We start from the raw sequence: 72,089 nt of genomic DNA on the forward strand, positions 1-72,089 counted from the left end.
TACCCAAATGGGGATCACCAACACACACAAGCCAACACTAGGCAGCAGGCACCCTCTACTGTCGAACTTTATGGAGTATCCAGATTCCACAGGCCGAACGCTAGCAAGGAAGCAAGCACAAAACGGTGGATTTGAGGAACAACAACAAGAAGCCAAAACAAGAGGATCTCAGTTGAAAAATAAAAGAAGAGCACATACTATGTGCAGTGATTATTTTCCCACTTTATTTTTGGAGAAAGTATAAAATCAAATGAAAAAGGACTAACCTTTGGCTTGAATTTGCAAGGATGAAGAGGAGAAGGAGCTGTCACGACGATGACGAAACTGTCGCGTGGACGACGACAGTGAAGTCGCGGTAGCATTGTCGAGCATGACAATGAAGCTGCAGTGGAGAAGAGCAGTCTCTCCAAGTTTCAGAGACAGGTAGCTTACATTAGGAATTTTTCTTCAATGTTAACACCATGATAAATTGGTCATTTTACTTTCATTTTAGAGTTGTCATTAGTTTTCTTCGCAAGTTTGGAAAAAAAAATTGGACGTGGGTCCCATGCCACTGTTTTTCCTTTTCTTCCAATTTCCATTCACATCCAATCAACAGAAAATGAAATTTTCTATCCATTTTCCTTCATTGCATTTTCTTTCCTTTTTCTTTCTATTGAACCAAACAGTGTGTAAAACTGTTCACCCTTGTCATTCTCCTTTAAATAGTTAACCGTAACAAACCCATAGAATGTTAATAGAGTTTGTTTTAAAACACAAAAGAAAAGTATTTTTAACACAAAATAAGCAGTTCATAAAAATAATCCAGTTTCGATGTTTTATTTTCACATTTTGATTACAATCAAAACTAAATACTTGAAGTTGCTTTTTGCCTTATAATAATCATAAGCTCAAATATGAGCTTTATGTTGATTTTTTTTTTCTTTTTCCCCCAATACCCAGAATGTTATATTTTTACCAATTTTTTTTGTAACTATTGATATTGATACTCTTATTTTAATAATTTTTTAAATTTATGTAAATATATAATACAAAAAAAATAATATATAGAGTAATATTACTAAAAATAGGAGTGTCAATATTATTATACTAAAAATAATCATTTGACCTTTTCTATTTTGGTAATTATATCAAATAAAAGTAAATTTTTTCGTAAAATCCAAATAAATAGATCATCTTAAAAGATATTTTCAACAAAGCCATAAAAGTATGAATTACCAATTATACAACAACAAATATTAAAAAAGATTTAATATTACAGCTGAATGTGTGAAAATCTGTGACTTCAAATATGATGAAATCAACTAAACTTTTTTCTTTTTTGTTGTAAGACTTTACACATTTTCCTTCCCTTTAATACTAATATTTAATGTGTATTTTTTTTATATATGAAAAAAATATTAGTATTGGACAATGAAATAGATGTATATAAAGTATTTATACTGCTAAAACTATGATTTGATTTCATTTTTTTTAAATTTTAATCTGCAAAATTCAAATTGCAATTAGCATTTTAATATTTTTTTAACATACAACTTACAAAACATAAGTTGCATTACGTTTTGTAATATTAATTTTTTTATTTTAAAATCTGCAAAAAACAAGTTGTACTTTTAAAACCGCAGGTTACAGTTTTTAAAGTGTAGGTTGCATTTTGATTAAATAAAATATTTTAATCCAAGAGCATTGTCTATAAATACCATTATCATTTATCTCTCTTTCGTACTTGTGATTTTTTAAGTGACAATTAGTAGTGTCAAAAAAATTTGGGTGAGATGATGTTGAGATTATGAAAGGTATTGCAAATTTGTGAGTGTATTATAACGATGAGATAAATCATACCAAACACACACGAGAGAGTGAATTTTATTTGTGAATATCCGTTTTATTTTGTTATTCCATGCACATGAGTTTTGTAGAGTTGCAAAATAGTCTTTGTGAGAACATACAAAGTCACATTTTAAATAGGGTAACCAACATTTTATACAAGAATCCTGTGCAAGTATTTAGTGGGCTAATACAGTTTCAAATAATGTTCATCACTGACGACGCATGTATGCAGTAGATATTCTATGTTTATCAACAAACCCAATTTTACGTGCCGATGATAGAGTTGTACATTGAGTTTAAACAACATTTCAGGCTGGACGCGGTTGGCGAGGAGGTGAATATGAATGAACCCGAGGATATAGATTGAGAATAAGATAACAACGACAATAAAGAGAAATTTGAAGCCAATTACGAAGTTGATGACAAACACGCTGACGAAGACGAGGCAGGCAACTTGGCGGTGCAAAATGAAGCAGATGCAATTGTCAATAGGGCTCACTACAAGAAACACACTGAGTATTGTCGGATTTACCGATAGATGTTTCGTCGAATTAAATCCGAGGTATAAACCTCGCCGGTAACTTGTGGTGGATTTAGTATCGAAATATGATGGTTCATGGGCAAAAAATCTGATGAACATTATCGACGGAAAAAATTCTATGATAACCTTTGTGCCATTTTACCGTCAGAAAAATCCGACGGAAATTTTTTTATAAATAATTTTAATGATCACTACAATTGGAATTTTTCGTCGGTAAATTCGCTGGTAGCGTCAATATTTTTTTTTCAATCAATTATGGACCCGATAGTTAATAATTGATAGTCAACTCTCAATTAACAACGAAAAAATTAGTATTTTATCTAAAAATAATAATTTATATAATGTAAAATATCGATCATACAGATTGTAAACATAAAATGAAAGTTTGATAACAAAATACACAAGATCGAACTATATTGACATTAATCTTATTCAGATTCATCATCTTCTTCCTCTGATTCATCATCTTTCTCCTCCGAGATAATTTCCTGATCGTCGAACTCGTCTTCTTCTTCTTCTTCTTCTTCTTCTTCTTCTTCTTCTTCTTCTTCTTCTTCTTCTTCTTCTTCTTCTTCTTCTTCTTCTTCTTCTTCTTCTTCTTCTTCTCCATCAACCCCGTCTTCTTCTTGAAGATCATCATCGTCCAGTGGTAGTGTGTCATCATTTACCTTAAGGTCAATGATGTTATCATTCATAACAGCCGACCTAAGGGTGATCGGATCACCAATATCAACCACCATTTTCGAAGGAGTTGGGTCATGAATTTGGAAAGGTTCTTGACCCTTTGTGCCATCAGACTCGATACGACCTCTTAGCTTAGTCTTAACCACAACCACCCAACTAGACTTGCATGAGCCCAGATAAGACAAATAGTATATCTATCATGCATTTTTAGATAGAATAAAAGGATGGTAGTGCCTATATTTTCTGGTCACATTTACTTCATTAATATTGTAATCCTTGTGCTTTTGTGTTTCTTGTTGTGAACTTGGATCATACATTGACATTTAAACATGTAGATCTTGTACTAATGTGACCAAAATACTCTAATTGAATTATATTGTGCAACACACCATACCAATCAGAATGACCACCGCCTGAATCTCCACAAACCCAAACCCATTGTTATCTGTATTTTTTTTTCAACCGACCATTGTAAGAATGAAACCGATATCCATTAACATTGTATATTAGGTAGCTTGTGCCCTTATTCATTGGACCCCAACTAAGTGCTACTAGTACTGAATCTGTTGTGTTAACTAGATGCACTCTGACGTATTCTCTGAACCAAGGGAGAAAATTGTTCAGTGATGTATCAGAATTTGTTTCTTGGAATAACCTAACAATAGGATAAATAATAAAGTTTCAGAGCAATGAAGTTTTGATTAGATGACAAAGATAGTATCTTACTAAATGCAATAGTTACGAAGACTTAAAAACTCACATCAGGTAGGATGAAACCTGGTCACAGTTAAGTAACACATGCAGATGTGCAGCATCGATTTTCTTTTTCTCTAACCAATATTCACTACCCACGCCTATTGCAACTCCTTCTGGAACAAATATTGGATACGTTAGTCCACCTGACGATGATTCTCCACTCTCATCATTCCTTCCAACTCTTGTTCTATGTGACTCAACATGAGGCTCAAAATAGAAGGAGCAAAATGCGGATATTTCTTTAGCTTGGAATGTTTCACATATACTACCCTCAATCCGAGCTCCATTCTTCACGATGCGCTTGAATGATCCAAACATCTTCTCAAACGGGCACATCCACCTAAATTAGACTGGCCCACATACTCTTTCTTCGTACGACAGGTAGATTGCTAAGTGTTCTATGACATCAAAAAATTTGAGAGGAAATATCCTTTCTAACTTACAAAGTATGATCGAAATGTTCTTCTCTATGACTGTGAGATAATTTACGTTAATTTTTGTAGCACATAAATCCCTAAAAAATTCACTTATTTCTATAAGGGATTTTCAGATGTTGGTAGGAAGTTCTCAGAGTACGACAGGAAGCAATGACCCCATAAAGACATGACAATCATGACTCTTCAACCCAGCAAGTCTACCTTGTGAAATGTTTGCACACTAACCCAAGTTAGAGGCATAACCATCAAAAAACCTCAATCCTCTAATCTACCTACAAATATTTTGTCTCTGGTTATTTGTTAGAGCAAATGCTGTATTTGGTTTAGCCCACCTACTATTATCAAGTCTTGTTAAGTTCAGATCTGACCATCTGCAAATGTCCACCAAGTCTAACCTTAACTTATCATTATCCTTTGTCCTGTCATCATCCATAACTGTGTACATATTATCAAACATGTTCTTTTCAATGTGCATTATCTCAAGATAATGTCGAACCAAATTGTCTTTCTAATAAGGCAAGTCTCAAAATATACTCTGCTTGGTCCAATTATGCTCCTTACCAAATTCTGAAGGTCTCACACCTGCCCTATTATCGACGATCCTTGGGATTCTTCTGAGACGATGCCAAACTTGCAAACCGCTCAATCTCACGAGTGTCTCTTCTTGTTTAGTTCTATTCTTCCTAAACGAGTCTTTGTTGCACTGAAAAGAATGATCAATATCAAGGAACCTTCAATGACAATCAAACCACAAATTCTTATCCTCATTCATCAGCCAAACTGCCTTTGTATCTTCCATATAAATGGGACATGACATTCTGTCCTGAGTAGACTAACCTTATAACATCCCATATGCAGGAAAATCATTAATGGTCCACATCAACACAGCATGCAGTTGAAAGTTTATCTTGGTTGAAATATCATATGTTTCTACACCGTTAACCTTAAGTGCAGGTACTCTACCTGATCTAACCCGATCAGGTAGGATTGTTAATAGGACTAGCAATATGTACCCTACTCGCAGGTACCCAACTTGATCTAATCCAATTAGGTAGGGTTGCCTACCTGACCCACTGCAGATAGGGTAAGGTACTATGTGGGTTTGCTTGCAGGTAGAGTCGAATGTGGGTTTACCCTATCTGCGGATACCCAACCTGATCTAACCCAATCTGTAAAGTCCCACATCGGTTGGGGAGGGAAACGAAGCATGCCTTATAAGGGTGTGGATACTTCTCCCTAGCATGATGTGTTTTGACGAGTGAGTGTGGGGGGCTTCGGCTATCATCCCTATCGTCAAATGCAAAACTGTGAGGCCTTGTGTGCCAAAGCGGACAATATCGTGCTAGCGGGTGGCCTGGACTGTTACAGATGGTATCAGAGCCAGAACCCGGATCGATGTGCCAGCGAGGGCGCTGGGCTCCCTTAGGGGGGTGGATTGTAAAGTCCCACATCGGTTGGGGAGGAGAACGAAGCATGCCTTATAAGGGTGTGGATACCTCTCCCTAGCATGACGCGTTTTGACGAGTGAGTATGGGGGGCTTCGGCTATTATCCCTATCGTCAAAGGCAAAACCGTGAGGCCTTGTGTGCCAAAGCGGACAATATCGTGCTAGCGGGTGGCCTGGGCTGTTACACAATCGGGTAGGGTTGTTTATCCGACCCACTGCGGGTAGGGTAGGGTACTATGCGGGTTTGCTTTCAAGTAGGGTCGGGTGCGAGTTTAGGATATACACTATCCACACTCTTAATATATTATATATTATATAATATATATTTAAAAATTATGTGTAATGAACAAAGTGGGTATTGAATACACAATATCTTTCTTGTAAAAACTCCAAACTATCACTAAGCTAATCATTTAAATTATAAATTTAGTATATTTGTTTTTTAAAGAGTAATAAATAGTTAGAAGAAGAGTGACAATGCATTTATCTTAGTTTATGTTATTTTAATTTTATTAAGAACTTGATGATCATGCTATTTGTAGTTTTATGTTGGATTTTTTTAATATTTTATTGTTTTTAATTTTAATTTAAACTTAATTTTTTATTTTTTATTTTATTAATATGTATAAAATATAAAACGATTAAATTTTATATTTGCTTGAAAAAATTTTGATTTTCTTGTGGGTAGGGTCGGGTAGGGTAGGGTTGTGAACTTTAAGGTGTGGATAGGGTTAGGGTTGAGAGATTCTCAACTCATAGGTAGGTGATGATTGGATTTTTGATGGTATAGAATTTCACAAATGAATTCTCGTTGCAAGTATAGTTTCTAAACCAATCACTAATCCTTTCATACAAAAAGTTATTTGTCACAAGTAACAAACCCCTAAATTTATAAACCGAAGTATTGGAACCTCGGGTCGTTCTCCCTAGGAATTACAATAGAGTGTCTTGTTATTGGTTATGAATTATTTTGGGGTTTTGATAAGAGGCATGAAAGATAAATGGCAAGAAAGTAAACTAATGGCTAAAAAGGTCTTGGCAAGGGTTGGTGGGTAAGGATCTCTATCCTAATCACTAACCACAATATGAGAATTGGCAAGGATTAATCTCATTAAATCATCCTCTAACTAGTAGTAAAGGAAAGTCAAATGAGCTATATCAATCCTACTCCATAAGTCCTAACTCTCCACTAATTCAATTAGTGAGAACTAGAGTTAATGGATCCCAATCATCAATTACTTGGACATTAATAACTCAAGAGTTCCTAAGTTACCTTTCCAAGCCAAGAACATAAAACTCTACTCTAAAATCCAACCAAGCATTTCATCAAACACTTGGAAGGCACAAAAGGAAAACATAGTAGATCAATCACAAGAATTAATTCTAACTACAATCAAATGTAAAGAATTAACAACAATTGAAGGAAACAAGATCTACATGAATTACCTCTTATTGAATTGAAAGAAAATGGAATGAACAATAGTAGGTCTACAACAAAACATAAAAACAGCATAAAGGAAATTGCAATGTAACAACAAAGAATTGAAAGGTAGAAGTAGAAGAAAGCAAAGATTAAAATCTAGATCTAAGATTATTGAACTAAACCTAATCCTAATTCTAGAGAGAAGTGAGAGCTTCTCTCTCTAAAACTACTCTAAACTAAACTAATGTGTGAAAGTATCTAAAGTATGAAAAGTATGAAAAAGTATGTTGATTCCCTTTCAATCCTTGGCTTAAATAGCATCAGAAATGAGTTGGATTGGGCCCACAAGGCTTCTAAAATCGCTGGCCACGTTTGCATTAAGTGGGTCATGTGCCACCATCGGCGCGTCCGCGTACCGTGCGCGTGCGCGCCCCTATGCGCGATGCAACTATGACAAATCTTATATCGTTTCGAAGCCCCGGATGTTAGCTTTCCAACCCAACTGGAACCGCATCAATTGGACCTCTGTAGCTCAAGTTATGGTCGTTTAAGTGCAAAGAGGTCGGCTTGACAGCTTTCCGGTTCTTTCATTTCTTCATGAGTTCTCCAACTTTTCATGCTTTCTTTCTTCATTCCCTTGATCCAATCTTTGCCTCCTAAACCTTAAATCACTTAACAAATATATCAAGGCATCTAATAGAATCAAGGTGAATTAAATTTATCTATTTTGAGTCCTAAAAAGCATGTTTTCACATTCAAGCACAATTAAAGGAGAATATACAAAACCATGCTATTTTTTGAATAAATATGGGTAAAAGGTGATAAAATCCCCAAAAATCAATACAAGATAAATCCTACAAATGGGGTTTGTCAGTAGGGTAGGGTTAAATTTTAAAAAAAAATTTAACCCGCAGGTAGGGTTAGAATAGAGTCCAAACCCTTCCCTATCCATTACCAGCCCTAGTTGTCAACCAGCACTCCTTTGGTGTTTCATCTTTTGTGTGAACTCTGGATCTCTCAGCCATACATGCTCCAAATTTTCTTGAGTATGCCAATTTGGATATATTAAGTTTATTAATTAAAGTTACCATTACCATTTCTTTATATAGCCTTGACCAACTAACATTGGTTCGCATTTCATAGGTAAAGGCAATGTTACAGTGGAAGATAGTGAGTTTAGTATCAGAAAAGAATTTAGTTTTAGAGGGTCGATGATCTTTGTAATCAAAAGCTACACTATCTCTAGAAGAGTTGATTACACTGTGTATGAGTCAGAGCCACAGACATTCTATGCAAAATGCAAGGAGTATGGTTGAAGATACGATTGACTTATCCGAGCTAGCTTGATCCAGAAGAAAGGTTGTTAGAAGATCAAGAGATACAATGGGAAACACACGTGCACCATTGGGACGATTTCACAAGATCATGCCAAGTTGGACTCAGACACGATTACAGATGCTATCAGGCCATTGGTTGAAGCAGACCCATCGATAAAGGTGAAATCTATATTGTAGAAGTTCAATCCAAGTTCAACTACATTGCAAGTTAGCGCAAGGCTTAGTTGGCAAAGCAAAAGTCTGTTGCAAAAATTTTTGGTGATTGAAAATTTTTTTACCAGACTCTGCCAGTGTGGTTAAAAGCAATGTGCACCAATATGTCAAGGTCTCGTGTTTAAATAAAAACTCTACTTGTTTATCGTGAGAGTGAGGAGGTGAATGATGTCAGAATCCTTCATCGGGTATTTTGGAGCTTATATCCGTGTATTACAGTATTTAGACACTATAAGCCATCAGTGCAGCTTGATGGCACACACCTTTATGAAAAATATAAAAGTGTACTTTTAGTTGCGGTTGTATAAGACAGCAACCAAAATATTGTGCCGATTGCTTTTGCCATCATGGAGGGTGAGACAGCAGATGCATGGGAGCTTTTCCTTAATAATTTGAAAAGATATGTTGTTACTCGAGATGACGTGGGTATTATTTCTGACCGCCATAACTCCATCAATACAGCAGTAGCTTATAGTAATAACACATGGGCACAGCCAAGAGCGTGACACATGTTTTTCATGAGACACATTGGATCCAACTTTTTAAGGAGATTCAAGGCTCCATATTTGCATAAACTCATAGTTAACACCCATTTCATATAGTTGTTGCCTAAAATGTTCCGTAGATATTTGACTATAATTTCTTAGCCGGTGTCAATGGCTCCACCTAAATCAGTTTACATTGGTTATAATCATAAATACAAACAACAACAACAACAACAACAACAATAACAACAACAACAATAACAACAACAATAATAATAAATAATAACAGTAATAAATAGTAATGACGATAACCATTACCGTCGCCTAGTTGAAATGCCACCCACTGGAAGCTCATTAGGAGGAACGGGTGCCATCCATGGCATATGCTCCCATGTCAAAACAAAAGTAGAATAAGCAGATTGTCCATCTCTTTACAGTTGTATCGCGATACCAACACAAAAACTTGTATAAATGTGCCAAACTAGCTATCCCCAACTATAAAGACAAATTTGATGAAAATCTCAAAGTAACCACTTAGAGTTGGCAGAAGTGGTTGACTTATCTGGAAATACAATCGTTCCAAGCAAAAGGAATATATGAGTCTGAACATACCACTCAATCAACTCTTAGGTGTCTAATGGTTTGGTGTCTCTGTATTGCTGAATCCATGCCAAGTTTACCTTCCCCAACATGTGAGCATTAGGACTGGGCTGCCTACCAAAAACTGCTAAGCAGTTATCCACCAAGAAATCGTGACTGCTGTCCGTTCTGCTGATCACGGGGTCCCCATTAATTGGTAGGCCAAGTATATGTGTCATGTTTTTTAGGTTGATAGTTATTTTGCCGACTGAAAGGTGAAACGTGTGGGTTTCTGGCCTTCATTGTTCCACCAAAATACTCAACAGTGCAGAATGTCCCTTCAATTTGAATATTCGCAAAACATGATGAAACCTGGTTGATGTATGGTAGTTGCAGTTATTTCGTTATGGTTTTTTGGGTAATAAATTTTTGGTCGCCTACAAAAAAAAAATAATAACACTTTAATAATAATAATAATAATAATAATAATAATAATAATAATAATAATAATAATAATAATAATAATAAGAAGAAGAAGAAGAAGAATAATAATAATGATAATAATAATAATAATAAGAATAATAATAACAATAATAATAATAGTAATGACACTGCACACAATAATAATAATAATAATATAACACTCGTGTACTACTACACGTAATAGTAAAAATAATAATAATAATAATTGAAGGTTCTTGATGGTTTAAGGAATGGGAGTTGAATCTATGACTTTTTTTAAAAAATTTGATTAAAAAAGCCTCAAACCAAATCTTTTAACTTTGCTTCTATTTGGTCTGTGTATGAGATTATGCAGGAGACAATTTCGTTTTGTGTCATAAATCATGAAAAACAGAATCAGAGCAGAGAGGAAGAAGATGACACAGCCATGTATTCTGATTTAGTTGCCTAGTGCAATGCAACCTACGTCCAATCTCCAGCACAACGTTGGTGGAATTTTCACTATCTTTCCAAGTATTACATACATTAATTCTCTAGGATTCAACATAATCCTATCTACTGGGATACACAAGCTTCAACATAAACTTGACTTGGCTATGTAACTACCTAGACTCAACACACTAAGTGCTTACCTAACATAGTAAGGGATATCTCTCAGGTACATGACACAAAACAGAAATACAACCAAAAGAAATCTAAAATCACTCTTGATTTTTCTCTCAAGTGTTTCTCTCATCTTTTTCTCTCAATAACTTTTTCTCAATGCCTCTCCTTCTTGCCTTTTACCTCTGAATGAATACAAAGAAAGATATAACATTGAAACAGAAATGCAAATAGGAAACCATGAAGGAGATGATGATTCACAACCTTTATACTATAAGTTGAACCGGATTTAGCTCTCTCTGATGAAGCTCTCCATCTTGGCAAAATATTTCTTTAATCTAGAAACACTATCCAAAACATTAAACTCTCACAGGGAAGCTCTCACTCAAACTCAAATTCTGGTTCTCTCTCCTTGTCTTCAAAATGAAAATCAATTTCCTTTTTGTATCTTCCTTGAGTCACGACTAAGGTTTCTTCCTCAAAGGTCAACTCCTTGGTCATTGAACCAATTGTACCTCCTTTATACCTTTTCTTCATTCAGACCACAAAATTAGGGATTTAAAATATGATTTTTGGCTTAATCGAGGAGGTAGGTGCATCAGAAATTTGCTCGCTCAGTGAGGATCCCAAATTCAATCCCTTAGATTTGTGCTTTGGCTCCAAGAAATATTTTCAACCATTGATTCAGAGCAGAGAGACTTTGCCACCATATTCTTCATTTTGTCTGAAATTATGGTACAGGAGAAGGAGAAAATGTAAAGCAATTGACTTGTATGTTAAAGGAAACTAAATACCTTTAACTTCTTTGAACTCTGCGTAGCTTGCTTTTGATTCACTTGATTTGACATTAGCTTCCTTGATTAGCTTTCCCTTTCTTCTACTTTGGTGTTTAAATTGAAAAGTGAACTTCTCTTCCATGTCTGACTAACACCCAAAATGAACACACGCTGGGACTTAGCTTAGGGTTGCTTTACTTTTACTTGAAGACTAATGGGTTGGGTTTGTGATTCATTTTCCATTCAGCTGCTTCGGATCATTTGGTTTCATAGGTTTGGGCTGCAACAAACAATTTGGGCCTGCACATTAAATTAACATCATCAATCCCACTTGGGTTATTAACCCAAATTCAATATGTTTGTCATCATCAATTTTGTTATTTAAATTTCTAAACTCACAAATCTCCCCCTTGATGACAAACATAATATTTAAGGTAATAATCAAAGGATTTAACATATACAAGTTTCAAAAACTTTTCTTTGATGATACCATGTATTTTTTATGTGTTCCCCCTTTCTTTTACAAGGATTGCTCCCCCTTAATGTGAGCTCATCTACCATTTCATGTTTATATACACACAGAGAACACACATGTACATCACAAACAAATATTGTATAGAATTATCTTGTATGGCTATATTGTCAGCATCTCAAGCAATAAATTAGCAGCACAACCAAAATGATTCATCATGCATTTTCTTTTCACAAACTCAATTAAACAGCACGAAAACATAAACCATTAAAATTAACCACCAAATCATTAACACCAACTAAGATAACACAAGTGTATGATAAGCACAAGATCAGAATTCAATCAAACATATTAATTCTCAATGTCAAACCAATATCTCATTCAGCAACAAGATATTAAAGTACCAAAGTATGCAATTAATCATCAAACCATTTAAAACAGCAAGTTCACAGTTTCAACAATTAAATTCATCACACTCAATTTCAAACTACTTCAAAACTACTAAATTCAAACTACTTCGAAACTACTAAACTACTCCCCCCTTTTGTCATCAAAGGAGGGAACATTTTCAAGAATGAGGCCTACATAAAAGATGTTAGTACTTAAAATTCACTTAAACCGAACTAAAATAAGTGCAAATAAAACAGTCTTTAAGTCATACAGTCATCCAAAAAATAAAAGTGTCTAAAACTAAAATTATTTCATGAAACAAAGAGCAATAAAACATAAATCTTCATCAACTGACAGTCCTAGTGGTTCTTCTTGATCCGTGGCCATGGTGTCATCCTCATGTATGTTGTCCACATATTTTAGGAGAATAAGAACTATATCTCTTGATTTCTTCAAGGAAATTTCATTCCTTACCACAAGCTTTCTTTCTTGTTGGCTTGTGAAAATGAGATGGTTGGACAGATTCACAAACTCTTGCAAGATATCTTTGACAAATCCATAAAGGAGTGATTTGTGAGCAGTGGAGGCAGAAGTTCTAGAAGTTGAATGAGGAGGAATGTCATCTAGGTCATCTTCATCATCATCAAGGACCACCTTTTTAGTTCTTGTAGATCCTTTCTTTTGTTGCTTCACTGCACCACCCCCTTTCAGTTAAGAGTTTCTATTTTCAAAGGTCTCATTGGTTAGGTCAACACCAAATGATTTAAAAATACAAGTTAAAAACATGCCATAAGAAAAAGACACATTCTTGTCACTCCTTATGCAATCATGCATATGCCTCATCATTAAATAAGCAAATAAAATCACAGTTTTAGTAATGATAGCATCAGCACCAATGTGTTACAAAATGATACTTTTTGATAAGAACCGCTTTGGGGTAGGATAATGTAATTCACAATGTGATGGAGTTGAGCATGAAGAGGCCTAGAGCTTTATGATTCGGAGTGAGACCATCAATCAGAGAAATATTTTCACAAACATAAGCCAAAATATCTTGATATGAAATACCCAATCCTTCATCCCATTTACCCGAGGTATAAGCACATACACCAACATCCGTATATCTAAGGGCATCACTAATGTTTCACTATTCAGGTTCAACTCACGCCCTTTGACATAGGAATGAATATTTTCCTCATGATAAGTGATATTAGCATAAAACTCACGAATAAGATCAGGATACACAAGCTTTTTAATTTTGAAAAGATAGTTCCAGTCAAGAAACTCTAATTTTTTCACAAAAACAAATCCGTTCTTTTTCAAAGCGAGTAAATTAGCTAAAAAGGTAGGGAACAAAGGATGATGAGTGATAACTCCTCTGTAAAATTCACAATTCATGGCCGAAGAAAATCAAAGAGGGTTGTAATGAGAGTGAGAGTTCATGAAGTGAGATTTATGGGTAAAAAGATCAACATTTTGGGGTTCCTTTACTGAACGAAGAGGGATTCGTGGGTTACCTCGCTGAGGGCATTGAGGAACAGACCTTGGTTTTGGCCTTGAAGGTTCAAGAGGAGCATCTTTAGTGGCTGGACATTTTCCCTTCGAAGCACTAGGGCGAGATGGTGCGCTGGATGGAGCCGCTGCCTGAGACGAGGATGGATACCTTGGAGTCGTCTTCGTACGCGCCATGGGTTCGGTGCAAGGAGGAGAAAGTGAAGGTGTGGGTGAAAGAGTGAATGTGAGATTTTGAGAGTGAGATCGTGCTCGAGAACCCTCAGGAATTCTGGGAAGTTTTTGAGTGAGGATGCCTCTTCTTGTAGCGGTTTTCTTCCTCATTATTATGACAAAATGGTTTTGCAGTTTTCAAAACAAATGATGGTAGTGGAAAAACCAAAGAGTCATGCAAGTGAATATAAAAGGGTTTGCTTTAGTAACTGCTACAAGTTAATAGTTTCTTGAAAACATACATGTTTAGAACCTATGACAAGTTTGAAAAGACATGACCTAATTTTGAAAAATTTTTTCCTTTAAAATTATAAATTAACTTTCAGAAAAGACAAAAAGAATTAAAAAATAGTTTTAAATATATGACAAAACAATGAGGCCCATATTCATATTAACTCATATTGGGCCCAAAAGAGGTTGTGTTTAAGAAAACACAAAGGACCACATGAAATCTGAAAAGAATGGTTGGCCCACATGAAATAGAACTTAGAACCAAATACCAGATACCACGTTCCAGGATGATGGTTTTTCATTTGCCCAGAATTGTCTCATCCCTACTTGAGAGACAAAAAACTCAAACAACATATTAGCAATGTTAAAATAAAGAATCATAATTAAAAATGCCTAGACTAGTTCTTAATTTGCAAAATCTATCTTCACACAGAGATTTAGTAAAAATATCATCCAATTGAACTTCAAATTTCACAAATTGTATTTCAATTGTACCCTTTTGCACATATTCTCTAATAGAGTAAAACCTCACTTCAATATGCTTAGTTCTTGAGTGTAGAACAGGATTTTTAGAAATGTTAATTGCACTTAAGTTATTACAAAATAAAGGGATACTATTGATTAACAATTTGTAATTTGCAAGTTGAGTTTTAAGCCATAAACATTGTGAACAACAAGAAGAAGCGGCTATGTATTTAGCCTCAGCAATGGATAATGCAACAGTAACTTGCTTCTTGTTTGACCACACATTCAAGAATTGTCCAAGAGAGCAACAAATCCCTAAAGTTCTTCTTCTATCAACACAGTCTCCGACAAAATTTGCATCGCAATAACCAACTACACAAAACTCATCATATTTAGGATACCAAAGACCAAAATCAGCAGTACCATTGATGTATCTAATGATCCTTTTTACAACAGAAAGATGTGATTCCTTTGGATGAGATTGAAATCTAGAACACACACCTACGCTATGAACAATATCCGGTCTAGAGGATGTTAGATAGATGAGTGATCCTATCATACCTCTATACCTTGTTTCAGCCACATCTTTTTCCATTTCATCCTTTTCAAGTTTGGAGTTTGGATGCATAGGTGTACTTATTGGTTTGGAGTTTTATAAACCAAATTTCTTAACCAACTCCTTGGCATTTTACCTTGGTACACAAAAATTCTACTAGGAGTTTGTTTGATTTGGAGTCCAAGAAAGAAGGTGAGTTCTTCCATCATACTCATATCAAACTCACTAGTCATTAATTTTCCAAATTCATCACACAAGGCTTCATTTGCCAATTCAAATACAATGTCATCCACATAAACTTGAACAAGTATGAAATGATCATTAAATTCTTTAATGAAAAGACTTGTTTCCCCAGTACCCCTTTAAAAATCATTTTTCAACAAGAAAGAACTAAGTCTTTCGTACCAAGCTCTAGGAGCTTGGCTCAAACCATAAAGTGCTTTAGTGAGTTTAAAAACATGGTTTGAAAAATTTTTATTTTCAAAACCGGAGGGTTGTGCTACGTATACTTCTCTATCAATAAATCCATTCAAAAAGGCACACTTAACATCTATTTGAAAAAGCTTAAACTCTTTTTGGGCTGCATATGCAAGCAATAATCTTATTGCTTCCATTCTTACAACCCGAGCAAATGACTTACCAAAATCAATGCCCTCCTCTTGGTCATACCCTTGAGCTACTAATCTAGCTTTTGTTTCTAACAACACTACCATCTTCACCGATTTTATTTCTAAATATCCATTTAGTACCTGTTACCTTCTTACCATTCGGTTTGGCACAAGAGACTATACTCAATTTTTCTCAAATTGTTCTAACTCTTCCTCCACGGCTTTGACCCAAGAAGGATCACCAAGACCTTAAATTATGCTTTGGGGTTCAATTTGAGAGAGAAATGCCACATTGTTTTCCTCTAGAGCCCTTCTAGAGAATAATATTGTGGTAACACCATGAGAGGGATCTCCTATGATGAACTCTTGTGGATAGTTCTTTAAGAATCTCCATTTACATAGTCTTGGGGATTTAGGAACAGATTCAGTAGGTGGTTCATTAGTGCTCGTATTTTCAGGAATTTCTACTGGTGCAGGAGATAAAATAGAATTGTCTCCTACAGAATCATCTGCATCGGCTGGGACAGGAGCATTGAACACAGATTCAGATTTATCTTGATTCAGGGCTTCACTCATGTTGTTTTCCACTTGGTTGCCTGCATCATTGTCTTCCAAAATACTTGGAACAATGTTAGAATCACAAAATGTAACATGTATAGACTCTTTAATAATTCTAGCATCTTGATGGTAAACTCTATATGATTTGCTAGTTGTGGAGTAACCAACAAAGATACATTCATAGGCTTTTGGATCAAACTTTTCTAAATTTTTTTTGGTGTTTAAAATAAAATATTTACATCCAAAGATATGAAAGTAATTCAAGTTTTGTGGTTTTCCTTTCCAAAGCTCATAAGGGGTTTTCTTTAAGAATTTTCTTATGATTGTTCTATTCAAAATATAGCATGTCGTATTTACGGCTTTAGCCCAAAAGAATGTGGGAACTTTACTTTCACATAACATGGCTCTAGTCATTTCTTGAATGCTTCTATTTCTTCTTTCCACAACACCATTTTTGTTGAGGTGTTCTTGAACAAGAAAAGTTATGTCAAATTCTAAGTTCATCACAAAAGGATTCAAAAAATTGATTTTCAAATTCTTTACCATGATCACTTTTAATAGAAGCAATCTTTAAATCCTTTTCATTTTGAATTCTTTTGCTAAAAATCTCAAAGGCCGAAAATGCATCTTTTTTGTGTCCAATAAATAAAACCCAACCAAATCTTCTATAATCATCCACAATCACCAAACCATATGTTTATCACTCAAACTTTGAGTTCTAGTTGGACCAAAGAGATCAATATATAGCAACTCAAGTGGTCTTTTAGTAGAAATATCTTCCTTTTGTTTAAAAGAGCTCTTTATTTTTTCATTTGACAAACATCATGTGATTCTTTGTCAAACTTGATCTTAGGAAAATCTTTCACTAAATCTCTTTTTACAAGCTTGTTAATTTAAAACATGCTAGCATGGCCCAATCTTTTGTGCCATAGCCATTTTTCAGATTCTTTAGAATGAAAATAAGCTACATTTTGATTCTTTAGTTCATCAAGAATGAGGTCAAACATATTTTCACAACGGTTTGCAATAAATAACACTTCATCAGTCTTTTCATTCACAACAAGGCACTCTAATCTTTTAAAAATTACCAAGTAACCCAAATAACATAATTGGCTACTACTCAAAAGATTGTGCTTCAAACCATCAACCAAGAAAATATCATTAATGAAGGTAGACAGATCTTTACCTACTTTTCCTATTGCAATGATTTTACCTTTACTGTCATTACCAAAAGTCACAAATCCTTCATCATCTTGTTGAGTTTGACAAAGAATGTTGGCTTTTTCATCATGTGCTTAAAGCATCCTCTATCCAAATACCACATGTATTTCTTCTTCTTGGATGCTAGGCAAATCTTCACACACTCTTAAGTAACCTTAGGTATCCAAACTAATTTGGATCCTTTGAAGTTAATCCATCTTGGTTGCCCAAGTGCATTGAAATCACAAACAACCTTGTATGTTTTGTTTCCTACTCTTCTTTTATCAATAAAGCATTAAGAAGAAGAATGATCAGGTTTATTGCAATTAAACCAGTGATTTCTGTGTGCATATTACTAAAAACGATTGAAGTTATTATGCTTATGGTGATTAAAAGATTTGAATTTTTTGGTTTTTGAAAAGGTTGCATTTCTTTTGACAAATCCCCTTTTAGCATTAGCACCACTTTTTGAAACATAACTTAAACCAGAATTTTTTTACTCAAATGGATTTCTTGAATATGAGGTTCTTTTGTTAAAGTGTGACTTTTTAAAAACAACCTCATTGTTTGTAAAGTAACCCAGACCATAATTTTTTGAAATAGGTTCGGTTCTTGATGATGATGTATTTTTATCAAAATATATCTTTTCAAAGGCAGCATCATTGTTAGATGAATATCCAAGACCAGATTTATCAAATGAGGGTTTTGTTCTTGAAGATGATGTCATGAATTTAGCAAATGATTTTTCAAAAATTGCATCATTTTTTGTTACATAACCTAAACCTGGTTTTTCAAACATTGGTCTTTGATTAGCAAGTAATTTGTCGAAGTTTCTTGAACTATATGCAAATTTTGCTAAATCATTATTCAAACTTTTAATCATTTCATTCAATCTTTGATGTTCAGCAATAAGTTCTTGAGAAAGATCAACAATGTGCTTTCCTTTGAACTTCTCAATTTCATATTTTAAAAATTTATTTTCTGCAACAAGATCAATAGCACATTCGGTTTCCTTCATTTTTTCTTTCAAAAAATCATTTTCAGCTTTCAAAACTTTATTTTCAGATTTGCATTTATTGTATTTATTGAGCAATTTTTCAGAATGGTGAGTGAGATCATCAACAATATCATGTAAGTCTTCAAGAGATAAGTCATAGTAATTTACCTCTTCTAGTTGATCATCACCAGCCATGAAATAGATTTGAGCTTCATCTTCGGAGTCTTTTTCCTCATCCGAATCATTCTCGAGATCCTCCCAAGAAGCCATGAACACTTTCTTCTTTTCTTTCTTTGCCTTGTCCTCTTTCTTGAGCTTTGGACAGTTGAACTTGAAGTGTCCTGCCTCCTAGCAATTGTGACATATTACTTTGCTTAAATCCTTCTTGTACTCTTTTGAACTTAAGCCTTTGTTCCTCATCAGCCTCCTTAGTCTCCTAGCAAAAAAAAAGTTCATTATCTGAAAAATTGTCAGTTGAATCACTTTCCAAAGACTCAACTTTTGATTTGAGGGCAACTCCTTTTTTCTTAGTGTCTTGGCGGGTATGTGTTGCTTCATATGATAGAAGTTTCTCTCAACTTGTCATAGATTAATGGACTCAGGTTGTTGCTCTCGGCTAGGATAGTAGCTTTAGTTTTTTACTCTTTTGTAAGGCTTCTAAGGACCTTTTTTACCAGAGTTTGTTCAGTGTGGGTCAGGCCCATAGCATCCAGGCTGTTAATGATGATTGAGAATCTCTCAAACATCTCATCAATGCTTTCTCCATCCTTCATGGTAAACATTTCATACTCTTTTCGTAATATATCAATCCTTGTTTCTTTGACTTGTTTGGTGCCTTTGTGTGTGACTTGGAGTTTCTCCCAGATTTCTTTTACCACTTTTCATCTAGACACCTTTCGATACTCCTCGAAACTGATAGCACAATGCATCAAGTTTATGACTTTTGAATTCAACTCCACTTTCTTTTTGTCATCATCATTCCATTGGTTTCTTCCTTTGGAGTCACCACTCCATCAGCACTTGTCTTTGTAGGTATTCTAGGACCATTCACAACTATCTTCCATATGTTGTAATCGATTGATTGAATGAAGATTCGCATCCTTTCTTTTCAGTAACCATAGTTCTTCCCATTGAAGAAGTGATGCCTGTTGTTTGGCTGACCCTCTGTTAGAGTGCAGGCCATAGTGGTTGCACCCATATTCAATATTCGTCATTTGACCTTTCTTCCAAGCTATGAAGCTTGATTCTTGAGACCTAGCTCTTGATACCAATTGAAGGTTCTTGATGGCCTAGAGAAGGGGGTTAAATCTATGGCCTTCTTTAAAACTGAATTAATAAAGCCTGGAACCAAATCTTTTAACTTTGCTTCTGTTTAGTCAGCGTATGAGATCATGTAGGAGCAATTTCATTTTATCTCATAAATCAAGAAAAACAGAATTAGAGTAGAAAGGAAGAAGATGACATAGCCATGTATCCTGGTTTAGTTGCCTAGTGCAATGCAACCTACATCTAGTGTGGTAAAATTTTCACTATCTTTCCAAGTATTACATACACTAATTCCCTATGACTCAACATAATCCTATCTGGGACACGCAAGCTTCAACCTAAACTTGACTTGGCTATATAACTACCTAGACTCAATACACTAAGTACTTACCCAACTTATCAAGGGATACCTCTCAAGTACATGACATAAAATAGAAATACAACAAAAAAAAAAATCTGAAATCACTCCTAGTTTTTATCTCAAGTGTTTCTCTCAGTCTTTTCTCTCAATGACTTTTTCTCAATGCCTCTCTTTCTTGCCTTTTACCTCTGAATGAATATAAAGAAAGATATAACATTGAAACAGAAATGCAAACAGTAAACCATGAAGGAGATGATGATTTACAACCTTTACGCTATAAGTTGAACCTGACTTAGCTCTCTCTGATGAAGCTCTTCATCTTGGTGGAATGTTTCTTTGAACTAGAAACACTATCCAAAACGTTTAACTCTCACAAGGAAGCTCTCACTCAAATTCAAATTCTGGTTCTCTCTCCTTGTCTCCAAAATGAAAATTAATTTCCTTTTAGTATCTTCCTTGAGCCACGGCTAGGTTTCTTCCTCAAAGGCCAACTCCTTGATCCTTGAACCAGTCGTAGCCCCTTTTACCTTTTCTTCATTCAGACTACAAAATTAGGAATTTAAAATCTGATTTTTGGCTTAACCGAGGAGGTAGGTGCAGTAGAAATTTGCTCGCTCAGTGAGGATCTCAAATCCAATTCCTTAGATTTGTGTTTTGGCTCCAAGAAACATTTTCAACCATTGATTCACAACAGAGAGAATTTGCCACCACATTCTTTATTTTGCCCGAAATGGTGGTACAGGAGAAAGGAGAAAATGTGAAGTAATTGACTTACATATTAAAGGAAATTAATTACCTTTAACTTCTCTAAACTCTGCTTAGCTTGCTTTTTATTCACTTGATTTAAAATTAGCTTCCTTGATTAGCTTTTTCTTTCTTCTACTTTGGTGTTTGAATTGAAAAGTGAACTTCTCTTCTATGTCTGACCAACACCCGAAATGAACACACGCTTGGACTTAGCTTAGGGTTACTTTACTTCTGCTTGAAGACTAATGGGCTGGATTTGTAATTCATTTTCCATTCAGCTGCTTTGGATTATTTGGTTTCATAGGTTTGGGCTGCAAAAAATAATTTGGGCCTACACACTAAATTAACATCATCAAACAGACTTGGGTTATTAACCCAAATTCAATATGTTTGTCATAATCAATTTCGTTATTTAAATTTTTAAACTTAACAACAACAACAACAACAACAACAGTAATAATAATAACAGTAATAATAACATTAGTAATAACCAAGATTTTGAAAATCAAATTGGTTATCAAATCGCTCTAATCACTAATTTATTAGTTTATTGGTCTAATCGGTTTCAACTGTGGTATAACCTAAAAAATTATTTTATAATAAAATAATAAATAAATTATTAATAAACACTCTAAAACATAATTATAGCTTAATATGAACTTTAAAATATTTTTTAAATTTAAAATATTACATTAACCAAAATCTAATATAATTTTTTATCTTATCAATTATTAACAATTTATCACTCATTAGTCATTATATCACTATTGAACTCATTAACATCGTTACAAGAAATAAAAAAAATTATTGAATTAACCAAATCAATAAAAAATATTCGATCATTTACAAATAAAAGTTTATGTTTCAGCATAATTTTAACAAAGATTAACAATATTTTTAGCACACAGTATACTGATCACAATTTTAACAAGATTTTGGCATAATTTTAACCAAAGATTAACAAATTTTTCCAAAGATTAATAAGGATTATCAAGGTTTTAGGCTTTCAGCAAAATTTTTTTAGCATAGAACAAAAAAAATAACAAAATAGAATAAAACATAGTAGTAATGAGCAGAATTAATCATTCAACAATCTAATCTAAGTAGCACTAGCAGTAGTAGAATCCTAAACCAAAGAACAAAGACCCAATGTTCAAGAACTTTCAGCTACGTCGCTCAATGTTTAACTTTGTTCCATGTTTATTGTGCTACCAGAACCAACAATGCGCCGATGTTGTAACAGTGCGAAACAACAATTGAAACAAGAACAATTAAAAACAAGAACTCTAACAACATACTAATCATTAAAATAACAATCGAAACTTTAAAATAGAGCAAACCAATAATCAAATAACAAGAACAATTAAAACTTTAAAATACAGCAATTGACAACAGCAAGGTTCAAATCAAGAATATGAATATCAGAATCAAATCAATAAATTAATAGAACCACAGTATATTAGAATCAATATTCAAGATCATCCAGAATCCTAAACCACAATAATGACTAATGACAACAATAATTGAAGAAGCAACATGACAAAAAATAGATTAACTAACCAATTAAAACAAGTAAACAAAAATTACAGTTAAAAAAACAAAAAATACCTTCTAGAGAGAGCAGACAGAGCACAGAGGAGGATAAGGAGCACGAAGGAAGAGCTGACGCAGCTGAAAGGATGGACGGCGGGGGAACAGAGCCAGTGCGGCGGGACAGTAGTTGCGCGATGGAGGAATGAGGCGAGACCAATTGTAGCGGCGACGGTAGCTTCGAAGTTCGAACAGTGGTGGAGACAATCGGCTTCGAGCAAGGAGGTGGCTTCGATGGCGACGGTGAGAGGGCAGTGGCTAGACAGAGCAAATGTGGGAGTGAGGGAAGAGCTCGAGTTCGAGAGGAAGGAGAAGGAATGACTGCGTGAGTGAGAGAGTGCTTCGCAGAATTGCACCTTAGCTTAGGGTTTTTCATTCTCTGAATGAAACGATACCATTTGGTGCAACATTTTGAAAACTGGCTCAGTCCCGGTTTGGTTCGACCAGACGATTTTTAGCCAGTTTGATGGTTCATTTATGGTTTTGAAATCCAGCGATTATGCCTTCTGATTGATCCATCTTTTCTACCGGTTTATGGTTTGGCTAGTTCGAACCGATTTTCAGAACTTTGATAATAACAATAACAACACCGATAATAATAATTATAATAATAACATTAACAAAAATAGTATAATATACTAATAAAAAAATAAAAAACTTACCTATTCAGGATTATCCAGATGTTCAATAACATGTTCTACAGCTAATGTAAAATTATGAACTATTTTAATTAATTTAAAATAAAAAATTGATATGCAATTGATGAAAATGTTCTTCACCCTCTCACTTACACACTCACGAAGCTTCACCCTCTCTCTTATTCAACTTCAAAATGTAGCTTCAGCAATATAAAGACCAAGTCAAGGAGAAAGACATTCAACGGAGAGACACGTGTCGCACATGCACTTTTTATAGAGTGGTGCACCTGGAAAACGTAGGTTACACCTTATTCTTTGCACCTGCAAAACGCTGATTACATTTTGTTTTTTTCTAGTTAAACGGGGACACGTTTTGTAACACCCTTACTAGCGGAAATAGTGCTAACTCAGCCAATCCCAACAATGTTTTCTGGCGATCACAGCGCCACTTTTCGGCAGCAGAGGCGTGGTGGCGCGGCTAGTTTCTCCTTCGGCAGCAGCGGCTTTCCCTCAACTTCGCGGGTAGTGACGGCGACGATCCTGGCTTCGACAGCAGCAGAAGCGGCAAGGACGAGCTCCTCCTCCACTTTGCGTGTCAACGAGGGCGGCGACGCAGATCCCTCTAACGGCGGCGTGCATTACAGTGGCAACTTCCTCTCCTCCATCTCGGCACCAACAATGACGGAGGAACCCATCCCCGCCGGCACCGTCTCTTCCCTCTCTTCTCTTCTTCCTCTCCCGCGGGCTCACTCTCCCTTTCTCTTTTCCTTTCTTTCATCCGTTTGGGGTTGAGGGGACGGAGGTTGGTTGAGTGTGTGTGAGATGAGTGGAAGATGAGAGTGAAGCGGATGGCAGCGGTAAGAGGGTGAGTGGAGTGTAAGTGTGAGTAGAAATTAGGTTTGTGTAGAGTAAGAATTTTAATAAAAATAAAAGGATATAGTATTAATTTAAAACCAAATTTAACCAAATATAATTAGTTTTGAAAATACTAATTATTCTTGAACTTAGAAATTATTTTTGAGTACTCTAATTTAAAATTAGAGATAATCAAATTCATTTTTCTTTATTCATAAAATAAAGTTCAAAATCTAAATATTCAAATTAAAGCATATAAAATTTTTATTATTTTTTAATTACTAAAGCTTTAAATCATAAATAAAAAATTACCTAGCTAATATAAAAATCTCTGAAAATATCATCTTTTGTAAATATAATAAATCATAAATAATTTATTGTTAAATTTTCAAAAATTCGGGGTCTTATACGTTTCAAACATGCAATTACCCTAATGCCAAACACAGATTGTATTTTGTAGGTGCTTTTTTCTTCTTCTTTTTGTACTGCCAAATGCAGGTTGCATTTTGCAGGCTTATATATTTGTAGATCCATATTTTTGCATGACACACTATAATACAATATTGTTGGGTAACATCATCTTGTTCTTCATTCTTAAATTAATTTCTGTTAATGTGTTAGAGATGACAAAAATACTCGTAAAAACGATATCTGCAAAAATTATTCACGAGAATAGAATTAAATGAGGATCCATGAAATTTCTATAGGGATATGGAGAGCTACGCCACGAATAAATGGAGAAAATGATAGAGGCAGAGGTACATGCTGTTTAGGAAGCTCCGAAATTTTCACGAGAGGAGAATTTACCAAAACATGACATGATTAGGTATAGTTTGTTTTGAGGTACTGGGACGGAGATTGAGAGATTGGGACTCAATATTATATTTGTTGGCCTATAGATTGGTACTAAAATTTTAGTTTCTTTTTCCAAAATTTTAGTATTTCAGTACCTCCAAAAAGTAGGGACACAGGGTACTGAAATTTTTTAAGACGGAGACTGAAACTTTAATAATATTTTATACCTAAAATACTCCCATTTTAACTAATTAATTCTAATTTTACCCTTTGTGCAAATTAAATTAGAGTTTCATTTTTATTTGAGTTTTTGTCACCCACTTTACACCAAACATAATATTGAAACTTATTTCAATCTCTATCTTTTAGTCTCTGTCTTTCAATCTTAGTCTCTCAGTCTTTGTCTTTCTTCCAAGCATTACCTTAGGAACATGAAGCACGAAAACTTGAGTACTTAACTAGAAAATTACTTCTATTTTCCCCTTAGCTTTGTCATAATCTAATGCCATTTATTTGTAAAACAAGTTTAACAGAAAAAAATTATTATAATCCAAATCTTTTTAATATGATTTTAGATCGATTTGGTTTATTTGTTATGATTTTAGTCCTATTTGGTTAATCTTTATTTTAATTCCATTTGTGTTTGAAATTTTGGATTATATTATGTTTTATTAAATTTTGTTGAACTTTTAAAAGATTGAGTTATGGACTCATGGGTTGTGTTAATTTTTAAAGACAATATTCATAAATATTTGTGAGTATTCGTCGCACCTGCTCGGACAATTAAACGAAAGAGTAATTCTTCACATCCAAGCAATTTTACGTCTAAGTTCATCTAAATAATTTGAGTTATGTATTTCTTTTTCCTGTTTTCTCCCTCATGTGCTTCTTCTTCTTCTTCTTTTAAATTCACACTTCTTCTTCACTCCGGATGCTACGTCTTCTTCTTCTTCTCCTCCTTTAGTTATTTTTCAATTTCGTTACCGTCGTCACCAACAACACCTCTTCCTCTTCCTCCTCCTCCTCCTATTGGAATTTCGTCTCCTCCTTCTTTTTCATTCTTCTCCTCCATCATCATCATCATCATAATCATCATCGTTATCGTCATTGTCTTCTTCTAATACGTATCATCGTTATTGTTATTATCGAATTCGAATTTATATAATGAACAATTTTCGATTCATTTGGTATTATACAATGGTTTTGATTTGATAATATTTTCGGTTCATTCGAGACGTCAGGTGTTTTTGAATTCGAATTTATATAATGGACCATTTTCGGTTCATTTGGTATTATACAATGATTTTGTTTTGATAATATTTTCGGTTTATTTGATCATCACAGAGAATCAGAATCAATAAAGATGTTAGCAAAATGTTGGTGCTATTGGTGATGACGATAATGATGATGGAAGAGGAAAAAGAAAAGAAAAGATATCAAAAAAATTCAAATAAAAAAAAACAGGAAGAAGAGAAGAATGAAGAGGAGGAGATGGATGTAGTGGTATGGTGGTAGTGACGATGACAATAATGAAAAAAAGATAAAGAAAAAGGAGGAGAAAGACGAGAAGAAAGAAGAAGAAAAAGAAAAAGTTCCGCAGCATAAACTAAATGACTTGGACGTAGAATTGTTTGGATGTGCAGTGGAGTTCTAAAAGAAAAATCTGTAACGGAATGGGATAGGAATAAGGGGTATTTTCATAATCCCTCACCCCCACAGATATCCATCTCTAAATATGTAAAATAAAACAATAAATTAGTACATTATCCATCTATAAATATAATAAATCACTTTCTCACAAGATAAAAACATATACATGAATGAAAATAAAGATCATTAACTTAAAATATTTCAAACTAATTTAACCTTTTGTTTTGAATGTGAGATTAGGATTTTCGTAGTGGTTGAATATAAATTTGTAGGATCAGAATAAAATTATTAAATACTCAATGCATAATCAACTAATCAAGTATTATATAATTAATGAATAAAAGTATAAGAGAAAAAGTGAATTTAAACATACTTTTAAACTAAATCAATCGATTTATATGAGTAATATTACACATTTAAATTTTTTTATGAACCAAGTCTAACTAAATTAAATAATAAAATTTAAAATAATGTTATTCATAACTAATTTTTGTTGATATTAAATTAATTTAGTAGGACTTGATTCATAAAAAGAGTTAAATGTATAGTATTATTCATATATAAATCGATTGATATGTTTAAATTCACTTTTATATATATACTTAGACGTGTGTAGCATTATTCTTTATATATATACTAAGGACAAAATTTTAGATACAAAGTGAGCTGTATTAATAGACTGAGGGAGTAAGTAATTAGTATTAGTATAGTACAATAATATAATAGACAACCGAACCACATGCATCACATGTTGTTTGAGGTAAAGTCCTCTGTTTGAGTAGCATAAACTGTTCTCAGCCACCGTGACAAATTGATTAAGAATGGCGTATACACAAAGTAGCAAGTTAGTGTCCAAGTAACTAGTCCCTGCATTTAGAATCCATAGTATTCTTTTTTGTTAGAACTCTTTAATCTTTATGACAAAAAAAATAAATATTGTTGGCATGCATAATGAGAAATTATTAATAGCTTGACAAGCGGAAACTTGAGGTAACATGAACAACCTGGCCAAAGATTTCAATATTGGCTTGAGGGTAGTACCAAAGGTTGAAGAGCCTGATGAAACAAGCAAAAGTTATGCATCCATTAGTTATTAATAGACAATATTTCACTTGGTCATGGACGGAGAAATTCTTAGTTGTTGATGTTATGTTACATCATGTAAATCTAACAAAGTATCAAAATTATCTATAAAAGATTATGTTGGGAACAAATTACCTATGAAAGAACAAAAATTTAAATACTCGCATTTGGTTATATTTTTATCTTCTAAGTCATTTGGATTATATCTAACGAATTTATGTTCTTTCATGAGTAATTTTGTCAATGCATAATCTTTAGCCGATAATTTAAATATTTCACTTATTTTTTAAATATATCACCCACCATTGACTCAAACTCTTGTCTAAAATGACATGTCTTATTAGATGTGACAACAAGAGACATGTCTCTACAAGAACAACTAAAAATTTCTCTAGATTCATCATATAGAGGAAACGGAAAGAGTCAAAAAGCTTTACTTCATTATTGGTATTTCGGCAAGTGGACATGCAAGACCAACAATGCATGCTAAGGTGAAGCCTTGCCATGTTCTATCAAGAAAAAACCATATGAACTCTGCAGCAGCAAATAATATGTAGGCTTCAATGTTGTCAGCTACTCCAGCTTTGTAAACTTCAGCACTCAGTTCTATAAACAGCACCAGAAATCTACAAGTTTTGCTAAGTGTTGATAATTCCTTATTTCAAGTAACGCTCATTTCGATTTCTAAAATTGGTTTAATTCTAACCTTTTAAGTTTTAAAATGATTGATTAATTTAGTAAATCTTTGTTATTTCCTAACCAAACTTTTGTCCTACATTTACATCTATTAGTGTAATTTTGATGTGAATAGTTAAACAATAAAACTCTACATGCAAGCAAAATACTTAATCAAGTCTAACCAAGTTGTTATAACAACTTTTTAAATCACGCGCCTCCTTTTCATTCTCCTTCTCCTTCTCCTTTTCTGTTTCCTTCTCCTTCTCCTCCTCCAGTGTTGCGTCTTCTTCTTTTTCGTTATCGTCATCACCAATAACACCAACATTTTGCAAACATCTTTATTAGTTCTGATTTTCTCTGATGTCATCATTAAATAATTTCGGTTCATTTCTTAATTTATTTCAGTTAATTTGTGTGTTAATTGAAGTTTACTTGATGCTGCTGATAAATATTGACCAAATTTTTTATTCTTTAAATAATTTCGGTTCATTTTTTAGTTTAATTGAGGTTCATTTGAATCCAAAAATGAATTCAATGTGTTTTTGTTAATGATTGAGTCTTTTTTACTATTTGTTCAAATCTGAACTAATAACTAATCTGAAAAAAATACTAATTGAGGTTTACTTGATGCTACTGATAAGTATTGACCAAATTTTTTATTCTTTAAGTAATTTCGGTTCATTTTTTAATTTAGTTGAGGTTCATTTGGATCCAAAAATGAATTTGATGTGTTTTTATTGATGATTGAGTTTTTTTACTGCTTGTTTAAATCTGAACTAATTGAATGGAATAGAGTGGAATCTAATGCAATTGAATAAAGTGATAACGAATAATTTTATTCTTCTTTGCTAAAAAATTTGGCCAATACTTATCAGTAGTATCAAGTAAACCTCAATTAACACAAATACATCAAATTCATTTATGGATCCAAATGAATCTCAATTAAACTAAGAAATGAATCGAAATTACTTAAGGAATAAAAAATTGGTCAATACTTATCAACAGCATCAAGTGAACGGATTCAAATGAACCTTAATTAAACTAAAAAATAAATCGAAATTACTTAAGGAATAAAAAATTTGATCAATACTTATTAGCAGCATCAAATGAATTTCAATTAATTCACAAATGAATTGAAATAAACTAAAAAATAAACCAAAATTATTTAATGATAACACCAGAGAAGATCAAAACCAATAAAGATATTAGCAATTGTTAGTTATGACGATAACGAAAGAGAAGAAAAATCTACGTGGGCGAAGAAAAAGAGGAGGAAGAGGAGAGGAAGAAGACGAAAAATGATATGTTTTGCGTTATTAAAACGCATGTGTGTACATGCTGGTGTGATAAAAGTAGTTTTTTTTTTTTGTTAAGTTTGGGCCAACTTGGTTAGACTTGGTTGCCAAAAACACTTGAATATGTAGCTGGACTTATAGTTAAATGTTGTTACTTTGGAACAGCTATTTGATATGGATACTTTTTTTACTATGGCCAATATAAAATTTGGTATACACTAATTAAATGACATAAATTAATTTCAAATAAGATATTGTGATTAACAGATCAGGTGACAGTAGACGGTAGTAGAGTGGAATCACATCAGCATTGCTAAGGTTGCTTCAATTGCTATCTGGTGAGAGACTGCAATTGAAAATCATGTTGACCACATCATGTGTGATTTATCATTTGTGCAATGTAATTAATTATTATTTGAAAAATTATTTGTATTTATTGTAAGTACGAGGGATAGGGTATATACAAAGAAGGGTGGTATGTACTTACATGAATGAGGTAATTGTCTTAGGCAAGCTTCCCTCTTGAACCTTGTTCAACACCTTCTCGTCTATGCAGAGTTGAATCAAACCAACGGTGCAGTAAAAAGTCCCCAGTAAGAAAGGAACCTATTAATTAATTTTATGATATTTTATCAGGTCACAAATACTAGAGCTAATAAAAACATCAAGTTTAATTTTAATGTTGTATTGACAGTATAAATGTTTTACACCATAGTCAAATTACATACCGTTTATTTAGATGACCATTCACAAAGTAAATATAAAAAATTGTTATTTTGACTGACATGATAATATGTAATTGAATACATATGTAAAATTATTTACAGTCAAAATTAAATTCAAAAACATATCTATACTACACTAGGTGTATAAAAGTTAAATTCATATAAAAATTATTGAAATTTTTTGTATGCTATGGTGTAAGGCAATTTTATACCTACATTCATTATGTAATATATTATGTCAACAAAAATAATTTGCCTTTATATTGATCGAGTGAATGGTGTGATTGAATTTAGTCTGTCGATACATTAAAACTAAACTTATTTAATCTATTGTCTGATCAACAAATATAATTAAATTTTACATCAATGGCTTGAATGGTAAATATAAATAAAATAAGTAAACGAATATAATTAGATAACAAAGATATAGAGAAAATTGTAAGAGGGAACCCACCCAGATATTAGTGTGTAGTGGACCTATATTAATGGAGCCTGCTTGGTACACAACAAGATTGACCCTTGAGTGAAGACCATCGAGAAGGGGACCAAGGAAGAAGCCTGTGCCAAACAGTGCAACTGCCACCGAAGGCGAAGGCCATGTTTGGCTCTCACGTTTAAGAGCACACTCACACCTACCCTTAATAAGACGGCTACCTGTTCTTGTTGCAGTGCACACTTTACGGAGAGGATAATTACGGGAGTGGATTCTACTACTAATATTATAACCTAAAAGATAAGAAGAGGAACCAGATGCAACAAGGTATTGCATCTTTAATGTTTCGGATTGAAGAGAACAAAGGACTCTTGAATTTTCTTCTATTAAATGTCTTTTTGGTGACCACAAATATATTTTCCTATTTTGCTTTTAAGAAATACAATAAATACGGGAATATTATGGCTTCCAAAGAGACAAATCGTAGATCTATTATCTATCCATGTTTCTCTAAGAAGCCAAATCTCTTCTCTAGTATTTCTTCTTTTGTTTTGGGTTTTTTTTTTTTTTTCAATTTTTTGATCCTGCTGTAATTCTTTGTTTTAAATAGACTTGACAATGAATATGAATCAAAATCAAAACAATCTTGAAACCCAACTCAAATTGTTGGATTTGATTGCCTCCTTTTATTTCCCTTATACTAATTGTTGTGCTTCTACTAGTTTGCCCTACTAGTACACATTATTTAAAAAACATAACACAATAAACAACTTGAATTGATCTAGATATTAGCTAATTAGTCTACTTAAACAAATGATGGGAATTCGAATCCCGCCTTGTGCATGCAACAACCCAATGGCCAACAACAAACTCTTAAATGAAGCTTTGATCTGCGACGAATTAATATTAACCTGCCAGATTGGGAGGGGTGGGGGGCAATATTAAGAAAGCTTAATATACTCTTTTTCAAGTGGATAATAGTTGTAAAAGAAAAAACATGATTTTACATCCAAGCATGGCAAATCCTACATCCTATATTCCTATCAGGCAAATGAACAAGTTTCAACCTGAAATATTAACATAAACTATCTACAAATAACTAGAATTCACAAAACCTAAATTTAATTACATATAATCCTAACATCCTAACAGGGAGCTTGTCTGATCAGAAGCAACTACCAACTACCCATACATGGTGAAGATGCCAGTTCCATTGGACTTCCATGTTCCATTTTGCGATAAATACCACCATAAAAGAAATCAGTTTGTCTAAACTAGTGTTACAGATCGAAAAATCTCTTCCAGTCGCCATCTGAAGATTAACAAGAAAAAAAGTTCATATAGTAAATATAAAGCACTAATAAGATTCGTAGTGGTGGTCCAAACAAGCAAAAGGAAAAAGAAAAGGAATGTAGAAAGCCAGATCATTTATTTAAATTTATCTGCCAAAATGGGTCAAACATAATTGAGAATTGGATGAGTGAGTAGGTCATGCCATTTAATTGATTCAGCAACCAACACTGCTTTTGCAAAAAAATAACGGGCAATACTTTCTAGTAAATTTAAAATAAGATAAAATAACAAGTACCATAATAATGTTGAAGCACATCAGATATTAATATACCGGCAATACCTTCAATGCACTCGAGTTAAGATGTATAAATGATATAAACTGAAAGGTACATAACAAATAATAAGGTTTTAAGTTGCACTATGAAATTTACACCATTTGATTGCATGGTGCATCAAACACCAAGTTAAAATAACATAGAAATTAAAATAACATAAAAAATAAGTAATTAGTGGATATATGCATTATAGAAGAATAGTGACCAAGTTTTGTTTTCTGGCATAAACTGAAGATCTTACCAGAAAACTAAAAATCAGAGGCCTTTAATTTTCTGGGTCTTTTAGACTGGGCTGGCGATGATGGTGCTTCTGAAAGCCTTCCAGGTGCCTAAACTTACAAAATTTCCGAGATCAATAGAAATGTACGATGAAATTGCCCAAAAATAAGTAAGAAAAAGCAGCAGAGGGAAGAATAATTGAACGAAACTAATATATAGTCACGCACCTTGCGCTTTTGGTCCCTTTTGCCAGTCCTCTCCACTGAAACATGCACGTTTTAATAGAAGGTAGATAAAATTCCAAGCAATAGATAAATCAGGTTGCAGGTGCATAGTTCATTACCTCCGAAACTTGAGTCAGGAACAAATGTTCTATCCTGCTCACCATTATGAAAATGCTATCAGTCGTTTCAGAATCACAAACTTACGAAAAAAGAATAGCATGCTTGGAGAATAAAAACATTGATAAGTAGTCACAAAGACCAAATGAAACTAGATCCTACCTTTGGTGTTCCTGGTGTTTCAGTGAAGGACCCTTCACGAAAAGGTAAACCTTCAGCCTCCTTATATTGCAGCTGAAACAAATATCATTAATTCATAACAAGTAATTCAAAAGTAAGCATAAAATAAATTAATGCATTCCATATAGAAAATTTACTTTCGACAGAATACTATATACCTGCTTTTGAAGATTCAACAAAGTTAGTATTTCTTTCCTTAGTTCAAGATGTTCAGCACAAACGGCTTTTGTTGGAACCCTTGGTTTCAAATTGACCTTCAGCCAAAGTGAAAACAAATTAGAGGAAATAAAGGCATCACAAAGAATGAGCATTTTTGTTACATATATGATTGGGCTTTGTAAGAGTTTAGGTAATCTACAGCCCTGCTGTTGAAAACAGTCACGAATTTAATAATTGTAAATCATTCTCTCTCCTGAGTAAAGAATACAAGTGTTTCTTACATTGTCAAAAATAACAGCAACTACTACACGCCAGCACTGAAGATTAAAAAAAAAGGGAATATATCAACAGGATTAAAGTCCAGGGTGTATGGACAAACCCCAAGGTCTTGCAAAGTTTGTTCAACCCGTTTGATAGTTCGCAATCCAGCAGTTGAGCTTGCAGCTTGCAACATTTGCTCAAGTGCATAGGTCCTCAGATATACACGAAGCTGAAATATTCTTACTATTAGATTACACACAAACATTATTTGAATCACTGGATCAATACTAGGACAAATTTCATAAACCTGAGTAAAAGAATCCTGTATATTCTACCATTTTTCAGGGGTCCAAGGAGAGGAAAGGGAAAACAGAGCTGGTTTAAGTAGACAACAGTGAAGAGAAAGAGACAGATGATATGCGAATGGAAACTTTTTTTTTAACTTACAATGCGAAGAGAAGCCAGAGTTGATGCATTCTCGGTTGACAATGGAGGCGGCACAGGTATCAGTGGATGTTGCGCATTCGATGGAGGTGGAGACACAGTTTCACCCGGGATAGTCCTCTCAGTAACTTCTACACCAGCATTTGGAGCAACAGCCATCTCAGATTCTTGAGAAACCTAAATAGATGAAGAATGAGACGCTTGATATCATTAATTAAAGGCACAGATGCATGTACAGCATGCGAGTGACACTTGGAAATTTCAATGAATTTAGTAGCCTCAATGGCTCAATTACATAATAACAAACACAGAACAGCTAAACCATCAGCCATCGCTCGCGATAATTTATTGTTGGTATAAATGATACAAATTACATTTGTTTCCAGCTCTAACTTGGTTCGCAGATCCCCAAAAAGAACCAGTCACCATAGATATTTGTTTGATACATAAATATGCCAATTAAAATATTACCAATTATTTGAAGTTCATGGTCAGGATTTCAGAAACAATTAATCACAAGACCATAATGATTGGAACATACGATTAATTCTTGATAGCAAGTTCTGGTATCGTCTTATAATTACAGATGTCACAGACAACCAATTTTAAAAATTTACCTTAGCAGGTATGCGTGACTGAGCTATTCTTTTTGCTTCAGCAAGAACCTGCATAAAATAATAGCAACAGATAGACAGATAACTAAATTAACTTCATTAGCCATGAAGCAATAACCGTAGGAAATCAATAATATAAAACCTCTTCATCTCTTTGCTCTTGTTGCCTTGTTTGAGAGAGGACCAGGGACATTGCTCGTTTCCTCTCCACATCACGTGAAATATTATATGGTTCCTACATTGAGGAACAAGAATAAGAATACTCATTACATAATGCATCTAAAACCTCATTCTCTTTATAAACAGCCAAATTGGAATGTTAAAGCTGTGTTTAAAAAGCAGATCTGAAATGGCCAGTAGGACCGGATTAGCCAGGACTATTCCATTAGTAGGCCAAACAGCCCAAACCTCCAAACTGGTAGTTCACAAATCAGTATAGAATCATTATCCATGAACTGATGTATTAGTATTTTGAAGTCAAATATCTCAGCAGAACTTATAAAGGGAACTATATACTTCCAATATGCCTAGATCCAAATCACAACTCACAACAATAGTCACCAATATAAGAGACCAAAAGAATAGTAACTGCACAAGTTTTATAATCCAACACTAAAACAAAACAAAATAGACATAGACATGTGAAAAAGAAAAGGAGAAAAACAATAGATAGTGAAACATGACAAAAGAAAGAAAAGTATAGAAGTCAAAACAAAATGAAATACTCTGGAATAGTATTGAATTGTGAGAATCACATCACAATTTAGAGAAATTATGATTCAAAGCATACATGATACAAGTAAAGTAGTAAACATATACTATTGATAAATATCATGCTATAAAGGTAAAAGTGTTAAGATATGTTAGTTAATATTTTTATTAATTACAATAATACAAACATTCAATAAAAATTACAGTGCATATGGAATAGGAGGCATGGTGGTACATTTTATTTCATGTTCTTTAAAAGAGAATGTCTTTACTGCAACACTGCTAAATTATTCATAAGTTTTGCCATACCTTAAGAAGAGGATGTGCTGCAATATCCACAGAAGATGGATTCCTAGCAATTAATAAAGCCCGTGATACTACAAAGCCAGGCGAAATAACATACCAAAATCAAATTTAAATGTTTCATTTAATCGCTTTATGTTATAATCTACTAATCTCTATACTAAACAACCAAAACTCCAGTGTGTGAACCAAAAAGAAGATAAATTATCAGAAAGCAACAGATAATATTAGTTAAGTGAATATACATACCACTATAATATCGATCCTTCAATTCTTCTAGAGTCCGAGATGATGGGAACCTATCAGCTATGACAATGAATCGGAGATCAAATTGTTCGCACAAGTCAAACAGCTGATCTGTCTCTTCCTTGGTCCACCTCTACAAAGATATAATATGATGGAGGAGAGCAACACATTAACACCTCTTAACAGATATAGATATAAAGATAGTTGTAGAATGTCCACATGTTTCAACTTTCAAAACCACAGAATTATAGTGGCAGTTAAAAAATTACCTTCACAAATGAGATTACAATAGTGTAAATGAAACAAATGCAACACAGGTAGACTTTAGACATCGGGGCTAAGGCCCAACTATTTTGATCACGAATTTATATATATCCAATGGTTATTGCAATACAAGTGGTGAGACCACAAGCTCAAAATAATTCTGGAAATGAAATTCTGTTCCTTGAAGCATTAAAAGTGGTCATTGACATATATGCAAACTCATAGACGAAGTTTCTATGTAACTGAACAAAAATGCAATTTTCACATGATACTTACAGGATCTGTCAAATACTTCTCATATTCCTCATCTGTGTATCTTGTAATGTCAACAGACTGCACCACAGTATGTAAAATAAGCTTTAATCATGTAAACACAGAGAGAGAGAGAAGGCATCAAGGTAATGCTTGAAGTCCGAACCTATATTTACCTTGTTATACTTGGCAAAAGAATAGTCACCAGTTGGTGGAACACCATTTACAACTCGGACCTGCAATAAGAAACACATAACTATAACTTTCATGCTCAGTCATGTTTATCCAACATTCCACTCTCTCCCTCAGTCAGTTAGAGCAATTGTATTTAGTTAGAATTCAGTTACTGTTCTGTGCTTGTATATACACCACCAGCTAGAGTTTGAATCAATACAACTAATTCATTTTCTTTCCCCCAATTCTTCGATCTCTCTCACCTTCTAACATAGTATCAGAAGACATTCCCTTCTACAACATTCTTTCGCAAACTCCATTCTCTTCTAGAACATTCCTCTTCTCATAAACTCACACAACAAAGTTTGATGAGAGTTTGATTGCTTCCCCGATTTGCGATTGTCTGCAGTGAAAGCAAGAAGCTCCGATCAACGAGTTTAGAGAAGACGTTCTAAATCTTACTACCCCAAGATTCATTGATCCTAAAATGACGGATCCATTTGCACTCTCCATGGCAGATCAACCGGGTTTGATCCTCGTCACTCAGCAACTCACTGAGGAAAACTACCACTCTTGGAGTCGCGCCATGAAGAAAGCCCTAAACCCCAAGAGAAAGATTGGATTTATCAACGGCACAATTCCGAGGCCAGATCCAGCTGCAGATCCTGAGCAATTTGAAAATTGGCAATATGTCAATGATGTAGTGAGCACTTGGATCCTCAATTCGGTTTCAAAGGAAAATTGCAACCTCACTCGTTTATGCAGATTCGGCTGAGGAACTTTGGCATGACCTCAAAGAAAGGTTCGAGCATGGTAACGGACCTAGAATTTTCGAGCTAAAGAGGGAACTCATGAACCTAAAGCAAGGTGCTATGACCGTGTCTCAGTACTTCACCAGGATCAAAATGCTATGGGAAGAGATCAGCTCCTATTGTCCAGTGCCGTGTAACTGCAGTGATGCCCGCTCAATGCAAGACTTTCTTCAATCTGAATACGTACACTGTTTTCTCATGGGTCTTGCTAAATCTTTTGCACAAATTCATGCTCAAATTCTGCTTATGGAATCCCTACCAGCCATCAACAAGGTTCTCTCTCTCGTAGTTCAAGAAGAGAGGCACAGGTCAATTGGCACTAGCTCCTCCTCAAATCAGGTAGCGTTCTTGGTAAGGAATAATCAACCTCAACAACAATTCTATGGACGAGGCAGGGGGCAGCAGAAGGAGGACAGGCCTATGTGCTCCCACTGTGGATTGCTTGGCCACACAGTGGAAAAATGCTACAAGATCCATGGCTTTCCTCCTGGTTATGGCAGAGGACGTGGCACCAAACCATCAGCTCATCATGTTGCAGCCTCAGAGGCAAAGTTCACACTAAACCTGGACCCGAACCAGATACAGCAACTGATTGTATTACTCAGCAATCAGCAGATCCAAGATTTGCCAGCAGCTGATTCCACTGAAATGGCCACACCTGCAGGTATAGTCCTCCTCTCATCACTTTCAAGAAATCAAATGCCTTCAAAATTGTTGGATCCTTGACAATGGAGCGACAATTCACATAGCATGTGACTTGAACCTCTTTTCCAATTTTCATACCTCTACATTTTTCAATAATCCTCCCAAATAATTCTGTTTTCACAGCAAATTATGTAGGTACCATGATTATCAATCCTAAAATCACATTGAACAATGTTCTATATGTACTTGAATTTTCTGTTAATCTACTATCAATTTCCTCTTTTCTAAGAAACACACAAATCACAATCACATTTGGCCACAACTTCTTTGACATCCAGGACCCCAGTTCACTGAGGAAGATTGGGAAGGGTGACTTAAGCAATGGACTTTACATCCTGAAACCTGAGCCACCTTCCAAGATCACTGCACCAGTTTCGATTCCAATTACTGACATTGTTAAAGTCAATTTCTGTCAATTTGACCTTTGGCATTTTAGATTAGGCCATGCATCCAATACACCCTTTCACTACTAGAGGACACCGATTTCTTGGGTTGCAAGCCTGCTGCCTCTCTCATGGATGCAAATTTGAAGCTTCGCGCAGGTGAAGGGGAGACCTTGGCAAACCCATCTGCCTATCGCAGACTCATTGGCAGATTGATGTACCTAACAATCTCCCGACCGGACGTAGCTTTTGCTGTCACCAAACTAGCACAGTTCATGTCTGACCCTCGTGTCCCCCATCTTAATGTAGTTCACCAAATTCTTCGGTATCTTAAGTCGGCACCGGCACAAGGCATTTTATTTCCAGCAACAAACAAGTTCAACCTGTCTGTTTACGCTGACGCTGATTGGGGAAGCTGACTCGATACAAGGCGATCCACAATTGGTTAATGTGCCTTCCTTAGTGATTCATTAGTGTCTTGGAAGAGCAACAAACAAGCACTAGTCTCCAGTAGTTCCACGGAAGCTGAATACAGGGCTATCACGAATGCATCTTGTGAAATTGTGTGGCTGCTTGGATTGCTCAGGTTTTTCCACATCAATCTCGATTCAGCCATGCTTTTCTGTGACAATATTTCCGCGATTCACATGGTCACTAACCTTGTTCTACATGAGCGGTCTAAGCATATAGAAATGGATTGCCATTTCATTCATGAGAAGGTAGCATCTGGTACATTGAAGCTCATGCACGTCCCCAGCAAGCACCAAGTAGCAGATATTTTGACAAAGGCACCTCCTCCGCCTCAATTCAAGTTTTTGATGGCCAAGTTGGGCATACATGGCATCTATGCTCCACCTCGAGGGGAGATATCAGCATAGCTAGATTATTCACTATAGTTAGAGCAATTGTATTTAGTTAGAATTTAGTTACTGTTTTGTGCTTGTATATATACCACCAGCTAGAGTTTGAATCAATACAACTAATTCATTTTCTTTCCCCCAATTCTTCGATCTCTCTCACCTTCTAACAAGTATTCTTGCTGCTGAAACTCAAGATATTTCAAGGGTTGGGGACTCTTAAAGGGATCATATTGTTAGTTGGGAGGTTTGCTGTAAATCAAAGATGCTAAGGGGTTTCGGACTCGATAATTTGGTGTCCAAGAACTAATCATCAGCATCATTTGCCATATGGAATTGCATCAGTTTCTGCTCACTTGTTCAGATGTTTTGACTTGTGTAAAGATTCAACAATTTTGCAGTCCTGTAGTATATTTGGTAATAAAAGAATATAGGGATTTTAATAATTCCTTTATTTCTATTATTTTCATTCAGAATAATGTAACTTTTGTTGCTTCTCCTGTGCTCAGCATGATCTAACACAGTAAGTTAGGAGAAGCGTAGTGACCCAACTGTTCAGCTATAATTCAGTTAATCATAATCAGAAAACTCCCTCTCCTTCTCCCCCTCCCTCTCCCTCTCTATTCGCCGTCTTCTTCCTTATTATGATCTATTTATTTATTTACAGTGTTACTTTAGTCAACATTCAAAAAGATTGGCATGCTTATTACATAGTGTAAACAGCTAGGTTTGAGCGACATATTTTGTATCTATTATGGACCTCATCCTGTTTCATATAATTCTTTTTTCTTCTCTAAATAAAAAATTAAAAAAAATACTCAGAATAAATGCAATTTCAGTGGCAGAAGAACTTACCCAATGATAAAGATGAAGATTATCTTTACGAGCAGAACTGGTGAAACCAAGCCACTGCCAAGCGACCTGGAGATAGAAAAAAGAACTCAGATGTTAGATAATGACTTAAAACTGCTAGTCAGAGATGCCTTAAGATTAAACTTGACAGCAAATCACATTTGGAAATTGGCCCCTCTCTCTCTCCCCAGAAGATTCTCAAGCATTACTTTATAGAATCAGAAACATGAAAAAATACTAAATTCCTCAAAATATATGTGTTTGTTACTTTGTTACTGTCTCAAAACAATGATGCACATGAACACATGTAATCTGTTTGGGTGTTATGATACTAATAAGGAGACAAACACATTTGCCATTAAACACCAGTTTTGCCACTGATAAGGAGAAAGTTATTGGTGATGAAGGTAATAAGGGTAGAAAGCAGAATTTTAAAAATTTTGAACGTACAAATTCCTAATAAAAATATCTTTCATGACCAATATTTGGGTCCCAACTTTTTGGCAAGACACTATATATATATATATATATATATATATATATATATATATTTTTTTTTTTTTTTTGTGTACCGTCGTGTGTCAGCATGTCCTCCAAAATTTGTGTCTCATTAAACAAACAATAAGCATGTGTCACCGTGTCCATGTCTCTGATGGACATGAACAGCAACCAAACACTGTCTCAAAAACTAAGAAGTGCAAATTAATCTGAACCATGGACAGCAGGGTTAGGTGGAGTTTGGATTGAAATTACCATGGATAGGTAAAAAATAATAAATAATAAAGAAAACCAAACTGTTTAAGTATAGGTTCTGTTAGCACTTGAGAGGATATCAATTAATTTCCACAAAGAAATCACTAAAACATAACCCATCCAGAATCCACTTCAATGGATGCATTATTGTCATTGTCAATGAAAAACCATCCCATATTCAGTGATGAAACAACCCATCCCCATTGTCATTGTCACTGAAAATCCAAAGTCTGGCAGTGGTTTTTTCTAAAATCTCTCTCCAGGAGTCCAAGGACATCCAAATTGATTACAGGATTACTATATAGCTTTTAGTTTTCAAATGGAGTGGTGCATATTTGCAAATGGACATCCAATAATTATATTTGTTGATCAATTAACCACCCATTAAATAAACCTAAGCAAATCCATTATAACTATCATTATAACTGGAGTGGATTCAATTGTATTCATAATTTCATATACCGATAAACTAGATGGATGATGGATTGACAGGTCTCAACCCATACGCTAAACTACAATAAAACTTTCAGCAAACTAAAAAGTATTGCAAAGAAATGTTTACTCTACTTCTAAAACTTGAACTGTGTTTGTATGAATTTGCAAGAGAAACTGGCGAAAGTGAGCAAGTTCTAAAACTTGAACGTTTTATTCAAAGATTAGAATTTGCAGCTTTAAGCCATTGACCCTAGTTCAAATCAAACTAACCAAGTATGTTTCTAAATATTTCAAGTAAGGTTACCATGCTGTATCATTGACTAGACTATTAGAGAATAAACAAGAAGGGCATGTCATAAAACAGATAGAAGAAAAGTTAAACCTTTTCGTCTGGTGGAGGCCTTCTTTTCAATTGAGAGGAATCAACAGCAGGCATAAGTGGTGCCAATCCACCCGTAAGCGCATAAACCTATATACAATTCAGTGACCCACATAAGAACCATTAAACAATAGTTAAGAAGAAAAAGTGTTAAATTGGTAAACCCTATGGTACAAAAGGTGGAAAGTGGAAACAGAAACAGAATGTGATAACCTCACGGGAAATTCCATCGGGTTTTCTCTGAGACTCTTTGGGAGGTCGAGACTTCTTCTCCTGAGGAGGGAACGAATTTTTAGGCAATCCCAAGATGTCTTTGGCATCCATTGCAGAAGCTGCAACAGAGAAATTCAGAACCTCTAAACATATATTATTACATTCAAACTTAAAACACAATCGATGTCAAATATACAAAGAAAGTCCTTGACTAATACGGATATTGGTGTACATAAATAGTTATGCTGGGACATTGTAATGCAGAGGGTTATACAGAGAGGGAAATAAATTGATCAAAGGATTAAAACAAGAGCTATGAAATAATTATCGGATAGCCTTGTTTTCAAACTTTGAATCTTCGGAAGAATCACATTACACTATGTTGCTAATGCCACTTTAGTTACCATTTCCGTGCTGCTGATCGTAACTTAAAACCAAGGAAGCTACATTATGTGTGATTTATAAAGGTTTTAATTTGTTTTTCTATTTATGCAAGTACAAGGGATAAGGTATTCCACAACACACCATAGCATTTTTAGCTAAGAGAACAATAGAAGAACCATAAAAAAATTTGAAAAAAAAATAGTAGCTAGGTACTTACACCAATGAGGCTATTGTTTTAGGCGAGCTTCTAGAACCCTAGAACCTTGTTTAAGACCCTCTCATCTGTGCAACAAAAAAATCCCGAGTAAGAAAGGAACCTAATAGTTGTATGACATCATCAGTTTGAAGAAACACAGATGAAACTGCATCCAACAACAATAAATAATTGCTAAATAGATTATTATCACTAAAATTCTTTTTCTAAGAAAATGCTGACTTGCTCCACCGTGCTGCTCACCGGAGTTGTCGCTTCTCCACCGTTCGCTCTGGTCACTGTTCTGTTCGCCGGAGCTGGTCGGATGAGGAGCGCAAAAAAATGAAAAGGTAAAGTAAGGAAATAAGGAAAACCCTAAGGCTTTGTTTGGATATAAGAAACTACCGGGAGAAGAAGAGAGTGGAAAGGAGGGAAGGGAAAGAAAGAAAGTTGAGTAAAAATTATTATATTTTTATTTTTTTTAAAGAAAGAAGAGGTTGTTGGAGTAATAATTTTTTTTTTTTTTTTTTGGTTTATTTCGAATGAAGTGTGAAAGAAAATAAATAGTTAAGTATAAAAATATCAAATTTATTTTTAGGGTATATTGCTAATAACCATGTTTTTTAATTAATATACTATTTTAAAATTCTTTTTAATATTTTATTGTATAAACACATAATAACATATTTTAATGTAAATGTTAGAATTATAATTATATAATAGATATATTAATATTATGCATATATTATAACGGGGATGCTACACATCCATGTAACCATGTAACCAAGTTGGCCCAACACAAAAGAATTCAATACCATTAAATGAAACGTGAAATACACGCGCCCAATACACACGAAATCGCCCAACGCTTCTTCTCCCCCACGCTTCTTCTTCTTCTCCCGCACTTCTTCTTCTTCTTCTCACGCTCATTTACGCATGGAGCATCTTCTTCTTTTTCGCCTTCTTCTTCACGTTCCTCCTTCTCTTCCTTTTTCGCGTTCCTTCTTCTTCACGTGTTTTCTCCTTATCGTCATTCTTTTGTTGTTGTTGCTGCTGTATTTTTTTTGTCTTTTCCTCCTTCTCTCTAGTGAAGAAGCAGTAGAAGGTGAGAAAGAAGAGTTTTGAATAGTGCAGAATGAACCGAAGACAGTACTCAGGGTGAACCGAACACAATACTCATGGTGAACCGAACATAGTACTCATGGTGAACCGAAAATAATACGATTGTATAGTACTGAGTGAACGAAACATAATCCATTATATAAAATCAAATTCAAACAGCTTTCTGCAGAATGAACCGAACACAGTACTCATGGTGAACCGAACATAGTACTCATGGTGAACCGAATATAATACAATTGTATAGTACTGAGTGAACGAAACATAATCCATTATATAAAATCAAAATTCAAATAACTCTGCCTACAATTTACATATTATCAATTTAATTCAATTCAATTCAGTACACCTCCGTCCATTTAATTCAATTCAAATTAGCAATTGCATTCCATTCAATTCAATTCAAAATTGAATAATCCAAACTTTGTCAGTTTGATTCGTTTCAGAAGAGTAATCCAAATCGCTCTCCTGTTTACCAAAAAATTATGAACCCTTAAACACTGAATCCTAAACACTAAAACCAGAACCCTGAACCCATAAACCCTAAATCCCTAAAACCCTAAAACCTAAACCCTAAATCTTACACCCTAAAACCTAAACCCTGAACCCGAACCCTGAACACTGAACTCTGAACCCTAAATGCTAAATCCTAAACCTTAAACCCTAAACCCTGAACCCTACCGTAAACCCTACACCCCTAAAACCCTAAACCCTGAACCCTAAACCCTAGACCCCTAAACCCTCAACCATGAACACGATGAATTGAAATTAATACGCGGGACGAACCGAAAGTTTGAAACACACTGAACCCCTATGCACTGAACCCTGAACCCATAAACCCTAAAACCCTAAACCTTGAAACCCTATCGTCATTCTTTTGTTGTTGTTGCTGCTGTATTTTTTTGTCTTTTCCTCCTTCTCTCTCTGGTGAAGAAGCAGTAGAAGGTGAGAAAGAGGAGTTTTGAATAGTACAGAATGAACCGAATACAGTACTCATGGTGAATCGAACACGGTACTCATGGTGAACCGAAATCTTAGTTATGGTGAACCGAAATCTTAATTACGGTGAAACAATTATATAGTGTTTAGGGAAGAAAACAGAACATATTGGTCTAATTTTTGTTAGACTCCTTTTTGCGGACCGAACCGAAAACATGAAAGTGATGAACCACCTCTTTAGTACTTACCGAATTGAAAAGTTACTCACATTTACTCAGAGTTACTCACAATTACTGACACTCACAATTACTCACAGTTACATATTATCAATTCAATTCAGATGTAGATTACCTTAGTCCACTCAATTCACTTCAAATAAAATTAAAGAGTTCATTCCATTAAATTCGATTCATAATTCAATAATCCAAACCTCATCAAATTGATGCGTTTGAGAAGAATCATCAAAATCACACTCATTCAACTGATTTGAAGTTAATTCATTCATTGTTTCAATTCAAAAGTGTCGATCAAAGAAAAAAACGAAGAAGAAGATGAACGACGAAGATAATTGCGTTGAATCAATCCAAATCCATAATGCATAGAAGAAAAACGCGAAAGAAGAGAACAACGAATTTAATTAGGTTGAAGAAGGAAGAGGAGGAGGAGGAGGAGGAGAAGAAGAACGCGAAAGATGTTTAGGTTATAAGAGGTGCGTATAAAACAAACGGGAGTGTGGGGCGTGGAGTGAAAGTTACTTAGATACCATCCAGGTAATTTTTACATGGATGTAGAGCTTTTCCCATATTATAATATATAGGTAAGAATTATATTTTCTATATATATAATGAAAGGAACAATATACATACATATGTATAAATAGAGAATTATATTTGTTCGGTAGCACTTAGACCAAACGGATCAGGTACGGAGTTCACCGGAGTAGAGAAGTTGCAGGGGACTGGTCCTGGATGGATTTAAGTATGGAGGCTCTTCCGGGTCGTCGAGTTGAGGAAGTGGTGGGGCTACCTGTAAGGACTCCAATGCTCAAGTCAGTGTCCGTACAAGAGGCGGTTATTAAGGTTAGGGTAGGTGATGTACTTTTGGGGAGGGGTAGGTCCCTCCCCTCTTATAATTCGTACTCGGGTGGGCCTCCTGGTAGCCAGGTCCACCTTCCTAAAAGCTTCTGCTAGCTGTCCAAGTCCAACGTGGACGAGGGAGAGTAGATCCCCTCCTAAATCGGGTCGCATAACTCGTAGGGTCGACCGCTCGGGCGTGGATCCGGGTCGTTACTGGGTTGGGCCGGAACAATATTTAAATTTTTTATATAATGGGGATAAATTTTTTTTATTTAGTCACTTTAAAAAAAAGTAAATTAATTTATACCATTAATTAATTTTTGATTAAGATAATAGGATTCACAAATAATAAATATTATAAATTTAAAAAATATTAAAATATCATTTTATCATTTTACTAATATTGTTATTTTAAAAAGTTTTTTTAATTTTTTAATCCTTCTACCTGTTATATTTCTCTTTCATTTCTAAGGTTTTGGCTTTGTTTGGATAGAAGTAAATGAAAAGAAAGGAATTAGGGAGGAAGGTAGGGAGGGAAAAGAAACAGAGATCTTGAGTTGTTTAGATATAGGAAAATCGGGGAGGAAAAGTAAGTTTAATAATTTAATTTCATTCATTTGTTTGGAATAAAGTGTAAAACAAAAAAGAAAGTTAATAGTTAAAATAGTTTCCAAAAAATCACATGTAAGTTAATTTGATTTTTGAAATACCATACACTTTAAATTAATTTCTATAAATTATAGCTTATAACTATGAGTCAAATTTTTATTTTCGTTAATTAAATAATGACATGTGATATAAGATGTCTATCTTTTGAAAATCATATTAATGTATATATAATTTTTTGAGAATCATTTTGACTATTTATACAAATTAAAAATCAAAGATTAAAATCAGATTAACTTTTTAACACATATTGTTTTGTATACTAAGATTATTTACATAAAATGAAATGAACAAATAGTTATTAGTAAATGTCTATTTTAGCTTTAAAAATTTGATATCTAAAATAAAGTTATTATAAGAAAATATCCTCTTAGCATAAAATTTCCTATCCATTTTTTTAAAATATTTTTGGTCAAATACAAATTATTAAATATATTTTCTTAGTTGAAATCATCAAATTTTAAAAATAAAAAAATTTTCATCATAATTATAAAAAATTATATTAAAATATAATTTATAAAATTATTTTAAAAATTATCTAAATATATGCATATGATTGAATAATTATATAAAAAAAAAGTTTGTGCTAACGATACATCAAAATCATTTTTTTGCCATTTTTTTTGTTTTGCTCTTTTCTTTTTGTCTATATTGGCTTCTCTTTTTTGTTTTTGTCACGTATTAGGCTTATGTTATTGGAGTTGTGTTCAATTCGGGCGGAGAATTTGGGTTTTTACCTTCTCTGTCAAGTTGCGTTCTATGTCCAGCCCAAAACAAAAGTCTACCCTACGTCCCAAAAAATTAATAAGTCTAATTATTCATTTTAATTCTATTAAAGATAAATACCAAAAAATCAATTTGGGTGAGTCGAGTAGTCAGTTCACTCGTCCACTTAAACAAATGTCGTAGTTTGATTCCCATCTTATGTATGCAGCAACCCATTAGCCAGCAACAAACCATTAAATGGAGCTCAGATCCACAACGAATTAGTCCTTGAGCTGTCGAGGCATATGCTTAGTCTTTGATTTTTTTTTATATATAGCAGGGCCCAAGGCCCAGTAGAACAAAAAAATCACATCAGAACATCTCTTGGGAGTTTGACTCCACTCCTATCGGCAAGCAGGTGTGGTGCGAGCATGGTAGGGAAAAGCTCGAAGCAGTGGACTCCAGCTTCTTGTTCTTGCCCTGCTTTAGCAAAAGCATCTGCACAGAAATTTGCTTCCCGGTAAATCTGCCGAACGACGATGCACGGATCCAAGCCAATTAGAATCTCTTTAATAGACCGAATCAGAGCAAATTAAAAGTGCTTCTCCATTGGCGACTTTTGAACTAGCTCCACCTCACATCTAGAATCAGACTAAACCATAAGCTTGGAGATTCTCATCTCCGTTGCTAGCTTGATGTTGACATAAAAATCCAAAATCTTCGCCATAGTAATGGTACACGTCCCAATCTTCATGCTGAAACCCGCTACCACACAGCTCTCCCAATTTCGAATAATGCCGCCACACGCTCCTCTACTTCCAGGGTGGAGCACCGAGCCGTGCACATTCAGTTTGAGCCATCCATGTTTCGGTGGTTCCCATCCAATTGATTTCTTTCTGGTATGTCTAAAAATTCTAGTATTGACCTCTGTTATGTTAAGAGCAAAGTGATAATAGTCTGCAAGATTTATCCCAACGCGACGAAATTAAACATTCTTCACTGGAAATAAGCTCGTTTCTACTTCTCCACACTAAGTTACAGGTGGTGATAAAAGTTATGGGCCAAGTAGTCATATTAACCGAAGTTAAGGCTTCCAGAAGATTTTTTATCAACCAGTCATGGAAGGATTGAGTGAAAAATGTCTCCTGATAATCTTTGTGAATGATACTGGTCCACACTTTGAGAATGAAAAGGGCGATCCCGCAAAACATGGAGTATCGTCTCTTCAACATCATGGCATCTGGGGCAGTCTTCAATTAATCTTCTACTTTTACTTTTGCTATTTGTTAAAAAAGCTTCATGAGTTAACAGCCAACTGAAAGACTTCAGTCTCTGAGGAATCTTTAGTCTCCAAATTTGCTTGTATACGTTACTGCTTTTATTATTATCCTTAAATAAAGCGTCGTAGGCTGTTCTGATAAAAAAATGTCCATCTGCTACTGGAGCCCAGCTCACACAATCCTCCCCCATAGAGATATTAGGGGCTTTTAAGGTGCGTAGATGATCAATCAGCTCGTCAGGCAGAACCTGAGAGATTTTTCCCCAGTCCTAATTCCCATGCTCATTCGCATAATCTCTGATCTTCCCAGCCATTCTATTCTCGTCCAGGTTGATATTAGCATCTTCTCTTAGTTTAGGAATCCCTGGAATCCAATGATCTTCCCAAACCGAAATATCATTTCCATCTCCTATTCTCCATACAAGCTGATTACAAAACTTATCCCAAATAGAAGTGATTCCCTTCCACGCATTCGAGCTACTAGTTTTTTGGTGAACTTTAGGGATCTTGCCATTCTTATATCCGTACTTAGTTTTCATGACTTTTACCCACAAGGTGTCCTTATTGTGAATGAGACCCCAAACCAGCTTCATAAGGAATAACTGGTTAGTCTCATAAGCTTTTCAAATACCCAATCCACTCTCTTCCTTAGTCCTACAAACTTTGTCCCAATTCAGAAGATAAACCTTCATGTCTTCTTCATTATTTCTCCAGAGAAAATCTCTACAAAACTTATCAATCTTATTATAAACCGCTTTGGAAGCTGCATAGTTTGCATACAGTAGCTAGGGATAGTGGATATGACAGATTGGACGAGCGTAGTTCTCCCAGTGAGAGACTTATTCCAAGATGAAAGCTTGGTATGAATCCGATCAATCACAAACTAGAAGTGTTGCTGGTTTCATTTCTCATGAATAAGAGAAACTCCTAGATATCTTCCTAAATTAGATGTGAGGGGCACCCTAAGTTCCTGGCTAAGCTATTGCTTGAGTTTGAATCTTGTTTAATTTGTTTGAGTTTGAAAATGGTTGGAAAGAAACTGGAATTTTATCAACAAGAAGACCTAATCACAGTTTATGACTTTGTTGTGTATCTTAAAATAGTAAAGATATTCGAATTTTTTCAACAAGCTGGACTTTCCTTCACCATGTTATTGTTGTGGCTTACTGCTTGTTAGTACTCCTATTTTTCCTTTAGTAATTAAAAATACCATGACACTGGTTGTTTGTTATAAAAGGATTATGAATCTTATGAGTGATTATGCAACGTGATTACACAAAATTATTGTTTAATAAAAAAATTTGAAATACTAAAATGTAGTTCTAAAACTTTTAGTAAAATATAATGAAGAGTACTATGCATATTGTGTTTGCTCATTCTTCAATTAATTTAGAATTAATCACTTAATTGCTATGCTACTAATATAAAGTTATATGTACAAAATAAATTATTTAACATTGTCATTTGTTGAATAATTGTATAATGATTTTAGTTTGTGTCAAGGTTTTAAAAATGCCTAGGAAACTTCGGTACACCTTTATAAGTGCAGCCAAAACTGATGCTGGCACTGATGTCGTAACTCAGGATAATAGTGTTGAAACATCCCGAATGAATACTTCAAAAAAAAATCCTGTGCATCTCGTATTGAAACACTGGTGGCTCCGTCAACTCCGACTAATGCCTATGAAGCTTCCACACCACGCACAGAGAACCGATTAGAAGCTAAAGTTGGTGATGTATCTTCAAATGATGAGGATTACAATCCAAAGGCTGATGTAGTAGAATCACGGGATGATCACGTCGATGACTTATTTGCCGAACAAGAACCAGAAGGTCACATCAATCCCAACAACCGCAAAGATACGAATTATTGGTCCATAAATGTCTTTGGTAATAATCATTCCTCCAATCTTGTATATGTTCAATTTTTAATTCATTATATTGTATTTTCTTTAGTTAGTGCCACAATCATGCAAATTAAGTGGGTCTTCTTCCTTAGAGGATGGCGTGACACAGAGGCTATAGCACTTCCTCCTAGTAGAAAGATCGTACTACGATTTAACTGAGAGTTGCAACCAGTTGATCGGGCGAGTGGCTTATTAAGTGGATATTTAGGGAGTTTGGCAGCTGACTTTAACCAATTTCTAATATGCAAAAAGAGTTAGAGGACAATGAACAAAGATCTGAAAGAACATGCATATAACACAATTAACATATAACTTTAGCTTTGATAGTTTAAGGGGTTTTGGGTATAATTTTTTTAGGGTATAAACTTCGTGTCGGGTATTTTATACAACTTGACAAATTTTCGTGTTCACTATTTCACATGTTTAATGTTGGTACTCTAATTTATATAATTTAGTGACTAAATGTGATATAGATGCTTATGTTATTTTAAATATTTTTATATTACTCCTTATTTTTTCTTATTTTCATATTCTTCGCATTATGTTACTTTTATATCTATTCCTTGGTTTTAGTTACTAACAATGTCTCAATTTTGTAGCGGGTCTTTGAATATGAGGGGGATGACAAATGAATAATAAAGAGAGGAATTTTGCAAAGGATAGGATAAAATTGGAAAGATTCAAGAAGTTATTTCATAAGTTTCATCAGGAAGAGACAAAGACAATTGAAGAAAATGCTAAGCGTAAACCATCAGGAATAGATGCAGCTAATTGGAAATAGTTCACTACAAAAAAATATTGAGAATCATCGGATTTACTGTTAAATTTTGCATTGTAGAGTAGCGGTGGATTTACTGGCAGTAAAGGCGTAAAATTCGTTGGGTTAAATTATTCAGCGAATTTACATTTTCGACGGTAAATTCGCCGATAATAATTGGAGGAAAACAAAAAAAAATAGCCATGTAAGTTAGTATCGGATTTATCGTCAGATAAATCCGCCGGTAAACCCATTTAGTCAATACGTTTCGTTTTGGTGACTGGGAATGGTTTATCGTCGGGTATTTTCAACGGTAATTTTACCCTAAATTCGAAGTGTGAACGCTCTCCCTTTCATTTCAAATCTCTCTCTCTCTCTCTCTACCCTTTCTTCTCCCTCTCTCTCTAACCATCTACCTCCCCACCGAACTGTCAACTCCGCCATCAGCCCCGCCGCTGCCACCTCCTCAATCCATCTCTCTCTCTATCTCTCTCTCTCTCTCTCTCCTTATTTCTTCCACTCTCTTCCTAACCCTCTCCCTCCCTGCCGCTCCGTCAGCCCCGCCGCATGTCAGCCTTGTCGCCACATCTTCTTTGGCAACCCCTCTCCTTCTCGCTGCCATCCAGTTCTGCCAGTTGCCACCAATAGCACCGGCCACCACCAGCATTCTCCCATTCACTTTTGTGTCTACATTCTCCGGTGAATAAATTTTTATTTTTGTTTTCGTTAAATTTAGGATTAATTTAGGTTTTATTGTTAATTAGTATAATGATTTAGTTAGAAATAATTTTTCTGTTTAGCGAATTTACATGATTAAGATAGAATTAGATTATGTTTAAACTTTTGTGAGTTCTAATGCTGTAATGATGTGATATTGTTGTTTTTGTGCTGTTGGTATTGAATTGAAATTGAATTTAGTAAATTGGTGATGCTCAAGTTTAAATGCACATATTTCACATAGTTCAAGTTATTATGTTCAAATAGGCATATTGCTAAATATTTGTGAAGTTGGTTAAACTTATTTTTATATGGGTTAATCTTCGGTGAAACTAATTTTATATGTGTAATTAAATATTTAATTTTCTATCATTTTGGTAGTTCTTTATTTTATGCATAGTCAGTATAATTAATTATATTATATTATTCATTATAATGTATATTATATTTGATTGTGTTAAGGTATTATTATTATTATTATTTTGCATAAGTCAATAGTCAACAAGTTAATTAGTATCTCTCGATAATAAGTAACATTAATTTTTAATATGTTTTAAGAGTGAGAATGACAGTAAATTCAAAAGAAACTCAAATATGAGATCATTTTAAATGACTTACGGATGACTTCTTATTTGAATATGGACAAAATTATACATGTAGTAATATATATTGCTAAATGTTTGTGAAGTTGGAATGTGTACTTACCTCTTTTATTTTAATTTATTTAACGGATAATGTATTTCTTTAACTAAGCTTAACGTAGTTTATTTTGATTAAGTATTTTGAATAATGTTGTGAATATGTTTAGCATATTTTTAATTGGTATACTCTTTGCAGACATGACGTCAGGTAGAGGTGTTGCGGATCACCCTAGTGGTCGTGATCGTGGTAGAAGAAGGGTTTCTGCCGGTACCCCTGGAAATTCTGGACCATCTCCCTCTAATCTGACTACCCGGATGATGTCATAGGTTGCGGGTGCATCAGAATAGCCAATCATTATGGTGCCTAACCCCAACTACTTTTCTGTATCTACGGCAACGACGCCGCCTCTATCTGCTCAGCAGCCTACTATCTCAGCGACGCCACCTCCAACGACGAACACGGCGGCACCGAAATTCTTTCACGGAAACCAGCCAGTTGATGCCCCTCCACCACCTCCCATCACACGGTTGACGATAGGGGTAGCAAACGGGCCTAAACCCGCTGGGTCAGCCCACGTAACCCGCCAAAAAAGATGAACCAGGCTGGAAATTTGGGACCGCCAAAAGACAAAAGCCCGCCTAACCCACACCGCTTAAACCGTGGGCTTTGGCGGGGCGGGGCAGGCTTCCCCGGCGGGCCGAGGCATTTTTTTGTTAAAAGGCTTATTGTTTTCACCCAGACCCAGAACCCAATTAACCCCGACCCGACCTGACTCCCCAATGAAACCCCACTGAATCCCTAACCCCAATTTCCAGATTTGCAGCTTTGAGCTTCCTCGACCTCAATCCTCACCGTCACTCTCAGTCTCTCACTCGGTCACTCCCTCGGTCGTCAACACGACAACACAGAGGACAGAGCTTCAGCCTTCAGCCTTCAGCTTTCAGCTTCTCCAGTCTCCAGTCTCCACTCTCCACCCATAGACCATAGTCAGTCTCACTCACACGGTCACACCCGCAGTCTAGCACTGAGTATCCTCACCCTTCAAGATCGCACTTCCGTCGACCTCAGCCTTCACGCTCGCACTTCGGAGTTCCGTCCTTACCCCTGACACTCGCTGAGTCGCAGTCACCGTCGATCTTCGGTCCTTGTGAGTTGTAGCTACCGCTGCTGCTCTGTCTAGCCGTTGTCGCTGCTGGTCTCAGTCCTGGGCTCCTGGGTCTTGTCCTCTCACTGTTGGTCTCGCTCTTTGGGTCTCCTTGTCTGTCTTCATCACCGTGACACCGCTGCTCCTCGCCTCCTCTGTCCTGGTCCTCGTCTCCTCTGGTATGTTAGTTTTCTGGCTTAGGATTTGAGAAAAGAGATTTAGGTTTATTTGTTGTGTTTTTTGTTGTTTGATATAGGTAAATTAGGGTTTATGGTTGATAATGGTTATTTGATTATATCTGATGCAGATTCAGAAATTGTTTGCTGTTTTTGGTGTTGTTTGATAATAGTTGAGTTTTGATTACGGTTGATAATTGTTGATATTTGGTTGAATCTGATGCAGATTCAGAAATTGTTTGCTATTTTTTGTGAAGTTTTGATTATGGTTGATAATGATTGATATTTGGTTAAATTTGATGCAGATTCAGAACTTGTTTGCTGTTTTTTGTGTTGTTTGATAATGGTTGAGTTTTGATTATGGTTGATAATGGTTAATATTTGGTTAAATCTGATGCAGTCATGCAGATTCAGAAATTGTTTGCTGTTTTTTGTGTGGTTTGCTAATGGTTGAGTTTTGATTAAATCAGATGAGTTGATACTTGTTTTATTTCAGATTCATATAAACAATTTATATTTGCTTTTATTTCAGAAAATATGAATTCTGAAACTGTGAGTAACCTTGTTACTGCTGGAGCTGGTTCTGAGGCTGCTCCGGTTGAGGTTGATGAACCTAGTTCGAAAAGGCTGAGACCAGCAACATCTGATGTTTGGAATTTTTTCAAAAATCTCGGTCTAGATAAGGATGGAGTAGAACGTTTTGAGTGTAAAGGATGCAAGAAGGTGTTTAAAGCTGGAGGTAAGTGATATGGCACTTCTACTCTAAAACGATATCTTGATAGTTGTACTCAAATTAAGCATGAAGATATTGGTCAGACTATAGCAGAATTGCAACTTAAAATGGGTGCACTTAAGATTGATTCAGGAGTGGCTAGAGATATGTTTGCTTCTTATGTAGTTGCTGGGGATAAGCCATTCAATATGGTTGATGATAGGAGATTTAGAAATTGGGTGAAATATATAAGTCCAACTTTAAAACTTCTTTCTAGGAATACGGTTAAGGCTGACATAGTGAAAGTTCACAAGAGAGAAGCTGCGAAACTTAAAAAAATTTTAGTTTCCATTCCAAATAGAATTTGCTTAACATCTGATCATTGGACTTCCAGTACCAATGAGGGGTTTATATGTTTGACTGCACATTTTGTTGATGAGAACTGGAAATTACAAAGTAAAATTCTCAATTTTTGTCATATGCCTCCTCCTCACATAGGATTTGATTTGTCTTCTAAAATCTTTACGCTTTTGAATGAGTGGAAAATTGATAAAGAGATTTTTTCCATTACTTTGGACAATGCTTCTTCTAATGATACTTGTGTTGAACACTTGAAAAGTACTTTGGATGTGCATGGTTCATTGTTGTGTGATGGTGAATTATTTCATGTTCGTTGCTCTGCTCATATTTTAAATCTTATTGTCCAAGATGGAATGAAAATATGTGGTGATGCAGTGCATAAGATTAGAGATTCTACTAAGTATCTGAGAAAATCTGAAAGTCGAATGGTTAAGTTTAAAGAATGTTTTCAAGATATTGAGGGACTTGAGTATACAACTGCATTATATTTAGATGTTCCTACTAGGTGGAATTCACTTTATGCAATGCTTGCAAGTGCTATTCCATATAAGAAAGCTTTTGAAATGTATAAAGTAAAAGAAGCTGGATTTAGGGAGTATTGTCCTTCATCAGATGAGTGGAGAAGAACTAAAAAGATATGTGATTTCTTGTTACCATTTTACGAAACTACCAAGTTGATGTCTGGAACTTCTTACCCAACATCCAACTTGTATTTTTTACAAGTTTGGCAAATCCAGCTTATTTTGATGAATAGTTTGAAGAATGATGAAGTGCTTATAAGGAACATGGGAGAACAAATGATGATTAAGTTCAAGAAATATTGGGAGGAATACAGTGTTATTCTTGCATTTGGGGCAGTTCTTGATCCTAGATTTAAACTCAACACTTTGGTGCATTGCTATAATGAGATTGATCCTATTAGTGCTAAAGACAAAGTGGAGCATGTGAAGAGTAAGTTATACAAGCTCTTTGAGGTTTATGACCACAATTCCTCTACAACTGTAGAGAGTTCTTCCCAACTTCCAAGTAATTTTTCTCAAGCAACATCTTCTGTAATTGGAACTCAGCTTATTAAAATTGTTGGTGTAAGTATTTTTATCTACTTGGTTATATGTATTTTTTATTTTTCATACTTTTTGATTCATATATTGTTTGCAATGCAAAGAAATTGATGTCCCGCAATCAAGAAGCTGAAGTGAAAAGTGGAAAGAACCAACTTGATATTTATTTGAGTGAGGCAACATTATTTTGCAATGATACAATCATTGATGTTTTGCAATGGTGGAAAGACAACCATCATCGTTTTCCAACACTATCACTAATGGCACGAGATTTATTGAGCATTTCTATTACTACTGTGGCTTCAGAATCTGCATTTAGCATGGGTTCTCATGTTTTAAATAAGTATAGAAGTCGTTTGTTGTCAGATAATGTTGAAGTGGTGATTTACACCAGAAATTGGATACGTGGATATGATGATTATGGTATAATTATATTTATGACATACATACTTGAGTGATTTTGAACACTGTTATGTACTATTTTTCTAATATATTTATTTACTTTTTTCTAGAGGAAGATTTAGATGAGGAAGATATTGCAAAAGGAGAAGGCTATTCTTCAGGAGTTGGTTCCAATGATGTTATTGACTTACATGAAGATGAAGATGAAAATTAAGTGTTTCGAATTATGTTTATTATGCTTTGAAGACTATTTATAATTATGTTTTTGGATTTTGGATTATATTTATTTTGTCTATGGGACTATTTATAACTATGTTTTTGTATTTTGGATTATGTTTATTTATTTTGGAGACTATTTATATTTCATATTTGCATTTATATTGATTTAAATAGAAGATATGTCTTTATAAATATTAAAAAAAAAAAATTTAGGCGGACTTAGCCTGCCAGCCCGCCATTATGCGGGACGGGCTAGGATTTTGGGACCGCCTGAATAGGCGGGGCGGGGCGGGCCAGCCCGCCAGAGGGCGGGCTTCCGGCGGGGCAGGGCGGGGTGGGGCGGGCTTCCTCGCCTGCCACCCCTAGTTGACGATCTGGCCTGATGGCGGAATGGCATAAGTCTTTTATATGCTGAAAGGGTTTGATATATCATAATTATTGATTCTTGATTATTGATTCTAGTTTAGTAGATTTAGTAGATTTATAGATTTTGCTTCTTGATTATTGACTGTTGTTTATTGATTGTTGATAATTGGTGCTGTTTAAGCTAATTATTGATGGATAGAGTTTGTGACGCATTCCAATTATAGATTAACTCTGCCGAAATTTTTAAAAAAATCTCTATATATTATGGTTATTTGCTTCTGAAGTTTTAATTTATATTGCCATATTGGTTTGTTTGTGAATTGTTGATAGGTTTGCGCCAAATAACAACGCATGTACTCAGGAGATGATAAATGCCATCAAGCTGATGTACGACCATCCATGGCCGAGCTACAAGAAGATCCCCTTTGAGACCAGAGAGCGGTAATTTTAGAAGTAGGTGGTAAAAACTTAATATAGTCAAACCTTATTATCTAGTTTATATCTTCTATTTTGTTTAATATAATATATTTTGATTAACTAATTTTAAAGTTTCTTTGTGCAGCTTCTCTTTATATGGGACAAGTTGCACGATGCCCTCATTAGGAAGATATACGACCATCGAATGGGTAGTCGGCTGCAATAGATACTAGAGGATCTATGTAAGAGGCACGACCCCCTCACTACCTGACTTTTCCTGGAAATCAAGAAGGCTCTGTATGCTCACTTGGAAACCGATGAGGGGTTCAAGCATCGGCATCTCACAAACAAAACTAACAAGGCGTCGGCCAATCATCCAAGTATACTGGTGGCTCAGCAACCTTCATGAAAACTAAGGCCAGGTTGGTATCTAGTTAAATTCTTTGATATATCATTAGTAGAACAAAGTCTTTCAACAACCTTCATCGACCTTCTCTAATTTTGTTATAAACTTAGTTAAATTCTTTGACATATCATTAGTAGGCATCCTAACATATTGTTTCAATGCAACATGTGTTGTCGAAGTTGTTGGATCGCGATGCGACATTGGCAAAGACCTTCAAGTACACCCACACTGTGAAGGAGAACAAAGAGAGATTTGCTAATCAGCGGTTTGTGGATTATTATGTTCGTAAATATCTGATCTTATGATATAAAATTTTCAATTAACTGTAAATTATCATTCTAATCATAATAACATGTGTTACATAGAAGTCCTACACGCAGAGACTGGAGGCCACAACTCAGCAATCTCAGCGAAGTAGGGAGGACATCCATGGCTTTGTTGCTTCAGTCGCCGATCCCGATGCGATTTGGCACGAGACTACCTCAGCGCCGTACAAGAACCACGTATACAGGTTGGGGTCGTTCTTCGCCAGCAGTCTCCGCACCTCCATGTTGAGACCATCGTCCGCCTTTACCATCAGTCGAGCCATCGATCCCTGGGAAGGCATTGATTTGAGGTTGCAGGTGCAGGAGCTCACCCAGAGCCTTCACGAACAAGCTCAAGAGCTGACCGAGAGTCGGGAGAGGTATCAGGAGATCCTCACACGCATGATGGACACGGATGATCTCAGGCTGGAGTGGAGGGAGCAGCTGGAGTGGCTTCAGCGGATGGAGTAGCAGATGTTGGTGTACTAGGCTCAGATGCACGTCGGTGATAGCAGTGCTGCTGGTGGGACACAGACATCACCGTCTTCTTCGCCACCTCAACTGGACCATGAGAATAACAACAATGACGACTATCAGGATCTTTAGTGATTAGGACTTTGTTTTACTGTTTCATTATATTTATTTGATTTATTTGACTTTAATTTATTTAAAAATTTGATATTTAATATTTCATAATTGGTTTCTATTATTTATAATTTGACCACTAATTATGTTAAAAGTAAATTTAAATACAAAATAAAACTAAAAAAACAATAAAAAATTATGTCATAATATTTTTTTTAAAAAAAATTGATATTACCGTCAAATTTACAGAGGGCATAATTCGACAGTAATATTGCAAAAAATACGATATTGTGCCGCCAAAGTTATCGTTGAAAAAATCCGCCGGTAACCAAATAATTTTCAGGCAGGTAATCCATTGCATAATCCGACAGTAATTACTGTCGGATGAAAAAATTTGACGGCAACTGATTACCGACGAGGTTTATACTGTCGAATTTTTTTCGATGGTAATTCTGACAATACTCAACTTTTTTCTTGTAGTGGTTCCTTTAATATCGGTTGGAGGAAGACACGAAGGTAACAAATAATGATTTGGTATTTCATTCAATACCTAGTTATATATACCCTCTGAATTACTAATTAAGATGCTTGATTGAATGTGATAATATTAAAATACCAAAATATCCTTATGTTATGTTTCTAAACCCTAAACCAAGTATGAATACATAAAATAGTTATTAAGTTTTATTAATTCATTACATTCTCGTTTGCATTTGTCTCTTTATTTATAGGAGAAATGCAGATAAAATACTTTAAATCGATCGAAACAAGGTTACACATATACTGGAGGTTCCAAAACACTGATAAGACGGAGATGAAAAGGCAATAAATTTTAATTCTTTTTCAAATATCTATTCATTATATGTAATATTCATTTTAGTTATATGAGTGTCAATATTCAATATTATTATAGGAGCAATTACAGAAAAAGCACATTAGTATAGGAGAGATATAGACTATGGTTTATAAAAGAAAGGATGGCTCCTATATCCATGACGATGCACGTGTTGTTGGTGTAAGTGTTGTTTCATAATTTTACACTCCTCTTTTTGTATTTTTATTGCTAAATTTGAAATCATAATAACTGAATTCTGGGATGTTAGTAGGAAGTAATTGCGAATTTTGAGATTAAAGATGAATCCTCTAAAAAATTTTCACAAAGTGATTCGCTGGCATAAGTCCTTGGAAATGGGAACTTAGGACGAGTTCATGATGTAGGTTTAGAACCATGTCCTATCCAACTTTTTGGTGATATATGCTACATAATAGTCAGGCTCTGGTGTGCAAATTGAGGAGTGTCAAAAAGGAGATTGTAGAACTAAAAGCAGAGACAAAGAACTAAATATAGAGATTAGGGGTGTGCATGGCTCGGCCCGGCCTGGTCCCGAACACTTTAGGGGCTATTTTGGTGTGATTTCATCGGGTCTAGGGTTGGGTAAGGGTCTCAAAGATAGACCTGGTCATTATTTCGGGTCGGGTTCGGGCCATAGCTCGGGCCACCCGAAGTCGGCCCGGTGGCTCGGTCATCATACACAATTAATATTTTGTGTTATTAGTGATGGATGATGGCTATTCTTATGTGGAATTTAAGTATTGTAAACCTTAATATTTTGTGTTATTAGTTATTATAAGACTATAAGTTAATGTTTTATGTTTAAAATACATAAGATTTTAGACTAATACATAATATTGTGTCATTTATATTGATTTAAATATTTGGTATTATTAGACAATATTAGTATTGATTATGGTTATGCTTTAATTTTAGAGAAGAGTTGGTTCTTGTTATATTTTTTGAAATGAATTTTACCATGTCAAATAATGGTTGGAGTCTTGGAAATTTAGATATTTTTACATGCTAGCTTATAAGAAGGTATCAAGGTAATGTAATGTTAACGGCCCGGATTTCACCCGGTTTTTACCCGGTATAATCGTGGCCCGAAAGTATATAGGTTTCATCGGGTCTAGGGCCGGGTTCGAGTATAATAAATAGGCCCGCTATATATTTCAGGTCGGGTCTGGGTCACATCAAACCCGGTTTCACCCGGCCCATGCACACCCCTAACAGAGATAATAGAAGAGAAGATAAAGAGATAGACGATCAAGAATATGTTGAGATACCTAATCCAACAATAAAGAGATAATTTGTCACCTGATGTTGCTGCAGAATTGAATTCCTTAAGAAGCGCACACTACAAGAATATGGCCGATTAGCTACCACAAAAAGAGTCGTAAAATCATCGCTAATCTGACACAAAATATAATTTGTGACGGATTAGCTACCGCTTAGCAACTAATGCTTTCCTTTCTAATTACAAGTCGCAGCTCAGTGAGGCAAACACAACAGTCGCTAATTCATCGGAATGTTTTTTAGCTACCGAATAGATAGTCGTAACTTCATTACTAAAGTGAAAGCTAATTCTATAGAAGAAATAGACTAAACGGTAGTCACTAATTAACGACAAACTCTACTGCAGTAGACTCATCGCTAAATGCAAGCTAACTTCGTAGACAAAATGGAATGCTTAGTTGATGCTAATTAGTGAGGAATTTTTTCAAACCTAACTCGTTGCAAGTTGTCCGCTAATATAGTCGCAAATCTATCACATTTTGTGACAAATCTATAGCTAATCTTTGAAAATCCTTAATCAAATTTGTAGAAATTTTGTCATTAAAACAAAGCTATTCTAAATGATAAAGTAGAGTTATAAAGTAGTCGCTAACTTATTAGGAAATAATATGTAGTCAATTAGTTGCAATACTATCGCAAAATGTCATCGCAAATTCCTTTTAAACCAATAACAAATCGATAAGTATCTCATACTACAAGAAAAACTGACTTTTGCCACGCTTTTAAGCGTGCCAAAAAATGCAAAAAAGTATAGCGATATCTTTTCACCACACTTTAAAGTGTGCCAAAAAGTGGAGATATAGCCACGCTTTTAGAAATGTGCCGTTAAGTTGGTTTTGGCTACGCTTTAAAAGCGTGCCAAAAGGAGACATACAACCACACTTTTGAAGGGAGAAAATAAGAAAATATAAAAAGAATTAATTTTTTATTGATTTACATAATTATTTACATGCTATAATTATAGTTAAAAAATTACAATTCTATAACAAAACTAATAATTTAATTCACACAATCGGAATGTAATGCCAATAAACCATAACAACCTTTGTTTCAAGTTGAAATATGGAGAAAAATGCTTGACCGATTTTTGGTAATTTTGCCAAGAAATCATCAATTGAGTGTTGATTACCTCATCAGTTATGTATATTATAAAAAAACAACACAAATCAATAGAAAAATGGGAAATTTTTTGTCCGTACATGATGTCATAGAACTATAAGCCAAACTAACCCATGATGCAGAATTCCACAAATGAATTCATAGAAGATGATCACCAAAGAAGTAGCAAGAAATTCAACAAAAAAGAAAAGAAAAGAAATTCATAATCATAAAGAATCCAATAACAGTCAAAATCAAAGGCACTGCACTACACTACATATCATGTGATTCTTGTTTGCATTGCAAAAGAAATTAATCAAGATAAACAACAGAATCAAATAGAAGAAAGCAATATGAGAAATTAAAACAGAAATTTTACCAAGAAACACAAACAGAATTCATTTTCAGCTCCTCTCAACCGAAGAGAATAGGGTGAGTTGAAAATAGCACGAGTCAGCAAATAGCTGAATAATTGATAAGAGACGTTGAAAAAAGAGAGAGTAAAATAATTGAGTATTTAAAACTGACCGGAAACCAAACAATTGATTCCCATTAAAAGAGATTGCATTAGAAAATAGGTTCAATAACATAAGTCTACAGTAGTAATTTGTGCAAGTTCAACCAACTCAATCAATAGAGGATGTTAACCTTCTTTCCAGGAGCTGCTCTTTTGCCTGGTGCTTGAGCACATTCTCCTTTACCATAGAAAGTATGATATCATATTATGAAATTATTTCTTTTAAAAATTTAGACCGATAAAAAAATATACAAATAATTATTAGGTATTTTGAAACTAGCTTACACTATGCGAGGGCTTAAAAAACCTCCATCATCATCTTCTAAGGCTTGAGGAAGGTCCCAATGAAAGAGGCTTGCCAACAACTTCATAAACCAAATATCTTTTCTCAAAAGAATTAGTGAAGTTATCATCATTAAACAAGCCTTAAATATTCATCCTTATACTTTTATAAAAATTCAGGCATAATCTCCTCTAAAAATAGGACTTAGCCACTCTTACAGGTTTCTCTTTCTCAACATTTCACCACCCGCTTATCAGCAATTGCCACAATAATATACTCTCAAAAATATCTTATAATAATATAGAAATTTAGTCTTAAATCCCATATCCGTGGGTAGTACCAAAAACAACTTCGGCAGTCTAATTTCAATTCTGTTTTTAAAATATCAAATGAATTCAGAATTGCACAAACTTTATGTCCAGGTAATCGTCTCGGTTAAGCTTTCCAATAAACAAAAAATCATAATTTTCTGATCACTCTAGCCTCGGGAATAGAAGGAAAACCATGATTTCTCTGCAGTGCTTAAAAACCAAAAAGCAGCAGTAGCATTCAATATTCAAAATTCCGTATAATATCCAAATTAAATTCAATGGCCTTCAAAATTAATATGGTTCAACTTAACTTATTCAGACTTCTTTTCTAATTGGTTTTAGGTTAATATCATTTTTAATGAAAATGTTACATAGCTTGGAAGTTAGGTAAAAATAAGTCAAAATCTGTTTTAGAAATCAGCAAGCTTGGTATCTTTCAACTTACATAACTTTTTCTACAAAACTTCAATTGAACTAAATTTTGGTTTGGAGACTCCTAACTTATCTAGAAACAAGTGTGTTTTGAGTGCAACCCAATTTCTATTCAATTCTAAGAGTTACAAGCATTGGAAGTTGATGCGTAACTTGCTGAAAACTGATTCTTTGCAGCTTAAATCACCAATTTTCAAAATTCACAACTCCCAATCTTAAACTCCTAAAATTCTGAAGTTTTAGAACAATAAACCAAGTTAATCAAATTTTAAAATAGAATTGGTTTCGCTCCAGAACTCAGGTCGTAGGAGTTGCAGCAAGACAACCAAGTTGATGCCCTGTTCGATTTTTCTGCAACAGTACAGATTCAATGACCTGAATTTAAAAATTCGCCATAAATTATATATTTAATGAAAATACCTCAAATTTTTTATTTTAGTTCTTTATATTCCCAAGTTTAACCCATACTTAATTCCATGCAATTCTGATCATTACAGAATTAGTTATAGCTTTTCAAAGTTTCTAACTTTGTTTGAAAGTAATGCAGAAAATCAGATTTTACATTTCAACTTTGAAAAATCATAACTAATTCTCTAGTTAATACAAAAATTTCAAATTTTGAATCTTAGCAACTGTGCTCATTGTAATTCACTTTAACTTTTATTCTCATATTATTTCGATCACTATCCAATTACTGGTTTGCTTTTCAAATTTGTCGTTTATCTCAAAAATCAGGCTTTCAACAAAAAGTTTAATATTTCAAGATTCAACCTTCAATACCTCTCAAAATAAATTTCAAAATAAATACCAACCAAGTTCACCACTATTACAACATATCTAATAACCAGCTCAACAGCAATCAACTAATATAATCCATCAAGATTCAGCATTCTCAGCAATCACTCATCAACAATTCATAATTCACACATAACTAATCAATTTCATAAAATCAACAAGCTCAATCACATTCGCAGCCACAATTCAGCATCCATATAATCAATCAATTACTCACAATAATTAAACCTATTTGCAGTTATTCAATAAGCTTTATGGGCTTTCTTAAATTAAAATCATTTAAATTAAATCCCCTACCTTGATGTCGAATTTCGCAGAAATCGAAGACAGAATTGTGGCGTGATGACTGGTTGGGTTGCACCCGAAATGCAGCAGCTCCTTCATCCCTTATCCACCAATGTTAGCAACATTTACAACAGCTTTGACAAAGCAGTAGCAACGCGAGGTGGCCACGGTAGCGAGCAAAAACGATGAATTCAAATTGGATAGAATAATAATTTTGGAAATTCAAGGGTGGAACAGGGGCTAAATTAAATTGGAACAAGAGCAAGGCTAATAAAATGGCAGCGAAATAAACAAAAACATCAAGTATAGTGGAGATTCGGAACAAGAATGGCTTACAAGAATTAGAAAGGAATAACAGAACGAAGAAGCAGTAGCAGCAGTACGAACGAATATAGGAGCAACGGGTAAGATGGCCTTCTCCTCCACCTTGGTTCGTGATTCCAGCGGCAGCGGCGGCAAGGGAAGCCTCCCCACCATGCATTCTTCTTCTTCTCCCCCTTTCTCTGGCCATTCGCATTTCTCTCTGCGCGACGCTGACTCCACGTCTCCTTCTTTCTTCGACTCGGACTTGACGGCGGCACAACGGTGGTTCAGCTGCGACGATTTGGGCTGGACGGGCAGCTTCTTCGACAACGAGGTTAGCTTCAACAGCAACGACAGAGCGGCGATGAGGACGAAGCTTCCTCTCGGTCACTGCTCGCGTCTCCCTCTCGTCTATGTGCTCGGCGGCGATGCGTAGTGATGGCTCACGAGCAGTCTCCCCCTCCACTGTGTGTTACGTTTTTGGGGGTACGGTTTGTGAAATAAGGGTTTTAAATTAGGAATTTAGGGTTAAGGTAAAATATATATATATATATATATATGAGTAATATAATAATTTTTATAAAATATTTGAGATAGAATAATAATTTAAGATTAAAATATAATACTGTAAAGATTATTTTGGAATGCATAAAATTTTATTTATTAATATATTACTGGGTCTTTTTATTTATATAAATTAAATAATTATATTATTTACCGATTTCTATTATTTTTAGTGTTTTTATCGAAATCCATTTTTAAGTATATTTCATTTACAATGTAAACGAATTAATTTTGCACGTATTTCGTTTACACTGTAAACGAAATATAGTGCATTTCGCTTACAGTGTAAACAAAATATAGTGAATATCATGAGACGCGTTTACAGTGTAAACAAAATACGTGCATAATATACTTTAAACGAAATACGAGTACCTATAATTATAAAAAATTTAATTTTTATAGGTATAAAAATATAATTTTTAAAATGATAAAATGGTATTAAAAATATAATTTTGACTGATTTAAAAAATAAAATTAGTTTATATAAAAATATAACTTATAATTCTACCTTAATTAATTTATATCTCGTCTATATTTAAAAATTTAAACTAATAATTTTCTCATGTTATTCTACAAATGGAACGTTTCAATCAACGAGCTGTTTTAATTGAAGTACCTGCCATTTTAATATAACAAATTTTATAAGATTTTTCATGTACTTTATTATTTAAAATGTTCAAATTATATTAAAATTTTTAAATTTAAATTATATATCGTTTAAATTTTGTTTATCAAAATTTTTAAATTTTTTATGTTTTTATTTTTTTGAGTACTAATTTAAATGAGATGGTTTTTAGAATATAATGTGATCGCCATTTTAAATTATGATTTGATCGCTATGATTTAAATGGACAGATTTAAATTATGTGTTTGAATGGGCAGTTTTGAATGATGTCACTTGAGTTAAAATCGCTCATTAAAACCGTCTATCTCCCATATTAATTGAAACGTTTAGAATAACAAGTTATTAGTTTAAAATTTAAAATCTAGATAAGATTTAAATTAAAAAACATATATCGAATTTTATTTTTTAAATCGGTCAAAATTATATTTTTAATAGGGTTTTATCATTTTAAAAATTATATTTTTATACCTATAAAAATTAAATTTTTTATAATTACAGGTACTCATATTTTGTTTACAGTGTATTTTGCACGTATTTCATTTACACGGTAAACGAAATATATACGTCTCATGATATTCACTGTATTTCATTTACACTGTAAACGAAATATGTGCAAAATTAATTCGTTTACACTGTAAACGAAATATGCTTAAAAACGGATTTCAGTAAAAACACTGGAAATAATGGAAATCGGTAAATAATATAATTATTTAATTTATATAAATAAAAAATCCTATATCACTGAGCTCAAATAATTATTCTCTAATTTAAATTATAAAATAAATGTATTAATTATATTTTATAAAATATGATTTAAACCCAAATATCAATTACTTAAATTAAATTATATGACCTCTCATTATTTTTCTATCACCGAAACTTTAATTTTAATTTATATAAATAACTAATTAAAATAAAAAATTGTACATAAATATTAATTGACCTAAACTTAAAGTATTCATAAAAATCAATTTAATCATTCTCAATAAATTAATCTCTAAAAGCTCAAATTAATAAAATAAATCATAATTTATTCATAATAGAAATTTCTTAAATTTAATTATATAATACTTCTATTACTGAATTCTAATTTGAAATTATATAAAATAACCAATTATAAAATTTACACAAGAATATTAATTAACTTAACCCCAAACATTAATAAAACTAATTTAATTACTCTTAATATATTAATTTATAAAAATAAGGAGTTCAAAACATAATGAGTCACAACTTATTCATAATAGGAGTTACTTAAATTAAATTGTACAATTCTTTATTTTTTTAATTACTAAAATTATGCAAAATATTCAATTATAATAAAATTATATAAGAGCCTTAACTAATTTAAAATGAAATTATCCCCTAATCTATTTAATTATTTCTATTAAAATAATTTCTAAAATTATAAAGTTTAAACTTAATAAGATAAAATAACAATTTATTCATATTTAGATTTTCAAAAATGCGGGATTTTACAAGAAGGGAGAGTGACGAGGGATGGCGGCGTGGTAAGAGAGAGGGTTGACGGCGCGGGAGAGTGAAGAAGGGAGAGTGCCATTGGGAAATATGCAAATACAGATTAGGGTTATCTTTCTTCTATGTTTTCTTCTTTTTTCATGAGTGAGAGTCAAAAGGGTTAGTTGAGACTTGAGAGTGTGTGCCGCTGAATGAAAGATGATAAGAACGGGAGTAAAATTAGGATTAGAATTAGTTAAAAGAATAAGTTTAATGTAAAAATTTGCATTAGAGGTATAATAGTAATTAAAAATTAAATGTATTTTATTAAAATTATTTTAAAAATATTATTTATTAATTAATTTTAAATAAATATTTTAATTTAAAATTAGAGATAGTCTAATTATTTTTTTAGTTTATAAAATTAAACAAAAAATCTCAATCTTTTAAATTAAATTATCAAATTTTTGTTATTTTTTAAATACTAAAATTTTAAATTTTAAATAAAAGATACCGCATTATTATGAAATTTATATGAATCCAGACTAATTCTAAACTTAAAGCATCGTCAACTTGACTTAAATATTTTTAGTGAAAAAATTTTTAAATATAAAATTCTAAATAAATATAATAAATCATAAATAATTGATTATTTTAATTTTTAAAAATTCGAGGTCATATATTTAACATCTTAAAACAAAATTTTTTATTAGTTATAAAAAATCTTTGAATTTTGTAATAATTAAATAACTTGTTACAAAAATATTATAATTTGTGACAAATTATTAGTAAGTAAGTATTCGACATTCGAACTCATCTCTGTGTATGTAACAATTCATTGACTAGTGGCAAACTGTTAAATCAAACTCCGATTCGTAGGAATTAATTCTTGACTTGTCGAACTAAGGAATACCATGAAAAATAAAAAATAGTATATATATATATATATATATATTACGAGATATGCTATTTTGCCAATAAAAAGTGAGTCTGTATATATGATGAATGGACAATCACTTTAAAATATTTCATGACTTTTTAGTTTAATCTTAATCTATGTAAAATATTTAATAACCCATATAAATTTGACCCGTATGCTCTAATATATTTGTTAGTATTATTTACTAAAGTTAATTATAAATGTAAATATAATATATATATATATATATATTTCTTAATCTATTTCTATACATAGGTATTGATTACTTCTTGTATCAATATAGTTCAGTTATTGAAAATTCTTTATTTATAAGCTTCAAATTTTTTAGCTATCCCAAACAATTTATAGCTAGAGCCCAATCCGGTTAATTTTTTTGTTTTTTTTATTAAATATTAGAAAAACTCCAAATGTTTTGGGGTGAGCAATTAAAAAAAAATAATGTTAGCTAAAAAATATCTTTAAGTTAACCGTGTTATTTTTTTACGTGGCTAGTCGAATTTTAGGTCGGGTCCACAAAAAATAAAAGATGTACTAGTTCATTTGAAAAAAAAAAGGTATCTGCTTGGCTCTCGTTTAAAATTGTTTTAAAATAGTGACAAAATTGTGACAAATTATATTAGTATGCTTAGCAAATTTACTTTAAATTTTTCATGAATTTTCCATGGATTTATATAGATGTTACTGATTAGTAGCAATATGAAATAAGGACAGAATAAGGACTAACATTTTTTTGACAAATTAATAACAACATGAAATAAGCGAGAAAAGTCTATCAGTTGTTAAACGGTTGCTAATTCCTCACTAAATAAGCTTTTGATTAGTGACTCAATTGCAACCAGTTACTTCTAAAATTTTTTCGATTAGCTTTGGATTTATTATAACTCTGCGACGGATTTCGAACGAGATTAGCAAGTAATTTGCTACAAAATAGGTAGGATATAGCTTTTGCTTTGCGACAAGATTGCAGTTGCCAAGTCGCTCGCTAAACTAAACTTGCGACAACTTAGCGACAAATGTATTTCGCCCGCTAATCAGCGACTTGAAATCAGCGAATGAAGTGTGTCAGTTGTCAAACGGTCACAAATTTCTCGCTACTTAGGTCCTAGGCGCTGAATATCCGTATTTCCACTTTAGCGACTAATTAGCAAGGAACACTTCCCTAGCTGAATGATTTATCTGTTGCGACGAGTTAGCGACGACTATTTTCTGTCGCTATCCTAATTTTAAATTTTACAATATTATGCGACAAATTAGCGAGAAACTAGTTGCTCGCTAAAAATAAAAGCTTTGGTGACAAATTAGCTAGGGAATTGTCCATCGCAAAATGTATTTCAAGTCTTTGTGACGGATTAGCTAGTAACATTGTTCCTCACTAATTAGACTTTTTGCACAAAGTTTATTTAGTGACGAACTAGTGTGTGAATTGTTTTCTCGCTAATTTTATATCAAACAATTGCGACGGAATAGTGACAATAATATCCATCGCTACTTTACTTTTATTCGATTGAACTCCTAAGTGACTGATTTGTTAGAACATTGTCACTCGCTAATTAATTTGTGACAAATTAACGAGAAAATTTTTCTCGCTCTTATTTTAGCTACAAAAGTCAATTTACGAAAAACAAACTTATTCGTGAATCTCTCGCTGCGCTAATTAGTCGCTTTTCTCAAGTTCGGATATTTTGTGACCGCTCATTAATTTTGTCGTTAGTACGTCACTAATTTCTCGCAAATTAGTGACGGATTAATAACAAAAAATATTTCTCGCAAAAATCCGTCGATAATTTCTCAAATTCTTATAGTGGCACCAAAATAGATATTATACAATTCTTTTAGTCTTCAATTTATGTAACAATACTTTTGATTAGTTTATAAGTAATGATGCACTTATGACAAATTATTATTTTATATATTTGTTCATTATAGCATTTGATTTTACTTTGATTGAATATTACTTGTCGTAGGTAACTTAAAATAAAGTAAAGCAATTTATAACATTATTACACAAAATAAAAGATAAAATAATAGCGATTGTGACTTCCATTAAAAATTTCAGACAAAAAAAAAGAAAAACGAAATATTTTTATATTTAGCGGCTGTTTATAATAACAACTGTAAAAAAGGCTGAATATTCGTGTGCAAAATTTAGCAGTGCCCATTTTTAGAGTGATTATCTAACCGTTGTTATCTGTTTTGCGTCGGTAGGTCAAAAATGCCGCTACCCGATTTAAAAATAGCAGCACCTTTATGTGGTCACAAATAAATGGACTATGAATGAATGAACCTCCATTTGCAGGCCTCGAAATAGTTATGAATATAAATGATAAGTATTATTATATATAATAAAGAAAATGTTTCAATTAGTGCCGGAATGAGATGAAAACACAAATTCCACAAAGGGCTGCTATATTTTACTCTTGACTTGATTCAATTTGGCACTAGAATCCACTCAATAAGACACAACAGCAAAACTACAAAGCTGACTCATCTTCTATAGTTTATACACTTCTGCTTTTTTGCCCAATTAATCGAATCTAATCTATAATATATGGTTTTTTTTCATTGTCATATTTCATGTCGTCACTTCATTTCTATATATCACATTTGTCTCTTAATTTCATCTCTTGCTGTCTATTCCATGTTATCTGTCATATATTGTACCTTGAATATATAAATATAGAGGAAGTATAGTAGGGAGCTAATGAAGTATCTATATAATGTGTACAATGGGGTATAGGGATGTTCGATTCAGTAGAATATCAGATGTTTATTATTCCTGGTACTTGGATAATTATTTGGATAGTATGGGTGTATTGTGTTTGAGAAATTAGTAGTATTTTATCTTTAATGTTCATTTTTTAACTCATATTAGGCCAAATAAATAGTTTATTGTACACATTATATAAATATTCTATTGACTCCCTAGCAAAATTTATATATATATACACACCTCAGGACATAATCTGTGTTTTCCGGAACGGATTTAGTCATTTAGGAATTGAATTTGGTAGAGGAGGCCAAAAATTAAAAGTTTATTATAAAATAGAGAAATACTAAGTAAATAAAGTGTTTTTTTAGCTAAATTTAACTAAGTCTTTTTTTTTTAATTCTTTTTATGCGTATTTTTCTTTTTTTTTTAAATTAATTTATATTGTGCTAATAAATTATTGAACTAATTTAATTGAATTTAATTACCAAAATAATTTGATGATGTATCATTACCATAAAAAATGTGTATAATAACTGATGAAGGATTGGTATATATTTTTTTTATTTTTCTGATTACCTCATGATTTTTTTCTAGTTTTTTTTATTCTTATTTATTTTTTAATGTAGATAATAATTTAAAATTATTTTTTTTATAACTTAATATTTATAGTTTATACCAATAATATTTATAATTATATATTTATTATATTTAATATCTTTCAATTATTTTAGTAATAATTAAATTATATATATATATATATATATATGACCTTATTAATTCCGTGTTGATGTTATAAATATTAATAAATGGCTATGTATTCAATCAAAGGCATAGGGTTATATGCTTCTATATATCAACACTTATATATCATAATCCATAATTTGCACAAACCCTAGTTGTACATCCGCGAGCAACTGTATTATTTTATTATCTTCTTAACAACTCTTTTAATTTGTTTCTTACAGAAGACATAAATTATAAAAAAACTCCGTTTATCATGTATGATAATACCTTTCCGGTAAAA

The 72,089-nt window shown here is 33.8% G+C and overlaps 4 protein-coding genes across 5 annotated transcripts; 1 reads left to right on the forward strand and 3 right to left on the reverse strand.

The window, feature by feature from the left end:
- Positions 1–12,741: 12,741 nt before the first annotated feature.
- Positions 12,742–14,271, reverse strand: LOC107616997 (uncharacterized). The gene is made up of 2 exons (XM_021111235.2): positions 13,953–14,271; positions 12,742–13,127 (listed from the first exon to the last, which is right to left on the reverse strand). The coding sequence occupies exons 1-2, from the start codon at positions 14,269–14,271 to the stop codon at positions 12,742–12,744; spliced, it is 705 nt and encodes a 234-aa protein (XP_020966894.1).
- Positions 14,272–27,286: 13,015 nt separating this feature from the next.
- On the reverse strand, positions 27,287–31,298 carry LOC107617863 (insulin-induced protein). The gene is made up of 5 exons (XM_016319737.3): positions 30,913–31,298; positions 30,221–30,339; positions 28,198–28,386; positions 27,682–27,733; positions 27,287–27,544 (listed from the first exon to the last, which is right to left on the reverse strand). The coding sequence occupies exons 1-5, from the start codon at positions 31,225–31,227 to the stop codon at positions 27,422–27,424; spliced, it is 798 nt and encodes a 265-aa protein (XP_016175223.2). The 5' UTR covers positions 31,228–31,298; the 3' UTR covers positions 27,287–27,421.
- A 534-nt stretch (positions 31,299–31,832) lies between these two features.
- On the reverse strand, positions 31,833–43,151 carry LOC107617862 (SWR1-complex protein 4). 2 transcript variants are annotated; one of them, XM_016319732.3, is made up of 19 exons: positions 42,918–43,151; positions 42,678–42,742; positions 42,077–42,195; positions 41,867–41,953; positions 40,300–40,365; positions 36,690–36,749; positions 36,538–36,594; positions 36,001–36,130; positions 35,758–35,825; positions 34,880–34,972; positions 34,741–34,788; positions 34,127–34,300; positions 33,798–33,908; positions 33,418–33,513; positions 33,242–33,313; positions 33,082–33,115; positions 32,966–33,000; positions 32,761–32,848; positions 31,833–32,203 (listed from the first exon to the last, which is right to left on the reverse strand). In XM_016319732.3, exons 3-18 carry the CDS (start codon positions 42,185–42,187, stop codon positions 32,768–32,770), a joined length of 1,323 nt encoding a protein of 440 aa, XP_016175218.1. In that variant the 5' UTR covers positions 42,188–42,195; positions 42,678–42,742; positions 42,918–43,151; the 3' UTR covers positions 31,833–32,203; positions 32,761–32,767. The 2 variants fall into 2 exon arrangements, with proteins under 2 accessions (XP_016175218.1, XP_016175220.1); XM_016319734.3 differs by having other exon boundaries at positions 42,897–43,108.
- Positions 43,152–52,816: 9,665 nt separating this feature from the next.
- On the forward strand, positions 52,817–56,529 carry LOC110266791 (zinc finger BED domain-containing protein RICESLEEPER 2-like). Its single transcript, XM_021111807.1, has 9 exons — positions 52,817–53,025; positions 53,641–53,783; positions 53,861–53,922; positions 54,086–54,096; positions 54,181–54,218; positions 54,313–54,519; positions 54,586–55,937; positions 56,018–56,336; positions 56,426–56,529. The coding sequence occupies exons 1-9, from the start codon at positions 52,817–52,819 to the stop codon at positions 56,527–56,529; spliced, it is 2,445 nt and encodes an 814-aa protein (XP_020967466.1).
- The last annotated feature ends 15,560 nt before the right edge of the window (positions 56,530–72,089 follow it).

Source organism: Arachis ipaensis, chromosome B9 (genome assembly GCF_059453495.1).
Source record: "Arachis ipaensis isolate K30076 ecotype BB chromosome B9, ASM5945349v1, whole genome shotgun sequence".
Taxonomy (NCBI): domain Eukaryota; kingdom Viridiplantae; phylum Streptophyta; class Magnoliopsida; order Fabales; family Fabaceae; genus Arachis; species Arachis ipaensis.

Coding starts and splice junctions, on each gene's coding strand:
- LOC110266791 (XM_021111807.1), top strand. CDS start 52,817: ATGGTGCCTAACCCCAACTACTTTTCTGTATCTACGGCAACGACGCCG. Junction 53,026..53,640: donor AACGGGCCTAAACCCGCTGG/GTCAGCCCACGT, acceptor TGCTCTGTCTAG/CCGTTGTCGCTGCTGGTCTC. Junction 56,337..56,425: donor ACGTGGATATGATGATTATG/GTATAATTATAT, acceptor ACTTTTTTCTAG/AGGAAGATTTAGATGAGGAA.
- LOC107617863 (XM_016319737.3), bottom strand. CDS start 31,227: ATGCAATACCTTGTTGCATCTGGTTCCTCTTCTTATCTTTTAGGTTAT. Junction 30,340..30,912: donor CACTACACACTAATATCTGG/GTGGGTTCCCTC, acceptor ATTAATTAATAG/GTTCCTTTCTTACTGGGGAC. Junction 27,545..27,681: donor ATATTGAAATCTTTGGCCAG/GTTGTTCATGTT, acceptor TTCTAAATGCAG/GGACTAGTTACTTGGACACT.
- LOC107616997 (XM_021111235.2), bottom strand. CDS start 14,271: ATGAGGAAGAAAACCGCTACAAGAAGAGGCATCCTCACTCAAAAACTT. Junction 13,128..13,952: donor TCCTCAATGCCCTCAGCGAG/GTAACCCACGAA, acceptor GGGGTGGTGCAG/TGAAGCAACAAAAGAAAGGA.
- LOC107617862 (XM_016319732.3), bottom strand. CDS start 42,187: ATGGATGCCAAAGACATCTTGGGATTGCCTAAAAATTCGTTCCCTCCT. Junction 33,514..33,797: donor AAACTTTGCAAGACCTTGGG/GTTTGTCCATAC, acceptor CTTTGGCTGAAG/GTCAATTTGAAACCAAGGGT. Junction 33,116..33,241: donor AAACACCAGGAACACCAAAG/GTAGGATCTAGT, acceptor AATGGTGAGCAG/GATAGAACATTTGTTCCTGA.